The following is a 72089-nucleotide window of genomic DNA, read 5'->3' on the forward strand; positions in this document are numbered from 1 at the left end:
GGTTGATTACCTTGTCATTATCCGTGCTCAAAACCTGGATGGCTTCCAGGAGACGCTGTTCATCATACATATCTCCTAATTTGCTCTGAAGGATAAAACGGTAGTCTGCCCCTGTCAATTGGCAATTCCGAGATGCCTTAACTAGCATATCCACAAAGAGGAGAGGCTTATCCGGGGAGGGCAACAGACTAATAATATCCCTTAGGGCAGAGGGCGATGGGGGAGTTATGTCGACGCCGTTACGCTTAGCCACCCAGACGCACGCAGTATTGACCGGTGGCGGAGGGCGCGATCCCCCGTCCGGACCTACATCATCAGGGTTATCCCAATCATCGTCCCCTTCCTCCTCCTCATCGTCGTCGTTTTCCGCAGCACCATTCTTCCCCGACCCTCTAGAGTTTTTCTTACTGGAAGTCGATTTTACACTAGCCTTCTTTTTCTCAGTCCCTGTATCTGCTCTGGGCTCTACGGAAATCCTCATCTCAGCTAGAGAAGGATAGAGCGACGGGACAGGCGCAGGTTGAGGGTTAAAGCTAGTGCTCGTGGGCAGTGTCTTTTTACCCTCGTCTGTATAGGGCGGTGGGCCAATGGGAGAATCTGGAAGGGAATTAGAACTAGTGCAATATGGTGTTTTAGTTTTAGATCTAGGTTTAGGGATGGCTTTTAGCACAGGCCCGGGCGTATATATCTTTTTTAGTTGATCCCACACCTCCTTCATTCCATACCATTTTTCATAGCTTTCTCGCATATAAGGATAATCCCAGTCAGGGTCGCCCTGCCCTTCATAAATCATACGGTGGGCAGAGGCTAAGTATCCAGGATCAAAGGTCCCACTACGGGGATAGGGCGGGATCTGAGGATTTGCCTCAGTCCATCCCCCGAGGTTGTCCAGGTATGGGACAACATAATAGGTTAAACCACAGCGTTGCATCCAGTCTTTGGGCGTTGCGCCTAGTGCTGGCTTAGGGAACGAGCTGCCCATAATTAAAATACCCTTATTTTGACAAGGCCACAAGAGACACAGAGGAGCATACGACAAAACCTTAATTTATATAGCGCGCTCTGCCCAGTACCATTACTGGGGTTCCACTCTCCCCTCTAAGGGGCTACTTGACATCCAATGATACTGCCAACCAGGTAGTCAATCAAATCTTGTCTTACCTGATCAGGAGTATCACGTCGGGGTCACCAAATTGTAAGAAACGGGACTTCTTACGGCCCGTCTGTGTCCTGATGTGTCGATGTCATAGGAGCGCTCCGGAGCAAAGAGGAACAAACCACACGAGTGAAATCAAATCTGGTTTATTCGAAGCAATGCTCAGAAGGGGAAGAACAGAGGTTACATTTTTATAGGCGACAGGATACAGATGTCGCAACTATCACATAGCTGGGTTTAGCCTTATATGGAAAGGTTTTGATCATTCTATATATTGTGCAATAGGTTACTTATGACACTGTCAGCTGGATTGGGCTAGCACTTCCTCCAACAAAACAGGAACAGTTGTGCAGACATAGTTGTCAGCAAGTTCATCAAAAGGTTACAGCAGTTAAAAAAAGGTTAGTACACAGGCTCGAGAACATAGCAGCTTATGCATATATTCTAACAGGGACTGTAACCAATATCCTGTAAAAGTGTAATGTGATGTAGTAATTGGTGATATGCATACACTTCTTTCAGACAGTACATCTGGGAATTGTGGGGGGATTGACTGTGAAGGAGACCGTTTGGTGCATAATGAAGAGGACAGTAACCACATCTCTGGCGAAAGGACTGAACTGGAGTGGCGTGAATGGCAAGCCAGCATTCAAAAACTTGGCTTTGAAGCTTGTTGTTCTGGGTAAGTTGTAGCTTTGTCACTTAAGCAAATTGGTTTGGATGTATGGGTTATAAAAATATGTGAAGTTCTTTGCCCTAAATCACACTCACATAAGGGTGATCTGACCAGTTTTAATATATCCTCTGCATTAAGTGATGTACAGTTGCTGACACTGGAGTGAAAGTTGCACTTCTGCATGAATGGTCATGTATTTCTGTTCCTCCCCCCCCCCCCCCCCCCCCCCCCCAGATGCTGTCAGAAGAAATGTGTTGACAAAAGATGCTTCAGACAAACAAATTGAACAGTTGATCACCTGCTGGCTCCAGCTAGCAGCGGACAGAGATGGAGGAAGGAGTCAAAGGGGTTGTCAGGCTTCCTAAAGGCATTGTGTTTGTTACACATTTTTAGTGTGTGTGGTGGTTTGTGTGCACGTGCATGTGATTTTTAGTTTATTCACATGAATGGAAATGTTTTTTGAAGTTTCAATTTGATATCTTTTAGTTTGAAATTTTACCCTATTAACCTGTAGTATCTCCCAATGGCAAAATGCATTCGAAATCTGTCACGACCTCCCCTTTGGTTTTTCCTTTTTTGCAACACCGAGTAACATGGTGGCAATCTGACCACCAATCTGTCGATACACACACTGAAAGGGCATACATTTGAGTTTTGTATTTGGAATTGTATGTATACTTGCATTAAGGAAATAAACTGACTGCCATTGACCCTGTTTGTAATTTTTTTTTTTTTTTAAGGTATTGAACACGCTTAACTAAGAAAATGACTTAAGCTTGAACGTCTCTTACCATTTTCAGTACAAAGAATAATACTTAGGAGGCTATTTTTGTGATTACCTAGACACATGACTTGATAGCTGAGGACTGACTCGTAAGCGCCGTGCACTGTTCTAAATTTGTATAAAATAGCTTTTGTTCATTATTTACGAACTCATGAAGTCTAAGATCTGCTGGACACCCTATGTTGGTGTTTTAAACAACATATGGGTGTGAATAAAGCCGCATATATGAGCGGTAATGATTAGATTTGATTTTTGCAGCATAGCTGCTAGATGGCCACTCGGTGTTCCGGAATTGGCCCGAGTGTAATTTCGCATACCTACAGTTACCAGCGCCAGAAGCGGGCCGATTTCTAAACACGCGGCTTTCCGCACTCGGTCCGCATTCGAGCCGGGTGCTCGGTACGGAATCGGACCTAGATTCACTCCCGAGTGTTGGCCGACTGTTTTTGCCGTAATCGAGCCGCTTCCGGGCCGCGGGCATTTTGCTGTTTGGGTTATTGTTAGGCTAGGCTACTGCTCCTTCCCGTCCTCTGTCCTCCTGTTACCCCTCCTCCCCCCCAGAGAGGAGTTGTATGGTCTGATGGCATGAGGGACAAAGGAGTTTTTGAGTCTGTTCGTCCTGCACTTGGGAAGGAGCATTCTGTCACTGAACAGGCTCCTCTGGTTGCTGATGACGGTGTGCAGAGGATGACTGGCATTGTCCATGATGTTCAATAGTTTGTCCATAGACCTCTTCTCTGCCACCGTCACCAGAGAGTCCAGCTTCATGCTGACCACAGAGCCAGCCTGCCTGATCAGTTTGTCCAGCCTGGATCAACTCGTTACCTGCATTAAAGACAGCTGTCTTAAATTGACACCTGTATAAAAGACACCTGTCCACAGAATCAATCAGACTCCAACCTCTCCAACATGGGCAAGACCAAAGAGCTGTCTAAGGATATCAGGGACAAGATTGTAGAGCTGCACAAGGCTGGACTAGGCTACAAAACCATAAGCAAGAAGCTGGGTGAGAAGGAGACAATTGTTGGTGCAATAGTTCGAAAATGGAAGAAATACAAAATGACCATCAATCGACCTCGGTCTGGGGCCCCATGCAAGATCTCACCTCGTGGGGTATCAATGATCATGAGAAAGGTGAGAGATCAGCCTAGAACTACACAGGAGGAGCTTGTTAATGATCTTAAGGCAGCTGGGACCACAGTCACCAAGAAAACCATTGGTAACACATTACGCCGTAATGGATTAAAATCCTGCAGTGCCCGCAAGGTCCCCCTGCTCAAGAAGGCACATGTGCAGGCCCATCTGAAGTTTGCCAATGAACACCTGAATGCAGTGGTCGAGTTGTAAAATCAAACCGGGGGGGATGGTGAAATTTTTAGTCGCGTGTTGACCCATCGGTCGGTCCGTCGGTGGGAAACTGGTTTGCTTTCAGGAGGGTTTGCACACAACGTAGGTCTGTGGACCTTGTTCATTTACCAGACATACAGTATTTTGTGCTGATAAAGTGTGTAGTACACACTGTGTACCCTTTTCATTGTTGTAAAAAAAAACATAATACACTGGTATTTTACTGTAAAACATGCACAGTGTGGATCAGTGGTTGCGTTAGACTTTTTCATTGTCCGTCATTTTGACGGACAGGGTCGTAAAAATTCCGTCATTGTCCATTATTATCTGTCATTTTATTTTAACTTTTAAATGACAATGTATATAGGCTATAAATGCTATATATTTAATAACTTGTGTTTTCATGGACTCATTTTCATTTAAAAATTAATTCACAGAACAAGCTTGTATTTAATCATTTATTTATGTATTTATGATGCAAAAAGATGAACAGAGATTCTGACGTTCGGTCACTTGTGAACCCGTTTTCCCTCCGCTAAAAACATTGCGGCTGTTGTGCCTTAACGGGCATATGAACAATGTTATTTTACAACGTAGCAAGACAATTGCAGTTAAAATATGAACAGTCCACTACAACGGTTTAAGTGACAATCTAATTTGACCTGTTTGCGTGAGCTCAAACCTTCCTTCTGGCCCACATGGATTTAAATTGGGAGCTCACTTGTGCATAATCAAAGTCGTCAATGGAGACTGCTGCCGAGGCAATTGTCATTAAATTTTGCGTCTTTGCCTCGGACAGACGACTTCTCATTGACGTTTTAATTTTATTCTGAAGGCTGAACCCACGCTCTGCTGCGACACTGGAGGCTGGAATAACCAGCGCCACTTCAGCCAAAGTTCTGAAGTCGGGAAACATTTCTCCCAGGGAAGTGATCAGAAGCTGGCAAGAGCCTCTGAAAGTTGGATTTCCCGACCCTGCTAGTACTCTCTTCATAGGGAGGAAATCCTGCAGCATGCAGTCTTTCTGCACCAGTGGTGCAGCTGCACCCCGCGGTGACCCGTAGTGGGCTGACACGGAAGGTCTTAAATAAAACGAAGTTATGTTTAAATGTTAGTTTGTCTACCCGTGCTCTCATTAAAATGATAGTTTAGCAGATATTCGAGCAGTGATGTTCCTAAGCTTGCTGGGGAAGAATACAATAAATCGATATTTGTTTCATTTTAAAAACAAGAAAACAACTAGCCTAAATGAGCGCTATTGCATTAAGACATACAGGCAGGGAAACGACACAAACAACCCAATGCATCTCTTTTTTTAATAGCAAAAATGACGTGTCTTCTGCAGAGAAGGGAAACATTAATAGATCTTACTGTGCTAGTGGTTAGAAAAATCAGAGCGCGGTCAGGAGCGCGATGGGGGGAACAGCCTTGCGCAGTGGCTACAATGTATACATGAGTAGCCTATGCACTGAACATCAAGACTCGCCGCAACGTCGGCTCAGATTGAAAGTGACGGCAGTGAAGACTATGTATACTGTATGTAAGAGAACTCTGCCACAACTTGCCAATCATTTCAGTTGTGTGTTTCATTATGTTTTATTATTGTTATTATTAGGCTGTTATTGGTAATGGTAACGGTAAACATCCGTCAAAATGACCGACGGCCTTCAGATTTTTCCGTCATAGCTAAAAAAAATCCGTCAATGACGGACAATTGTCTGTTAACGCGACTTACGGTGTGGACAGTGGCGATCCTAGAGTGATTTACTCCCCGGGCGAAACCCCCTGCCGGCGCCCCCCGTCTTGTTTTTTTTTTTTCGGGTTTTTTTTTTTTTTTTGGGGGGGGGGGGGGCTGTTGCATATGTACTCACTTTCAGACATTAATAATACCCGGGAGACAGGAGTAGGCTCGAACGTGCCACTTTACTGAATCGTACATGCTACACACCACCAAGATCCGGATTACCCAATATTCCCAGACTAAAACTACGGCAAGTGGGTGTGGACAAATATAACAAACATAACATTTCCTTCCCCCTTAGAATAGAAGTCCCCCATACACAAAAATGACAAATAAAACCAAAATCATATTTTAGAAAAATGTAGTAAACAGCAGCAAGGGGGGTTGAACCATAAATGAGAACCTTTTTATATACACACACATACATATATATATATATATATATATATATATATATATATATATATATATATATATACACACACATACATACACATATATATATATATATATATATATATATATATATATACACACACACATATATATATATATATATATATATACACATATATACACACATACATACACACATACATACACATACTCACAGACAATATAGAACCTACGGGGCGAGGGTAGACTGCCTCACCCTGTGACGGCATCCCTGGGTATTATTCTGACCCAGATGGTTGGGTATGCCGTACTAAATTCACAAGTCCATTCGCTTGGGTGGACGTCGCTCCCTTTCCGGATATCGGCGCTCCCGGGAAAAGCCTGGTGTAACGCCCTTTTGGGACGTTGACCCCACTGCCGGAGATGGGGGTGGCAACCCCACCTGCATCTCTGGCGGAAGCTCAGGTACAGCTACCTCAGGAACGGGAGCCCCCCCAGGGGCTGCCATGGTGTCAGTACCGTCATCCTCCAATAGATCCCCACTGCCAACCATGGAGGGCTGTGTGGGTGCTGGTGCTGCACTCAGTAGGATTTGGTCGACATGGCTCTTCCACATACGACCATCAGCAGTCTGGAGGGTGTATGAGACTGGACCCGTCTTTGCCACTATGGTCGCCTGCACCCACTGTGAACCTGCACTGTAATTCCTGGCCAGCACGTAGTCACCAGGTGCGAAGTTCCTTTCCTTGGTCTGTCGGCGCTGCTGTATCTGTTTCTCTTGTTGCTTTTGAACAGTGTCTTTCACAGCAGCAGGTTTAAGCAGATCAAAGTGAGACCGCAGGTCCCTCTTGAACATCAGGGATGCTGGAGAAGACTTAGTTGTAGCATGAGGTGTATTTCTGTAAGTTAACAGAAATTGGTGCAGCCGCTGATGAAAGGACCCCTGGCCCTGAGACGTCTTCAGTGCATGTTTAAGGGTTTGCACAAACCTTTCAGCTAACCCGTTAGTAGCTGGATGAAAAGGTGCTGATTTGATGTGCTGCACCCCGTTCACTTGCAAGAAGGTGCTCATTTCTTCTGACACTAGCTGGGGCCCATTGTCAGAGACCAATTGCACGGGACATCCAAAACGGCTGAACATTTCCCCAATTTTCTCAATGGTTTTAGCTGCTGTGGTGGATTTCATAACTGCCACCTCAGGCCATTTGCTATGGGCATCCACTGCAACCAGAAGCATCTGGCCTTCCACTGGACCCGCAAAATCTACATGGACTCGCTGCCATGGTTCTTCTGGGAACTCCCAGGGGTGTAAGGGCGCTAGCTGGGGAATGTTCTGGACCCTCTGGCACGTGTGGCAACACTTAGCCACACTCTCGATCTCTCGGTCCACTCCTGGCCACCAAAAGAAACTCCTTGCCAATTCCTTCATGCGCACAATTCCGCTATGGCCTGCATGCAGTTGTTGGAGAACAGTCTTGCGTAGTGTTGGTGGAATGACCACCCTCCTTCCCCACAGCAAACATCCCGACTGTATTGACAGCTCCGTCTTCCTTGACAGGTAAGGCTGAAAACCTGGAATATTGCTAATGGAGTGCCCCTTTGTTACCATATCCATGACTCTCGCCAACACAGGGTCAGTGCGAGTTGCCCTCTTCACCTGTACAGCTGTGACCGGTGCCCCCTCTACCTGGCTAAAGTAGAAAATCTCTACACTGTTGTCGGGTTTGGTAACAGGCAACGGAAGCCTAGATAAACCATCTGCATTTTGGTGTCGGTCTGCCTTGCGATATTTTATCTCGTATGAATGGGCGGATAACAGCATGGCCCAACGCTGCATGCGGCTCGCTGCCAATGATGGTATGCCGGAGTGTGGCCCCAGGATTGTGGTGAGAGGCCTGTGATCAGTGAGGAGGGTGAACCGCCGCCCATACAGATATTGATGAAAACGCCGAACACCAAAGACAATGCTCAGGGCTTCTCTCTCTATCTGTGCATAATTAGACTCTGCTTTATTTAATGTTCGTGATGCAAAGGCAATAGGTTTTTCTTCCCCATTCGGCAATATGTGGGAAATGACAGCTCCTACTCCATAGGGAGAGGCATCACAGGCGAGTTGTATGGGCAGAGAGGGGTCAAAGTGTGTGAGCACCCCCGACTTCAACAGTGTATCCTTAGCTTGCTGAAAAGCCTGCTGACATGCTTCATTCCATTTCCAGGCTTTTCCTTTACAGAGCAAGCTGTGCAACGGTTTCAGTGTGGATGCTAAGTTGGGTATAAACCGGCCATAGTAGTTTAGTAATCCCAGGAAGGAGCGTAATTGACCCACATTTTCGGGTGGCAGCGCATCTGCAATGGCACGGCTCTTGGATGGTGCAGTGTGCAACCCACTGGCATCGATAACATGCCCCAGATATTCGACTGATGGCTTGAAGAATTCGCACTTGTCCTTACGCACTCTAAGGCCATAATCCTGCAAGCACTGAAGGACTGCGTCGAGGTTGCGCAGGTGTTCTTCATCGGTGGCTCCTGTGCAGAGGATGTCGTCAAGGTAGCATTGTATGCCAGGGAGACCATTGAGGATCTGGTCCATGGCACGCTGGAAATGGGCAGGGGCTGATGTGATTCCAAAAGGAAGTCGACAAAATCTGAACAGGCCCTTTTGTGTCGTTATGGTGAGTAGCTCTCGAGACTCCTCTTCGACAGCCATCTGCAAGTAGGCTTGATTTAGATCTATTTTGCTAAACTTTTGTCCGTGACTGAGTCCAGCAAACAAATCATCAATGTGTGGCAAAGGATATTGTTCTGGAGCAAGTACAGGATTCAACGTCACCTTGAAATCCCCACAAATTCGGATATCCCCATTTCTCTTTGACACCGGGACGATAGGCGTTGCCCACTCGCTAATTGCTACTGGCTCCAGCACGCCACTGGCGACCAGGGCATCCAGTTCAGCATCGACCTTCGAGCGTATGGCGTAGGGCACAGGCCTAGCTTTCAAGAATTTCGGCCTCGCATCTGTTTTGAGGCTCAGTTTAACAGTAATGTCTTTCATTAGGCCCAGCTCATTTTTGAAGACCTCTTGGTGTCTCTGTAAAACAGTTTCTAGTTTTCTGGCGCTGGGAGACAGCATCTTTACGGTTTGCCAGTTTAGTTGCAGGTTCTCTAACCAGACTCTGCCCAAGATAGAGGGGCAATTACCCATAGCCACATAGACGGGGAGTTTCCTCACTTGGTTTTCGGTTTGAACGGTGACGTCAGTCATACCAGCCATTGGCACTGGTTCACCGAGGTAAGTGCTAAATCTGGTGTCTGAGGGTCGCAAAGGCAAATGTTGTAGGTGCCTCCTATACACCTTTTTAGAGAGGATGGACGCTTTGGATCCAGTGTCAATCTGCATATTTATGGGGTGTCCTTCTAACAGGGGTTTTGCCCAGTAACCCTCATCATCTGCATCCACTTTATATATTTTCAGAGAATGCACACTCACCTCTGATTCTTCATCAGACTCGCTAGACTGTTCATTTTGTCTCACTGTGTGGACTGGCCTCTTTTTCTTTTCCTTCCGGTAGTCTTGCCTGTTTGCAAACATTTTGTCATTACCCTCATTTTTGTTAACTTTCCCCGCGATTCTTTTGCTTTGACACACTCGCTCTATGTGGCCTCATTTCCCACAGTGACGGCAATCCATATCCTTGCATCTGCATGTCGTGGCTAGGTGCCCCATTCTGCCGCAACGGTAACATGGCCCCTGCATTTTGTCTGAGCTCACTGTGTGCACTTTGGTGGTTGCGTGAAGCTGTTGAGCTTCCTTTGATGCCATTTCCATGGATAGACTAATGCTAATCGCCTTATCCAGTGTTAGATTTTTAGTGGTGAGCAACTTTTTCTGTGCTGCTTCATCTTTAAGGCCGCACACTAGCCTGTCTCTTAATGTGTCGTTTAGAACATTCCCAAACTCACAATGTTCCGCCAATTTTCTCAGCGCTGCCACAAACAAAGAAACCGACTCTCCTTCTTCTTGGTCACGCTTATGAAATCTGAACCTTTCAGCGATTAACAGTGGTTTCGGTGAATAATGTTCTGACAAGACCTTGACTATTTCCGCATATATCTTTTCCCCAGGCTTTGTGGGTTGAAGCAGGTCATGTAACAGGTTGAATGTTTTAGGTCCCATCACGGCTAGGAAGGTGGGTACAATTTTGTGATTAGCAATGCCGTTTGCCAGGACAAAGTAATCAAAATGTTCGGAGTACGAGCTCCATTGTTCAACATTCTCATCAAAAGGGCCGATATTACCGACAACTCCAGCCATTGTTGGGGTTGGTTCCCTCTGTTCAGCTTGACTCGTTGGGCGCGAATTAACACTGGCGTGTCCGCCGTCGGATCCCGCCGCAGCGCAGTGTATTTCCTCCTCAGAAGAAGAGCTGGACATAATCAAGCATCCCTTCCCCATTAAAAAAGAAATACCGCCTCGGTGACTGTCACGTAATCAGCTCGCGTGGAGTGATGATATCCTCGTCGCCACTTGTTGCATATGTACTCACTTTCAGACATTAATAATACCCGGGAGACAGGAGTAGGCTCGAACATGCCGCTTTACTGAATCGTACATGCTACACACCACCAAGATCCGGATTACCCAATATTCCCAGACTAAAACTACGGCAAGTGGGTGTGGACAAATATGACAAACATAACAGGGGCGGGGGTTTTTTTTCGCGCCCGCGCTCGTGCCGCCCCCCCGCGATGCCACCCCGGGCGGCTGCCCGGTCAGACCGCCCCCAGGACCGCCCCTGGGTGTGGATGTCATGTGTCATATTTAGTCAGTCTCCTGGCTGACATACCTACCACATTCTCCATATTAGGGTGAAATGCAGATGACAAATTTGAAGTGTAACTTCATAGTCATGGTAGGCTCCTTTTAAATCGTTTGGTAAATAATTTATTAAAACCTCAGCAGACAATGTAAATGAACAACTGAATCTTTTCATATCAAGTCAATAGAATTTTTATTCAAAGCTGAACATTGGGAACACTGAATTAAATACAGAGGTAGGTAGGTAACCAATAAGCTAAAACAAGCAACAGTAAATTGTAAATCAGCCTTACATGTTGTGACCGGCTCTCTAATGAGGCAATGAAGCCTTCAAAACTGCTAGTGTCATTTATTTTAGCCTTCCTGTCTTGAATAACACTTTTTGTTGCCTGAAGAATAACAAACGAATGTCCAGGCCTTATACAAGAAATCAAAGCTAACATGAACCTGAGTAAGCTATCGATAGCTGGCTAGACTCCAAACTAACATTCATTATGATAGCTGTGTTGTTATCCGCCGCCCACAAATTAGGCTACATATCGGTAACTTTACAGCACGATAGTGGGCTCACAGAAAGTGTGACTGATATTCGTAACTCTTGACTTACCTCCTGAAATGTTTTTTCTTGTGATCTTAAATCCGAACTTGCTTAGGTCTTGCTGTCCACTCCGCTTGGCCATGATGCTGCAATCCGCTGCTGTCACTGACACCAAATGAAATAAAAAATAACGGAACCCCAACTGAATGTCACCTCCTCAAACGCTTCACTTGCGCGTGCCCTCTCTCGCGGTAGCTTATTGTATGCTCAGTTTCAGCAAAGCTATGTGGAATGGCATTTCTAATTCCAATGTTAAATAGAAGTAATGTCCACATTTATTGATAAAATTGCTCAAGGGAAGGGAGGGGGGATGCCCGTTTTAGAGGGGGGATGATTTTGACCATTTTTTATTCCAGGGGGGATGGCATCCCCCCCATCCCCCCTCAACTCGAGTACTGCCTGAATGGTTCTGAGAGTGACTGGGAGAAGGTGCTGTGGTCAGATGAGACCAAAATCGAGCTCTTTGGCATTAACTCAACTCGCCGTGTTTGGAGGAAGAAAAATGCTGACTATGACCCGAAGAACACCATCCCCACTGTCAAGCATGGAGGTGGAAACATTATGCTTTGGGGGTGTTTCTCTGCTAAGGGCACAGGACTACTTCACCGCATCAACGGAAGAATGGACGTGGCCATGTACTGTAAAATCTTGAGTGACAACCTCCTTCCCTCTGCCAGGACACTGAAAATGGGTCGTGGATAGGTCTTCCAGCATGACAATGACCCAAAACATACAGCCAAGGCAACAAAGGAGTGGCTCAAGAAGAAGCACATTAAGGTCATGAAGTGGCCTAGCCAGTCTCCGGACCTTAATCTCATAGAAAACCTATGGAGGGAGCTGAAGCTCCGAGTTGCGAAGCGACAGCCTCAAAACCTTAATGATCTAGAGATGATTTGCAAAGAGGAGTGGACCAAAATTCCTCCTGACATGTGCGCAAACCTGGTCATCAACTACAAGAAACGTCTGACCGCTGTGCTTGCCAACAAGGGTTTTGCCACCAAATACTAAGTCTTGTTTGCTAGAGGGTTCAAATACTTATTTCACTCAAAGAAATGCAAATCAGTTTATATCTTTTATATGAAGTTATTTTCTGGATTTTCTTTTTGATGTTTTGTGTCTCACAGTTAAAATAAACCTACCATTAAAATTATAGAATGTTCATTTCTTTGTCAGTGGACAAACTTACAAAATCAGCAAGGGATCAAATAATTTTATATATATATATATATATATATATATATATATATATATATATATATATATATATATGCACGTGCAACAGTTTAGTTACTCACAACCTCCTCAGTCACTGGGTTTGCTGAGTGATGAGCTGATGAAGAAAAGGGATCTGGTGCTGGAACATGAGGACACGAAGCGACAACTTCTGGCGGCAACACAAATACGTGTGAAAAAGAGAGGAATAGCTGCTGATCGAAATCTTCTATACTTCTCAAAAAGTCCAAGGATTGCCTCCTGGTCTTATCCTTAAGCAAACATAAACAAGTTTCCTAGTCTCTGTTCTAATTTCAAAGCTTCAATAAACACAGTCCAAGTCCATTATGACTTTAACTTAACTTACAACATCAACACATGGTAACGGTGCAAAGCAATACATACTAATGCATCTATACAACATGTGCTAACATTGCTAGCAGCTAATATGCTAATCACGAATAGCATTTACAATTTTCACACTGTAACATACAGAAACAGCATAACATAAGCACACAGAAGTATTTACCTTCCGCAAGCCTCCTAATGACTTTTACCAGTCGGTAAACTCTGCATCCACCATGGTATTTGTCATAATTCTCCGGCTCGGATATTCTCTCTGTATGTCTGCTTATCGTCTCTCGTCTCTCTACTTCTCTAAACTCACACATGCTACGGGGTCTCTGTGACATCCCGCCACAACAACGATCTGATTAGGCTCCTAGTTTATCACATCCAATACAATTAAAGAATTAGCAAGATAGACAGTTTGACATGGAGGTTAGGTAGAAACTGAACACGTTTTTACCTGTGTATGACAAGCAAGCTATTTGAATTTCAATGAACTTTATTTAACACATGACAAACATTTCATTATCAACTGCTTTTAGAATTATTTTACTTTGAAAATGTATTATAATTTTTTTAAATAAACACTGTATATGAACTTAAAATGTTTTAATTGCTTTTAACAGCATTTAACAAATTATTTATTACTTTTAAAATTTATTTATTTTCTGTCTATGCCTTTAGTAGGCTGGGCTACATATTGGTTTAAATACTGGCCTGAGATGATCACTTACTGCGATGCACTTGAGAAAGTTTCAAAGTTTATTGTGGAACATTCTGCAAATAACATCAAAACTGAACAGTGCTTAATTAACGCTACATAAAAAAAAAAACATTCTAAATGGTAAAAATACACTGTGCTCCTTTAACTGATAAAGAATCCATGACTGAATCAGTGTCTTTACTGTGACAGAGAGCATGAGGATGGCTGAGATCAGTGTGCAGAGCAGTAATAATGAGTGTAGTCACTATCAGAGAAAGCAAGATGGTGGCAATCGTGCGAAAAATAAGAAGGGAAGTGAGCAAGTCAAGCTAATAGGCTGAGATGAATGTCTTTACTTTTCTCTTCCTTCTCCCACTCACGATCTGTAAAGATACAACTTAAAATCATACTCTTATAATCAGTATAATGCATTCTCGATTCATACAATACATACTGCATTTCTTGCAAAACATACCATAGTCCACACAGACAATACATACGGCACTCCATACATACAACACATATGGTACATATAGCTATTCAAAATGGGTCAAATACAAAGATGAATATAGTCACAATCTGTGATCATTTTTTAAAAATCAACAATCTGAAATTATTGTAAAATTATAGAAAATTCCAGAGACTACGATGAGCTGGTGTTCCTCAGAGGTTGTATTCCTGCCTCATGTCCAGTACTGCCGAGATAGGCTTTTCTATCTCATGTTGGTAACTGAGCTGTGGAGTAGATGTCCTGATCAGAGGGGATTGTGGGTAATTGAGCAGTAGAATGAACAGCAGAATCACAGGGGCTTGTGGGTAACTCTGTGTTTGTATCAATAGTTTGAGGATCAGAGGAGATTGTTGGTAGCTGAGCAGAACAGTTAAACTGTGGAAGTTCACAGTCTGGTGTGTGAAAGTCGCCTGGTGTCTTCAATCTCCTCAGACTCACAGACAGTAAGAGGAACCTGGGAGGAAAGAGAAACAAAAAATATAAATGTTTTCACACTTTTTTTTTTACAATAGACAATAAGCTTTGGTACTTACACACACACACACAATTACCTCATGTTCATTTCCTGAGATTTCAACAGAACTCCTGCCAGTAGCAGCTCTACCTGCTGAAAACAGCAGTCAAATCATCAGTAATTGTCATAAATTGTCACTTTTAATTTTGGATTTCGTTACATTTTGGAATCAGTTATGAATCATTCATTTCCAGTAAATGCTTTACACTAGTCCATTACAGGGCGTCACATATCCACCGACCAGCATGTTTTTGTTTGGTGGGACATTCAAAAGAGTAACCCAAGGCCAGGATTGAATACTGGACACTAAAACTGTGATGCAGCAATAGTACCTGCTGTACCATGAACAGTTCACACTAAACTGAATGTGTTAAACATTAGAGAATGTGTTGTGTTTGTATGTGGGTACCTCGCATCTTGTGTCTTCTTTGTACAATCACAAAAACAAATGAGATTCCAATCAGAAACAGCAGCAGAATTCCAGACACAGGGATCACAGTGGATACTAGAAATCCTGGAAGGGAAACAGACAGTCAGTCACTTTAACCTACATGCTGATCATTCATAAGGGATCAGATTCATCAGAGTCATGTAGATAGACTATGGAGATGAAAGTGATCTGAGCAGAACCTGGTGGAAGAAAAGCTGATGTAGGCCCGGACTTGTATTTATTTGTGATAAGTAGAGGTGTGGATGGTGATGGTGATGATGATGGTGATGATGGCGATGATGATGATGGCAATGATGGCGATGGTGATGGTGGCGGTGATGATGATGATGATGATGGTGGTAATGTTGGCGATTGCGATGATGATGATGATCGTGATGATGGCGATGATGGTGATGGCAATGATGGTGATGATGGCAATGGTGATGGTGGTGATGATGGTGATGGCAGTGATGAAGGTTGTGTTGGTTTCGAGGTTGAAACTGGGACACGATGATCTAAAGAAGTGAAAAGTGTTGTTAGATAATGAATGACAAAGTGAGTAAATCTAGTATTTGACTGATAGTGGTACAGATGCAACACTATTCCCTATACATTTTGGATGTGTGGAACGTCACTAATACTGACTGCTGTTTGTACATCTGATAAAGCACAGGAAGAGTACGGAAGAAAAAAATTTATACTGGGATTATCACTATATTATCATTATATCATAGGCTATATCAAAGGGATCACAATGGAAACTAGAAATCCTGGAAGGGAAACAGACAGTCAGTCACTTTAACCTACATGCTGATCATTCATAAGGGATCAGATTCATCAGAGTCATGTAGATAGACTATGGAGATGAAAGTGATCTGAGCAGAACCTGGTGGAAGAAAAGCTGGTGTAGGCCCGGACTTGTATTTATTTGTGACAAGTAGAGATGTGGATGGTGATGATGGTGATGATGGCAATGATGGTGATGATGGCGATGGCAATGATGGTGATGATGGCGATGGTGATGGTGGCGATGATGATGATAGTGGTGATGATGGCAGTGGTGATGATGTTGGCGATTGCAATGATGATGGTCGTGGTGATGGCGGTGATGATGGCGATGATGGTGATGGTGGCGTTGATGGTGATAGCGGTGATGATGGCAGTGGTGATGATGATGATGGTGGTGATGTTGGCGATTGCAATGATGCTGGTCGTGGTGATGGCGGTGATGATGGCGATGATGGTGGTGGTGATGATGGCGATGCCGGTGATGATGAAGGTTGTGTTGGTTTCGAGGTTGAAACTGGGACACGAGGATCTAAAGAAGTGAAAAGTGGAGTTAGATAATGAATGACAAAGTGAGTAAATCAAGTATATGACTGATAGCGGGAAAGATGCAACACTATTCCATATACATTTTGGATGTGTGGAACTTCAGTAATATTGTGGGTGGTAAAAGAGAGCAACTGGACTTGCTTGAAGATTCTTGAAGATGTTTCACCTGTCATCCGAAAGGCTTCTTCAGTTCTGTCTGACGAATAGGGAGTATCAGGTATTTATCCTCTCATGGATGAAAAGCAATCCTAAGGTGTCATTGAGTCATCCTGTTGGTGTGGGTCACTGGGGGCTGGGTGTAAACGGCCTCGAGAGTCGTTGGGGTAATCAATGGATCGCTGGTTCTCTCTGTCCTCCTGTGAGTCACTGAAAACAGCTGGGTTTTGGTGTGCATTCAGTTGTCTGGGAAGTGTGCCAAGGACTGCATTGTAGGTGGCTGATAAATTATGTCTTAGACCCCCACCTCTGTTCAGTGATGGCCATTCCAGGTTGACAAAAATGGCTTCTTTAACTCCTCGCTCATACCAACGATCCTCTCTGGCTAAAATGCGTATGTTGCAATCCTGAAATGAGTGTCCTTTGTTGTTAAGATGAAGATAGACAGCAGAGTCCTGGCCTGAGGAACTGGCTCTCCTGTGTTGAGCCATGTGCCTGTGAAGCAGTTGTTTTGTTTCCCCAATATATGTGTCCGTGCATTCCTCACTGCACTGAATTGCATACACAACATTGTCCTGTTTGTGTCTGGCAATTCTGTCCTTAGGGTGGACCAGTTTCTGCTTCAGGGTGTTACTGGGTCTGAAATGTACCGGAATGTTGTGTTTGTAGAAGATCCTCCTGAGTTTCTCAGATAGACCAGAAATGTAGGGAATGACAATGTTCTTGCGTTTGTTCCTGTTGTCCTCCTTGTCTGTTATGTTCCTTTTTTTGCTCTTGAAGAAAGCCCAGTTGGGATACCCGCAGTTCTGAAGTGCTTTCTTGATGTGATTCTGCTCCTTCTCTTTTCCCTCTACTGTTGTAGGAATGTTCTGAGCCCTGTGTTGCAAAGTCCTAATGACCCCCAATTTGTGTTCCAGTGGGTGGTGAGAGTCGAAGAGTAGGTACTGCAGTACAAGGAGGACAACAACGCAAGAACATTGTCATTCCCTACATTTCTGGTCTATCTGAGAAACTCAGGAGGATCTACTACAAACACAACATTCCAGAACAGAATTGAAGAAGCCTTTTGGATGACAGGTGAAATGTCTTCAAGAATCTTCAAGCAAGTCCAGTTGCTCTCTTTTACCATCCACAGTTTACTATGACCTGGATGACTGAGAATCTTCACAGACAAACTTCAGTAATACTGACTGCTGTTTGTACATCTGATAAAGCACAGGAAGAGTACTGAAGCAAAAATATTTTTATACTGGGATTATCACTATATTATTGTTATATCATAGGCTAGTTTTGGTTAGGATGTGCACTGACAGTGTCAGAATAGTTAATATAATGTGTCTGCATGTCTCTAGAAACTCACCAGTAGCTTTCAGGTTGATCTGTGTGAAATAAACCTTGTATCCATGATCAGATGTCCAGGCTGCTTCAGCTCCACACCAGTATTCACCAGAGTCCCACCCAACCGCATTTCTAATAATCACAGTGAAGATGTCTTTTGCTCTGTCATCATACAGGGAGAATTTCCCTATATTTATATTCTTTCTACTTTCTTTAACAGATTCTTTATAAGAACAAGCAGCTTTTTGCAGCCTCGTCTTGCAGAGGAACTTGGGGTCACTCCTGAGGGATCCTGGGTATTTACAGCTGATGTTCAAATCTCCTCCGACATGAAAAGTCTTACTGATGGACTTCTCATAGGACAGATCTGCAAATCACAACCAATCTGATCAGTTTATATGTGTATGTGTGTCCTAGCTCTGACTAACACCACGCATACAGTAAATTTACATATAAATAAAATCACAGCATGTTTCTTCTGCTAAAACACACAATTATAGCTACTCACCTTCTGTTACATTCAGCTTCACTACAGTGTAGGTCTCTATCTCATCAGACACAACAACAGCACACGAATATGTTCCAGTGTCCTCTGTAATCAGCTCTCTGATAAACACACTGAAGAATCCTGAACTTCTGTTGTCATGAATTGAGAATCTGCCATCATTTGACCATTCACTGTTTAGTTTTGTTGTTATTTGATTAAAACACTGCTGATCAGCTCTGTTCTTACAGAAAGATTTTGGTTTGTCTTTATCTTCATCCTCACATCTGCACTTGATGTTGATTCCTCCCCCTGCATATGCTCTCACTTCTCTAGAGACCAAGTCCCCTGTTCAAAACAAGTTCAAATCATGCTTAATTAACTAAAACTGTAAATTACTATTAAAATTTTATGGTGGAATTCAAGTGATAAAATATCTTTCTTTCAAGATGATGTCTCATTGGCAAATTCCTGACTACACACATGATTCAATTTGTATGAAAAGTTACTAAAGGTTTGGTCACAGTGAGACAATTGAAATCAGATGGTCATAAAAAGGCAGGAGTGAAATGTCAGGCAAACTGAAGAGTACAGGGCAATCAGAAACAAAATGAAGTGTCGAAGCAAAAAGTTAAAAAACAAACAAAGAAAACACATAATGAGTCAAGAAAACATGCTCAGAAACACACACGCTAATAAAAATAAAATATTGCAAAGATAAATGAAGAATGAACTGAAATAAATACAAGGACGTAAGTGAAGGAAGCAGAAAAGTTCAGTTGAGGCTTTGCACCGTCACGTGACCCCATAACAACGGTAATATGCCGCCATGACAGGGGGCACGCTTGTAGTGTTTCATTCAGATGAGTTAGTTGTTATTGATCAGTATGGGTAGGTTTTGCTGCGTTTCTGGATGTGCAAATTGTTTTGAATGAAACAAAGACATGAGATTTTTTTATTTCCTAAAAGTAATTCATCCTCAGGGAAAAACTACAGAAATGTCTAAACGTGGAAGGGGGAAAAAAAACATTTGGAGAGGTCAAAAACCCTCCCAATATGTTCAATTCATTTCCATAAAGGTAAGAATTCACAACTACAGTGCGGTACTCATTCTTATACAATGAAGTGAACATGAGCCTCGGCACAGCCTCACCTTCACTGGGACTTTAAGTGCATTTACATTCGGGGATCCTTCAGAGTGCACAGTGCACTCTGAAGGATCCCCAAATATAAATGGACTTTAAGTCTCGGTGAAGGTGAGTCTGTGCTGAGCTCCTGTGTTGAGGCTCATGTTCACTTCATTGTATAGGAATGAGAACCACACTGCAGTTGTGAATTTTTTTTTTAATTCTTACCTTCATGGAAATGAAGTGAGCATGCCAGAGCGTTTTGAACTCCCTGTTCAACACCAAGTCCCGCTGAATGTTTTTCCCCCTGATGATGAATTACTTTTGGTAAATTTAAAAAATCTGATTTCTTTGTTTTGTTCAAAACAATTTGCATATCCAAAAATGCAGCAAAACCTTCCCGTACTGATTAATAACAACTAACTCATCTGAATGAAGCACTACAAGTGTGCCCCCTGTCATAGCAGCCTAGATACCGTTGCTATGGGGTCACGTGATGGTGCAAAGCTTCTATAGGCAGTCTGTAGGTTGGTTTGAATTTAATTTGATATTTTAAATATAGTCAGGAAATAAAGTTAAAATGCACTGAAAGATAACTGGTTTCTCAGCCAGGAAAAGGGTTTGAACAAAAATGTATTTGAAAAAAATCCATAAAGTGTAAAAATACGGTAAAATTATACTATTATATAGTAAGTCAGTTCTTAAAGTTTGATGACTTGGTACTTTGTTTGCTATTAACACTGAAGCTTTGTGTATATAAACAGAAGGCAGTGGTGGGAGACTCACCTTCCTTGACCTTCAGTTCCACCGGTGTATAAATGTCTGTCGCTGCACGTCTCTCAACTGCACACTGGTACGTCCCATTGTCCTGTACAGTGAGCTCTCTGATCATCACCCTGAACTCTGCTGATTTGGTGTCATCAAACAATGAGAATCTTCCTGAATTTACCCACTTGTTTTTATCTCCTGTCTTTATTTGGTCAGAACAGCCTGGAGATGAACCCTTACAGAAATATTTTGGGTTTTCTGTGTATTCTGTATCATACTTGCACTTGATAAGGACTCCTCCTCCTGAATATCCTGTTACTTTCTTGGAGGCTCCTCCATCTAACAAAACACCAAACATCCATCTGAGCAAAACCTTCCTTCCTGTAACACTGCTGCTGATAGTGAGGATTATTTTGAAGTGCGTTTCTTTACCTGAGATCAGACAGAGGGTGAAGATGAGGAGGATCTTCATCCTGAGTTCACACTCGCAAATCTCCACACCAATTCCACTTCAGAAAGATACTAAAGCTCCTGTTGTGTTACACGCTGTTACTCTCTCTGTCCTGCCCTGTAAATGATCTGTGTCTTAATCTGTGTCTTAACAAGAAAGTGTTGTTTCGCCCATTTCCTCTTGTAGCCTTGTGAGAAAGAGCTGTGCAGCAAGTTTGTGTCTGAAATATGTGAACTACATCAACACAATACAAACACTTTCACATTACTGACACAAAAAATGAAACTCTTATTATTTTCAGTGTGTAACAATCATATGAAGGTGGACAAGTATTTAATATTAACATTTATGAACAGTTATTTTTCCTCTCAGTGCTCCAGTGTTAACTTTACTGAGAATATTTATTACTCCATGTCAGTGCGTACTGATCTACTGCCAGAAGGCCTCGACTGCCCTCTAGACCACAAGGTGTGACACAGAGGAAGAAAGATACAATTTAAACCCAACACTAAAGTATTCACCATGGATGATTAACATTTTAATAATCAGAGAGCAGAACTTTGTCTGAATTGTAGAAATTCCTGGTGCTGCTTTGGGAAAACACATATTCACATAATCTGAAGTTCTTAGATCAGTGTCCTGCATAACAAGTTTGCTGTCTATCTGTGAACACTAGAGGTGTAACACAATGACACTTTCTGCCCCTGTATCTGTTAAAAGGGGAACTGAAGGCAAATTTTTATCATCAAGATTCTATTTCTCATTTTATAAAATGTAGGAATGCATTTCTGACAGCTATTTCTTCACTGCTATAGCAATTTATGAATGTGTGAATTATGCTATGTAATATATCAGTCCATATGTCAAAACAATGGCTGTAGACGAGATTTGCTGAGACCTGTACAAGACTTCGCAGGATGGAAGTAAAACGTACAGTGGAAATCAAAGTGACCAACATCTGCCACCGTTGTCAAAATGCATGTGTGTCCTCCTTCGAATGCTGACGTAATCAAGCTGGAAGTTTTCCCTATGTCTGAAATCGCTCCCTACTCACTATATAGGGCACTATATAGTGGAGACGCCATTTTGTAGTGCTGTCCAAAACATTAGTGAGGATTATGTGGGAAATGTGCTCAGTATGATATGTATTTATCACAAAAATACATGCATGTATTTATTATTTTGAAAACCCACCCACTGCCTGATTTGGCATGTTTTAATCGTGCGACAGTAATGACATAAATACCAGTGTGACGGACTAGTCCTTATCCTTTTTTATTTTATTTTTTAAATAATATTTATTGAAAACATCCAACTTCTACCGTTTATCCGGATCCAGGTTGCAGGGGTAGCAGCCTAAGCAGAGCAGCGCAGACTTCCCTCTCCCTGGCTACCTCCACCAGCTCTTCCAGGGGAATACCGAGGCGTTCCCAGGCCAGCCGAGAGATGTAGTCTCACCAGCGTGTCCTGGGTCTGCCTCGGGGTCTCCTCCTGGTGGGGTATGCCCAGAAAACCTCCCTTGAGAGGCGTCCAGGGGGCATCCTAACAAGGTGCCCGAACCACCTCAACTGACTCGGAGTAGGCACTCCACCCATTTCTGGCTGAGGGCCATGGCCACAGACTTGGAGGTGCTGATCCTCATTCCAGCCGCTTTGCACTTGGCTGCAAACCGTCTCAGCGCATGCTGTAAATCACAGATTGATGAAGCCAACAGGACCACATCATCTGCAAAAAGCAGAGATGTAATCCTGCTGCCACCAAACCGGACACCCTCTGCCCCTTGGCTGTGCCTAGAAATTCTGTCCATAAAAGTTATTAACAGAACCAGCGACAAAGGGCAGTCCTGGCAGAGTCTCACATGCACCAGAAACGAGTCTGACTTACTGCCAGCAATGCGACCCAAACTCCTGCTCCAGTCATACAGAGTCCAAATGGCCTGCAGTAGTGGGCCCTGGACCCCATACTCCCAAAACACCCCCCACAGGGCACCGTGAGGGACACGGTTGTAAGCCTTCTCCAGGTCCACAAAACACATGTAGACCGGTTGGGCAAATTCCCATGCACCTTCCAGTACCCTTGCAAGGGTAAAGAGCTGGTCCAGTGTTCCAAGACCAGGATGAAAACCGCATTGTTCCTCCTGAATCCGAGGTTCAACTATCGACCAGACTCTCCTCTCCCAGCACCCCAGCATACAGTAGGCTTTTCCAGGGAGGCTGAGAAGTGTGATCCCCCTATAGTTGGAACACACTATCCAGTCCTCCTTTTTAAAAAGGAGGACCACCACCCCAGTCTGCCAATCCAGTCTGCACTGTCCCCGACCTCCACACAATGTTGAAGAGGCGTGTCAGCCAAGACAGCCCAACAATATCCCATGCCTTCAGGAACTCAGGATGAATCTCATCTACCCCCGGAGTCTGGCCACCAAGGAGCTTTTTAATCACCTCGGCAACCTCAGCCCCTGTGATGGGCGAGTCCTCTCAAGCACCCTCAGACTTTGCATCCTCCTTGGACAACATGAAGGTGGGACTGAGGAGATCCTCAAAGTATTCCTTCCACCATCGGACGATGTCCCCAGTTGAGGTCAACAGCACTCCATCCTCACTGTAAACAGTAGGGACAGAGCACTGCTTCCCCTTCCTGAGCCACCAGACAGTTTGCCAGAATCTCTTTGAGGCTGACCGAAAGTCACTTTCCATGGCCTCACCGAACTCCTCCCACATCCGAGTTTTTGCTTCAGTGACTGCCTGAGCCACGTTCTGCTTGGCCCGTTGGTATCTATCAGCTGCCTCTGGAAACCCACAGGCTAACTAAGCCTGATAGGACTCCTTCTTCAGCCTGACGGCTCCCCTCACCACAGGTGTCCACCGCTGGGTTCGGGGATTCTGTTCACCTTCTTCAATCCATTTCTTCCTTGTCCTTAAAAAGTTACCTTTAGCCTTGTTTAAGTAAAATTCATTTAGATTAATTTGTTCCAAAATCAAATCTAGTCTTTCCTCTTCTGACATATCAGCAGGGTTCTTCTGGGACAATAAAATTATTTTAGAGGCCACCCTCTCTTCTTCCAATCTACGACTTTTGGTTAAGATACTGCCATAATTTCTCAAGTACTGACCAGCTTTAAATTTAAAAAGTTCCCAATTGCTACCAAAAGCATCCTCAGACCTTGCTTTGTTCCAAAATTTCATTATTATCCTCTTTATGCCTGATTTTACTTTCTCATGTTGTAGTAGCGAGCTGTTTAGTTTCCAGTAAGCACTATATGCTTTAGTAGAAGCAGAATGCAAGGGGATAAAAATGGAGACTGCATTATGATCTGTTAATGGTGTTGTGATAATATTAGCTAATATCAATGTTCAGATTATCAGAAACCAGCCAGAAGTCTAACCGTGATTGCCTGGTGGCATTTCTATTACTCCATGTAAAAGCCTTAGTGTTTGGATATTTATTCCTCCACACATCAACTAAGTTAAATTTTTGCATAAACAGTTTCAAGTTTTCATTAACTGCGGTAGGATTACGCAGAGGCCAACAGTACAAATTATGATTTAATATCATGTTGAAATCTCCCCCATTACAATATCTGAGATTGGAAAGTTATTAAAGGTATTTTGGATATGCTTCTCTAATGTTTCAAGTAGTATATCATTCTCTTTGTGTGAGTTATAGCCATATATATTAACAATTACCAGTGTGAAGTTTTGACTGGTTAACACTTGGAGAATAAAATGACCTGAAACATCACAGATAGTAGACAACAGTCCCTGAAAAGCTGTACTTATAGTAGTATATAGTAGTCACCAGATAACGTGTCCGTTACGTATTACCACTACGTTGTTGTTACGTATTACCACTATGTTTTTGTTAGGTATTACCACTACGTTGTCATTACGTATTACCACTACGTTGTCGTTACGTATTACCACTACGTTGTCGTTACGTATTACCACTACGTTGTCATTACGTATTACCACTATATTGTCGTTAGGTATTACCACTACGTTGTTGTTACGTATTACCACTGCATTGTCGTTACGTATTACTACTACGTTGTCATTACATATTACCACTACATTGTCGTTACGTATTACCACTACGACGTATTGGCACAACGTTGTATTAGGACATGCCTACTACGTAACTACAATGTATTTCCCTGACATTACCAAACCACTACCTAACCACTACGTTGTATGTACGTGTGTGTTTGCTGGCTAACAATGGCAGAATGTTCAGATCCATGAGCCTGCCATAGATCATTGCCCCATTGAGATCTCCAAAATCTTCCACCATCAGGAATTGAATGTGACTCTTGAATAAAACAGAAATCATTTTTGTGCTGCTTGGCAAACAAAAATAAAGCTTTACGCTTAACACTATTTCTTAACCCCCGGCATTGAGAGTAATGATAGATAATGATGTATTAACAACAATAAACAGAACAATATATGTGACAAAAATAAGTTGACCTTAGAAAGTATAGTCTCTTTATCAAGAGCTGAACTATCTTGAATTCTGTATAAAGTGTACAGTGAAACATGTTAAAGCTGTAAAACTGGGGAGGCACCTCGGTTCTCACTTGCCAACTTAAGCCTTCTCAGTCCTTACATATTATACACAAAGTGCAAGCCTCCAAGGCACTGCATATAAAGTGACTGGGTGTAGTTGAGAGTAAAGAATAAATAAAAAATAATAAGTAAAAAGGTAAAGAATAAAAATAAATGAAGAGTCCAAAAATAAACATATATATATTGTCCCGGGCGGCACGGTGGTGTAGTGGTTAGCGCTGTCGCCTCACAGCAAGAAGGTCCTGGGTTCGAGCCCCAGGGCCGGCAAGGGCCTTTCTGTGTGGAGTTTGCATGTTCTCCCCGTGTCCGCATGGGTTTCCTCCGGGTGCTCCGGTTTCCCCCACAGTCCAAAGACATGCAGGTTAGGTTAACTGGTGACTCTAAATTGACCGTGAGTGTGAATGGTTGTCTGTGTCTATGTGTCAGCCCTGTGATGACCTGGCGACTTGTCCAGGGTGTACCCCGCCTTTCGCCCGTAGTCAGCTGGGATAGGCTCCAGCTTGCCTGCGACCCTGTAGAAGGATAAAGCGGCTAGAGATAATGAGATGAGATATATTGTTCCTCTTCTATAACAAAATATACCTGAGTGTAATTATCTGTGCTTATCATCCCCTCAGCATAACAAAATGTAACTTAGAGCAACTAAATTGAATAACAGTAAGACAGTGAGCAGCAAACTCCAGTCTGTCTCAGTTAAAGGTGTGTAGCATATAGACAGGTGAAATGTTTATCATCTTCAGGTAGTTGGGAACAGTTCAGTCCCATTAGCAAAGGTTCTTCCTCTGACAAAATATGTCGTCTTTCCTTGTTCACATGCCTTGGCCACCAGGGGCCACAGGTGCATCCATCTCTCTCTGAAGGCCGGTGACAGGTCCTCAGCAAAGTGCAGATTCTTGTTCTGCAGGAATGTGGATTTCTTTGCAGCTTTCCAGACTGCATCATGGGAGAAAATGTTGGTAAACTGTAGAATAATCCCTTGAGGCTTGGAGACATCTTTCCTTGGCTGGCCGAGGAAATGCACTGTATCAATTACGTCAGGGAATTTCACTTTATATTCCGGCAGGATCGTCTGACAGATGTGTATCAGCTCTGTGCGGGCGTCTTGCTCCTTACACTCAGCCACTCCATACAGACACAGGTTCAACGCGAGTAGTTCTCCAGCTTGGTGAATTGTTGTTCCAGAAGAGGCACGTTTTTCTCTGTCTCGCAGGCTCAAGCATCAACTTATGTCATATTCCCCTTTACCTCTAGAATCTCAGCACAGGCGAAATCAACCATTTTCTTAAGCCCCTATATCTTCAATGTATTGTCAGATATCAGCTTCTCCATAATTTTTTCCTGACTATCAAGTCTGGTGTTTAAGATATCTGAAATTTTCTGCACTACACTGTAAAAAAGAATAGTTGAGAATACTTGAAATTTCAAGGCAACAGTCTGCATTAATAATTTTATGTTTTGCCAACGATGTGCCCATGATAATCCAAACTATGATAACACTGTTATCTTTATTAAGAATTCTTAATTAAGTCAATTTTCAAGTCCTCATTCTGCCAACATAGATTTCTCTTTTTGCTGAACAGTGGCATTCACAGTAGTACAAAAAGGCAATTGAGGTTATCACAAATTTTTTTTTACCTTTATTTGGATAGGACAGTGTAGAGACAGGAAATGAGCAGAAATAATATATTGAAATAAAGTTTTTAAAAAAGTGTGAAGTTTATTGTACATTATTGAAGTTTTGTAATTGTGTAGAAAATATCTAAAAAAAAATTGTGATAAGCTCAATTGCCTTTTTGTACTACTGTGAATGCTTCAGCGTATGTCATGTACACGAGGGAGATGGATGTATATGCAGAAGTATACAGTTTAATAAAGTGCAGAAGATATATACAGTACAGTGAGACAATATAGACACAGGCACAGGCCCACCGACAGGGGGGGACAAACGGGTATGTTGTCCCGGGCCCAGGAATGGGGGGGGGCCCAGAACTGGGCTCTCATGAAGTTGCGATTATTTTATTTCATTTCAAAATGTGTTGATTTGGGGGAGAAATGTGCTATATTTGCATTCAATAAATGATTTCTAGATCTTTTGCCTTTATTGTCTTTGAAAAAGGCGTCAAGAACCCCCTACCGCCCCTAATGCAAAAATGGTTTGGTCTGACTCTTTGATTAAGGGGAAAAAACTGACATCGTTCGATCATAGCGCTTCGACAATCAGCGTGCGTGCCATTTGCCAACATGCACAAGTCAGGAGCACAGAAAAGAAAAGAGAAAAAGAGAGGAAGAAACCAAGAGACTCAGGGGCTCACTGCATAAATATTTTAAAAAAGATTCGGATGATGCAGCAGGTACTAGCAAAGGCAGTGGGGCAGCTGAGCCAGGTAAGACACATAGGGTGACCATTCGTCCCAATTTCGTCCGGACAGTCCGGTTTTAGAGCCGTCTGTCCGGACATCTGTCACGCGTCCTCACTTTTTACATTTTGTCCTCATTTCGGACCCTCAGCCGCCACCGTTGCATCAATCGTCACAAATCCCCGCCCATTATTTACACTTGCTATTCTGCAATGACATACAGGCAAAGATAGCCTACAGGGATTTCTCATATACAAACATTCGCGCTGCGCGCGCAGCTGATGGAGCCTCTGCAGCCTCTGATTGTCTGGAAGCTGCTGTCACTCAAAAGCTGCGCTCATGCGATTGGCTGATTTTTGCTCCTCCGAGCTGCGCGCACAGTGCGAATGTTTGTACGGAAAAACCTATGAATGTTGGCACGCATGCTGTTGAACAATACTCATGCCGAAACGAAAGACATCCTTTAAAAATGCTTGGTGCTTAGAGCATCGTTTTGTCGGCAAGAGCCAAAAAGGAGAACACTTCGCCTTCTGCAAGCTCTGTCGCATTGACATTGATGTGGGGAGCAGAGGTAAAGGTGCGATAGACAGACACGCAGACACAGACCGCCACAGAGAGAATGCCAGCAGTGCTGGACAGTCATCTTTAGCATCATTTTTTGCCCCAGCTCTACCAACCCCAATCGATGACAAAACCACTGCTGCTGAGCTGACTAAATTGTTCCACACCATTAAACACCATCACTCGTACAAGAGTTTAGACTGCTCTGCAAAAGTTGACAGGTAAGGTTATAGGCCAAATGTAAATGGTTGACTGTCATTTTTCATGTTTTTCTTTTTTATATTTTTTGGATGAGCATAAATGAACACAACAATGTTTTGTTTTTAGTTTAGTTCCTGTGGATAAGCCAAGGCCAGTATAGTAGGCTAAATGACAGTAGGCCTACATGTTTCTTGACTCATTTTTCGACTTTTCTTTTTTTTTTCTTTTTGATGGTCATTTTCAAGTGAATAAATATGTTGGCCTATGGCATGGCAAAGACTGTTTTTTCAGTGTCTATAGATGGACACAACTCTTTATAGTGACTTTACAGTGATGTTTTGTTTCTTGTTGACATGGTCTTGACCATCATTTTCCACATTTCTCTTTTTGATAGGTGTTCCAAGTTAATAAATATATATTGACTTCATACGTTTTTTTATAAGTTTTTCTTACACCCCCCCCCGTAACGTGACGGTGTCCTAACTTTAGGGCCTTTGTCCTCACTTTTGGACACAAGTGTCCTAACTTACAGACTCATGTCGGTGGTCACCCTAAAAAGACAGCCAACTTTTTCCAGCCCCGTAAAGTAACCCCAACCAAGGCACGCGCAGCACGCAATTCATGTTACAAATGAGGGGAGAGCAAGTCACACTGAACACCATATCAAATGCACAGGGCATTGAATCATTTCATAACCACAACGGCTTAATAACGTTGTGTTTCATATATCTGATTGAAGCTAAGAATATTCACATTAGCCCGCAATCATATCCTGCCGTTTCTCGAGCGGTGTGTTCTTCTCTGCTTTTCACACTGGACAGTACGCACGCACAGTATACTATGTTCTTCCATGTTCAGCTCAATGGGCTGGCAATGCTCTCTATAGAGCACGAACTTGCAAAAAAGCTGGACTTCAATGACCTTATTGACGACTTTGCCACAACAAAAGTCCGGCGCATTGCATTTCGCACCTGTTAAAATGTTAAAACTGTAAAAATGTTGAAATGCTAAAATGAAATGGTTGTTGACCAGTTGAATGCTTTTTGAATACCTGTCATTTAAGGGTTGGAGTGAGTAGAGACTGGGATAAGAGAGGTGGGTGTGTGTGTGGGTTGGCCCGGGGAGGGGGCCCATTCAGAGCATTTTGTCCCGGGCCCAGCCAAAGCTGTCAGCGGCCCTGCACAGGCAAACAATCCTAAATGGCAGGCTAGATAAAAAATGAGAATACAGGCAAAAGGGTCGGTTGAGGTGCAAACAGTACATCAAAGGCTAAGCGAGGACAAGGATCGTGAAACAGGAAATCAAGACAATGGGTAGAAAGGCTCGGAAATGCCTATCGTAATATTCATGATGCAAATACATCAGCACAGTCCTTAAATAGGCAAACACCTCATCTCATCTCATTCTCTCTAGCCGCTTTATCCTGTTCTACAGGTTTGCAGGCAAGCTGGAGCCTATCCCAGCTGACTACGGGCGAGAGGCGGGGTACACCCTGGACAAGTCGCCAGGTCATCACAGGGCTGACACATAGACACAGACAACCATTCACACTCACACCTACGGTCAATTTAGAGTCACCAGTTAACCTAACCTGCATGTCTTTGGACTGTGGGAGAAACTGGAGCACCTGGAGGAAACCCATGCGGACACGGGGAGAACATGCAAACTCCGCACAGAAAGGCCCTCGCCGGCCACGGGGCTCGAACCCAGACCTTCTTGCTGTGAGGTGACAGCGCGAACCACTACACCACCGATAGGCAAACACATAGTTCCTTAATTGAGCTTAGGTGCGCCTTGTTCACGGCATGCATGCTGGAGTCCACTCGGCGCGTGCGCAGCCTGAGGCGTGCCTTCAAGTGCCTACAGTGCACAGGACTGACACTCCATCACTGATGAAGCTGGCAAATCTCGAAATTAATCTAAATTGGAATAATATGGCGATCTGGCCACTGTGGAAACAGTTTTCAAAATGGCGGGGCTGACACATCATGTTTCGAAGTCTTGCACAAGTCTCGGAAAGATTGCGGGGATAAATGACGCCTGCTGTGGACCAAACGAACTACATTCAACATGGCTAAAAACTGAAAAGGCTGATAAGTGGAATATAATATGCCAATATCAGTCACGATGTAAAGTTAATAAAACCGAAAACGTAATTGAATAACACGTTAATTAAGAAATAAAACAAGTTTGCAGAAATCAGAGCGGGTGGGTGGAGCACAGAAGTACGGCAGGCCAGAACTGAGTTGAAAAAACTCTTTATTTGTAGCTTTTCAGCTTTTCACACTCTCCCAGCCACACACACACGCGCACACACAAATCGTCTGGTTGGGGAGAGAGCTCCCTTCCTCTGCTCTCTCTCTCCTTTTATAGGGTGCGGTCACTGGGGAAGACACACAAACACAGGTTAACTAACATTATGTGCAGTGATTCTGCCACTTACCTTCCCTGACTCCGCCCTCCATTCACAGAACGATGCTTGACCACGCCCCCACTGTCACATATCTCCACCGCCCGACTCAGGCCGGGGAGCCGTCCAGCCTGCAGCTGACTCCCCCCCCTGACGGGAGAGGAAATCCGCCATGACCATCTGCGCCCCCGGCCTGTGGACCACCTTGAACTTAAATGGCTGGAGTACCAGATACCAATGGGTGATCCGCGCATTGGCATCCTTCATGCAGTGGAGCCACTGCAGGGGTGTGTGGTCCGACCAGAGGGTGAAAGGGCGCCGCGGCAGGTAGTAAGCAGAGGGCGAGGACCACCCACTTGATGGCCAGGCACTCCTTTTCTATGGTGCTGTAGCGGCCCTCATGCACTGACAGCTTCCTGCTGATGTACAGCACTGGACGATCCTCCCCCTCCACCTCCTGGGACAGAACATCCCCCAACCCCCTGTCTGACGCGTCCATCTGCAAAACAAAGGGGAGAGAAAAGTCAGGGGAGTGTAACAGTGGCCTGCCACACAGTGCAGCCTTTACCTCAGAGAAAGCCCACTGGCATTGCTCCATCCACTGGACCAGATCTGGTACCCCCTTTTTAGTGAGATCAGCCAGCGGGCTGGTGACGTCCGAATAATTAGGTATAAACCTACAATAGTAGCCAGCCAGCCCCAGGAACTGACTCACCCCCTTTTTGGTCTTGGGCCTTGGGCAGGCCGCAATCGCTGCTGTCTTATTAATTTGGGGACGCACCTGCCCATTGCCCAAGTGGAAGCCCAGATACCGTACTTCCACCCGCCCAATCGCACACTTCTTCAGGTTGGCTTTGAGACCCGCTCGCCTCAGCGACCTAAGGATGACCCTTAGGTGTTGTAAATGCCATGGCCAGTCATTACTATAGATTATGATATCGTCCAGGTATGCGGCCACATAGGTGGCATGGGGGCGGAGGACCCTATCCATAAGCCACTGGAACGTAGCGGGTGCCCCAAACAGCCCAAAAGGAAGTGTGACAAACTGGTGTAAGCCAAACGGTGTGGAAAAGGCCGTTTTCTCTCAGGATAATGGAGTCAAGGGGCTCTGCCAATATCCCTTTGTCAAATCCAGTGTCGAATAAAAATGAGCCGTGCCTAGTTGATTAAGCAACTCGTCAATATGAGACATTGGGTATGCATCGAATTTAGACACCACATTGACTTTTCTATAGTCCACACAGAACCGGACCGACCCATCGGCCTTGGGAACCAAGACCACCGGGCTGCTCCAGTCACTGTGGGACTCCTCGAAGATGCCCATGTTGAGCATGGCCTCGAGTTCTTCCCGAACCACCTTTTTCTTGTGTTCGGGCAGCCTGTAAGGGCAGCTGCACACTACCACCCCCGGGGGCGTCTCAATGTGGTGTTCTGTGAGGCGGGTGCGGCCGGGCAGGGGCGAGAACACGTCCAAAAATTCGGTCTGCAACTGGGCAACCTCCGTGAGTTGGGTCGGGGAGAGGTGGTCTACACAGGGGACCAGAGTGATAAGCAATGCCAATGTTCCTTTTTGAACCTCCGGCCCCAGCTCTGCCTTCTCCGGAACCAATGAGACCAACGCCATGGGGACCTCCTCGTTCCAAAGTTTTAGCAGATTGATGTGGTAAATCTGTAATGCCCCACCTCTGTCCATTTGCCTCACCTCATAGTCGACGTCCCTGACTCGCCGTGTGACCTCAAAGGGTCCTTGCAACTTGGAGATCAATTTGGAGCTCGATGTGGGCAACAGGATGAGCACTTTATCTCCTGGTGTGAACTCCCTAAGGCGCATGCCCCTGTTGTACAGGTGGATTTGCCGTTCTTGGGCCTGCCGCAAATTCTCCTGGGTTAGGTGTGTGAGTGTGTGGAGTTTTGCGCGCAGGTCGATAACGTGCTGAATTTCGGTTTTGCTCGTTGAAGGTCCCTCCTCCCAATTTTCCCGCAGGATGCCACGTGGCTTATGCCCATATAATAATTCGAATGGGGAGAACCCCGTGGAGGCTTGTGGGACCTCTCGCACGGCGAATAACAGGGGCTCGAGCCACTTATCCCAGTTGCGTGCGTCCTCGCGTACAAATTTTTTAATTATGTTTTTGAGGGTGTGATTAAACCGTTTGACTAAGCCATCCGTTTGTGGGTGATAAACGCTGGTGTGGATCGGCTTAATTCCCAGTAACCCATACAGTTCACGTAGTGTGCATGACATAAACATAGTGCCTTGATCAGTCAGAATCTCTTTGGGGATTCCAACTCGGGAGATGACGTGAAAGAGTGCTTCTGCAATACTACGTGCTGAGATATTGCGAAGAGGTACTGCTTCTGGATATCGTGTTGCATAGTCCACAAGAACTAAAATAAAGCGATACCCTCATGTTGACCGATCTAATGGCCCGATGAGATCCATCCCAAGTCTTTCGAACAGGGTCTTGATTAATGGCAGAGGGTGCAAAGGTGCTTTTGGAATGGCCGCTGGATTTACTAACTGGCATTCGCAGCACGCTGTACACCATCTACGGACATCGCTGCGAATCCCTGGCCAATAGAACCGGGCCATTATTCGGGCTAGTGTCTTATCCTGCCCCAAGTGTCCAGCCATGGGATTAAAGTGAGCCGCCTGGAATATAAATTCCCGGCGGCTCTTTGGGATCAAAAGCCGTGTGATCAGCTCCTTAGTCTGAGTGTCCTGCATCACTCTGTATAATCTATCCTTCACAATGGAAAAATAGGGGAAGGATGGGGTGGCGTTTGGCTGGAGCGTTTGACCATCGATTACTCTCATTTGGTCAAATGCATGCCGCAGGGTCTCGTCTCGCGACTGCTCTAACGGGAAATCAGCGAGGGATTCCCCGAGAGAGGGAGGAGGAGCCTGCTGCTCCGCACTCTGATGCGGTGATGATGTAGACGGCTTCGTGACAGCTGCTCCCGCCAATGCCACACCAGGACCTCCCCCTGCTGAACTATGGCAGGCCCCACTCTTCACTAAATGAGTCATTAATTCCCAAAATCCCGGCCAGTCAGTCCCCAAATTAATCGACTGGGTAAAGCAAGGATTAACCACCGCCTTTACTCTAAATTTCTCCCCTCGAAATAGAATGTGGACCGACACTAAAGGGTAGTTGTGAACATCCCCGTGCACACACAACATCTTCACCAGTTGTCCTCTCCCCAATGCCTCGTCTTGCACCAGGCTTTGGTGGATTGAGGTCTGATTACAGCCGGAGTCCACCAAAGCCTGATACATATCCCCTTGGATACTCACCGGTACGCGATACACTCCGGCCTGATCGAGGGCGGTCCCTGGCACATCGGGGTTCCGGACCACCCCGCCCACCTCCATCACTGAGCACTGATGCTGGAGCTGCCCCGGCTCCCCGCAGTGCCAGCAAACCGGCCCGGGCTCTCTCTCTACACGGGTGTTCCAGAGCTCACTCACCTGAGGGGGGGGGGAGAGAGACAGACACGGAAGTGGGAAATGGTAGGGCACCGCGGGCCCGGTGGGCCGGCTGGGGTGGAGCCGGCCCCCGCCTCCACGGTGGGGGAATGGGGCGAGGACGAGGAACAGAAGGGGAGGGGGAGGGAGAGAGAGAGAGAGAGAGAGAGGAGAAGAGGAGACATGCTGTCCTGCTGTCAGAACAGCTGCCAACTGGTCCTCTGCCAGCTTGATGGCCTGATCCAGTGATGCCGAGCGATGGCACTGGACCCACTCCGCTGTTCCTTCGGGAAGTTGGGCGATGAATTGTTCCAGCACCACCAGATCGACGACTCCCTCGGCGTCATGGTTGTCGGCCCTCAGCCACCACCGGCAGGCATCCCGGAGTTGCTGGCCAAACATGAACGGCCGGCCGACCTCCTCCAGGCGCAGAGCGCGGAAGTGCTGCCGTTGTTGCTCCGGGGTGCGCCCCACACGCTGGAGGATGGCCCGGCGGAGGTCGGCGTAGACCAGCCGGCTGTCGTCGGGGAGCTGTAGCACGGCCAGCTGCACCTCGCCCGTTAGCAGGGGGAGGAGGCACGCCATGCGCTGTTCCACTGGCCAGCCCCAGGCCTCTGCTGCCTGCTCAAAGAGCGCGAGGAAGGCCTCAGGGTTATTGGGCAGGCCCATCTTCGTTAGGGTGAGGTGAGGAGGGCCCGCGGTGGTGGAGGTGGTGGACCCCGCCGATGTGAGTAGGTGCCGGAACGCCTGGCGATCTTCCTGTTGCGCCAGCACCAGGGCCTCAAACCTTTGCTCCTGCTCCTTCCAGAGGGCGACCAGCGCCTGGTGCTGGCTCTGTTGGGCTGTGGCAAGGGCATGGATCAGGTCCTTGAAGGGGGAGGACTCCATGGGGCTGTTCTCCTCTGTGCTCCGATCCCGGGTTACGGCACCACTGTCGAAATCAGAGCGGGTGGGTGGAGCACAGAAGTACGGCAGGCCAGAACTGAGTTGAAAAAACTCTTTTTATTTGTAGCTTTTCAGCTTTTCACACTCTCCCAGCCACACACGCACGCACACACACAAGTCGTCTGGTTGGGGAGAGAGCTCCCTTCCTCTGCTCTCTCTCCTTTTATAGGTCGCGGTCACTGGGGAAGACACACAAACATAGGTTAACTAACATTAAGTGCAGTGATTCTGCCACTTACCTTCCCTGACTCCGCCCTCCATTCATAGACCGACGCTTGACTATGCCCCCGCTGCCACAAAGTTTAAAAATGACTTCAATTCCCCTTTAATGCTCTAAATAGCCATATTTGCATGCAAATATTCACTAATACAAATGGCCTGTTTATACAGATCCTATCCTGGACACTGTATAAAATGTGTTTATTTGCCTGCTATATGAAAGCTGATCCAGGCGGCACGGTGGTGTAGTGGTTAGCGCTGTCGCCTCACAGCAAGAAGGTCCTGGGTTCGAGCCCTGGGGCCGGCGAGGGCCTTTCTGTGTGGAGTTTGCATGTTCTCCCCGTGTCCGCGTGGGTTTCCTCCGGGTGCTCCGGTTTCCCCCACAGTCCAAAGACATGCAGGTTAGGTTAACTGGTGACTCTAAATTGACCGTAGGTGTGAATGTGAGTGTGAATGGTTGTCTGTGTCTATGTGTCAGCCCTGTGATGACCTGGCGACTTGTCCAGGGTGTACCCCGCCTTTCGCCCATAGTCAGCTGGGATAGGCTCCAGCTTGCCTGCGACCCTGTAGAAGGATAAAGCGGCTAGAGATAATGAGATGAGATGAGATGAGATGAAAGCTGATCCAAAGAAATGTACATGCATGGAGTGAGGCTTAGTGTCAGTGTTTCTATAATGACTACATGTGAGTCTGATAAGTGCGTTCACCTTATTAATAATGCTGCTTGTGTTGTGAATAAGGTTTAAATTATTTTTGTTTGAGAAAAACTGTGTGATTATTGAATGCAGAGGGACTTCTTGTGGATTATTAAAAAAATTATTACTCAACTTATTGCTCAAATTTATTCACTGGGATCTGCCTCATTCTGTGTACTTTAAACACTGTTACTCTCTCTGTCCTGCACTGTAAATGACCTGTGTCTTAATCTGTGTCTTAACCAAAAAGTGTTGTTTCGCCCATTTCCTCTTGTAGCCTTGTGAGAAAGAGCTGTGCAGCAAGTTTGTGTCTGAAATATGTGAAATACATCAGCGCAATACAAACGCTTTCATATTACTGACACAAAAATGAAACTCTTATTATTTTCTGTGCGTAACAATCATATGAAGGTGGACGAGTGTTTAATATTAACAATAATTTTTCCTCTCAGTACTCCCGTGTTAACTTTACTGAGGATGTTTATTACTCCATGTCAGTGTGTACTGATCTACTGCCAGAAGGCCTCGACTGCCCTCTAGACCACAAGTTGCGACACAGAGGAAGAAAGATACAGTTTAAACTGAACACTACAGTATTCACTATGGATGATTAAAATTTTAATAGTCAGAGAGCAGAACTTTGTCTGAATTGTAGAAATTCCTGGTGCTGCTTTGGGAAAACACATAATCACATAATCTGAAGTTTTTAGATCAGTTTTCTGCATAACAACTTTTTAGTCTATCTGTGAACAGGGGTGTAACACAATGACACTTTCTGTCCCTGTATCTGTTAAATGCTCTAAATATCCATATTTGCATGCAAATATTCACTAATTCACGCATGCAAATTACCTGTTTATATAGATCCTAACCTGGACACACTGTATATAATGTGTTTATATGCCTGCTGTATGAAAGCTGATTCAAAGAAATGTACATGCATGGAGTGAGGCTTAGTGTCAGTGTTTCTATAATGACTACATGTGAGTCTGATAAGTGTGTTCACCTTTTTAATTATGCTGCTTATGTTGTGAATAAGGCTTAAATTATTTTCGTTTGAGAAAAACAGTGTGATTACTGACCGCAGAGGGACTTCTTGTGGATTATTAAATTATTACTCAATTTATTGCCCAAATTTATTCACTGCGATCGGCCTCATTCTGTGTACTTTATTCCAACAGAGTTATCAGTCTGATGAACAGGTTATAAAGCTCCATGTAAACATCACCAGTGTGGTGGATTGATTTCAATACTGAGCTGGAATTGTTTACCATTTTGTAATTTTCACCTCAGTTTTGATCCTGTACTTCATGTTTCTGTATCTATTTTTTGTATTAATTTTTGTTTTCAATCTCAGTAGTGTCCAAAACACACAGTCAGCTTTAAAATGAAATACAAGTTGATTCACTATCTCATCTCATCTCATTATCTCTAGCCGCTTTATTCTGTTCTAGAGGGTCGCAGGCAAGCTGGAGCCTATCCCAGCTGACTACGGGCGAAAGGCGGGGTACACCCTGGACAAGTCGCCAGGTCATCACAGGGCTGACACATAGACACAGACAACCATTCACACTCACATTCACACCTACGGTCAATTTTGAATCACCAGTTAACCTAACCTGCATGTCTTTGGACTGTGGGGGGAAACCGGAGCACCTGGAGGAAACCCACACAGACACGGGGAGAACATGCAAACTCCTCACAGAAAGGCCCTCGCCGGCCACGGGGCTCAAACCCGGACCTTCTTGCTGTGAGGCAACAGCGCTAACCACTACACCACCGTGCTGCCCCTCATAACGTCATATGCTTGCTATTTTCAATCAAGTGTTTCGTAAACTATGAGTAGGGGATTTTAAAATCCCGTTTAAATCATGGATACCCAGTGAAATACAGCTTAAAGAGGTTAATTCTACAATTATGAGGATCAATACTGCCATCTATAGGACCCTTTAGCATTCTGACCAAGAAATTGTGCCTCATCTTGAATGCTGAAGTCAATATTAGATGTTGCACTTTTCCTTTTTTTTAGAACTTTCAAAATTCGAAAATTTTCCTGTTTATTTTTATTTTTTTAAAAACAGATTTTCAATGTGGTCTCAGACTTTTATATTCTACAGTGGTGCTTGAAAGTTTGTGAACCCTTTAGAATTTTCTATATTTCTGCAAAAATATGACCTAAAATATCAGATTTTCACACAAGTCGTAAAAGTAGATAAAGGGAACCCAGTTAAATAAATGAGATGAAAATATTATCCTTGGTCATTTATTTATTGAGGAAAATTATCCAATATTACATATCTGTGAGTGGCAAAAGTATGTGAACCTCTAGGATTAGCAGTTAATTTGAAGGTCAAATTAGAGTCAGGTGTTTTCAATCAATGGGATGACAATCAGGTGTGAGTGGGCACCCTGTTTTATTTAAAGAACAGAGATCTATCAAAGTCTGATCTTTACAACACATATTTGTGGAAGCTGCAACCCTGTGGAACAGGATAAGTGGCTACAGATAATGGATGGATGGATGGATGTTTGTGGAAGTGTATCATGGCACGAACAAAGAAGATTTCTGAGGACCTCACAAAAAGCGTTGTTGATGTTCATCAGGCTGGAAAAGGTTACAAGACCATCTCTAAAGAGTTTGGACTCCACTAATCCACAGTCATACAGATTGTGTACAAATGGAGGAAATTCAAGACCATTGTTACCCTCCCCAGGAGTGGTTGACCAGCAAAGATCACTCCAAGAGTAAGGCATGTAATAGTCGGCGAGGCCACAAAGGACCCCAGGTTAACTTCTAAGCAACTGAAGGCCTCTCTCACATTGGCTAATGTTAATGTTCATGAGTCCACCATCAGGAGAACACTGAACAACAATGGTGTGTATGGCAGGATTGCAAGGAGAAAGCCACTGCTCTCCAAAAAGAACATTGCTGCTCGTCTGCAGTTTGCTAAAGATCATGTGGACAAGCCAGAAGGCTATTGGAAAAATGTTTTGTGGACGGATTAGACCAAAATAGAACTTTTTGGTTTAAATGAGAAGTGTTATGTTTGGAGAAAGGAAAACACTGCATTCCAGCATAAGAACCTTATCCTATCTGTGAAACATGGTGGTGGTAGTACCATGGTTTGGGCCTGTTTTGCTGCATCTGGGCCAGGACGGCTTGCCATCATTGATGGAACAATGAATTCTGAATTATACCAGCGAATTCTAAAGGAAAATGTCAGGACTCTAAAACATTAGAGTCTATGAACTGAATCTCAAGAGAAGGTGAATCATGCAGCAAGACAACAACCCTAAGCGCACAAGTCGTTCTACCAAAGAACGGTTAAAGAAGAATAAAGTTAATGTTTTGGAATGGCCAAATCAAAGTCCTGACCTTAATCCAATCGAAATGTTGTGGAAGGACCTGAAGCAAGCAGTTCATGTGAGGAAACCCACCAACATCCCAGAGTTGAAGCTGTTCTGTATGGAGGAATGGGCTGAAATTCCTCCAAGCCAATGTGAAGGGCTGATCAACAGTTTCCGGAAACGTTTAGCTGCAATTATTGCTGCACAAGGGGGTCAAACCAGATCCTGAAAGCAAAGGTTCACTTACTTTTGCCACTCACAGATATGTAAAATTGGATCATTTTTCTCAATAAATAAAAGACCAAGTATAATATTTTGGTCTTATTTGTTTAAGCTGATTCTCTTAATCTACTTTTAGGACTTCTGTGAAAATTTGATGATGTTTTAGGTCATATTTATGCAGAAATATAGAAAATTCTAATTAAAGTTGATCCATATTAAACCCTAGGCTTAATATAGATCCAGGTAATCTTAGGGTCCTAGGCAAGCACAGGTTCTCACAGATAGTTATCCATGTAGGTGCTAATGATATATGCATTCGTCAGTCTGAGGTTACTAAGAGTAACTTTGTAGAGGTGTTTAAATTAGCAAAGGTGATGTCTGATGCTGTAGTATGCTCTGGCCCCATCCCAATGCGGTGTGGCGATATAGCTTGCAGCAGGTTATGGTCGCTGAACTGCTGGTTGTCCAGGTGGTGCTCTGAAAACAGTGTGGGCTTTATAGATAATTGGACTAATTTTGAGGGCACTGCTGGCCTGTTAGGGCAGGATGGTATCCATCCCACTCAGGAAGGTGCTGCTCTCATTTCTTGCAGCATAGCTCATAGTTTCAGAACAGGTCGAGTTAACTTCTGACAATCCAGAGCCAATCCCAGGGAGCAGACAAACAGGCTAAACCAACTGTCTGCTAGCTGCACAGAGTTGTCACTCAGGGTCCATTACATCAAGACTGTGTCTGTTTTCTGAGCTAAACAAAAAAGTAGACCTACTCAGAGTTTGTTCCAGTAACCTAATCAATATAAAATTAGATCATACTAACTGTACAGCCACTGCCAGCACCTTTGATCTAAAGGTAGGGCTATTAAATATTAGATCTCTTACATCTAAAGTGCTAATTGTTAATGAACTTATTACTGATCAGGAGTTTAATGAACTGTGTTTAACAGAAACATGGATTAAGCCAAATGAATATATAGCATTAAATGAAGCAAGTCCTCCTGGATACAATTATATACACCACCCTCGTCTAATTGGCAGAGGAGGAGGCATTGCGGTAATTTATAATGATCATCTAGGTATAACACAAAAACCTAGTTATAAATTTAATACATTTGAAGTTCTTCATACTAATATAATGTATGTAGCCTCAAAAAATAAGTCTACCCAGTTAATTCCGTTACTTATTATTTACAGGCCCCCGTGGCCATATTCTGAGTTTCTTTCTGAATTTGTAGATTTTATCTCAGACCTGGTTATTTCCTTAAACAAAGCTTTAGTTGTCGGAGATTTTAATATTCACTTCAATAACCCAGAAGACCCTTTGAAAACAGCGTTTGTGTCCATTTTAGATTCAGTAGGGGTTAATCAGAGTGTCATAAGACCACCCATAATGGTGGTCACACCCTCGATCTAATACTAACATTCGGGTTAAACATAGAAAATATAGTCACACTTCTACAGTCTGAAGTTCTCAGATCATTATCTCATCTCATTCAAAATACAGTGGGGCAAAAATGTATTTAGTCAGCCACCAATTGTGCAAGTTCTCCCACTTAAAAATATGAGAGAGGGCTGTAATTTTCATCATAGGTACACTTCAACTATGAGAGACAGAATAGGGGGAAAGAATCCAGGAAATCACATTGTAGGATTTTTAATGAATTAATTGGTAAATTCCTCGGTAAAATAAGTATTTGGTTACCTACAAACAAGCGAGATTTCTGGCTCTCACAGACCTGAAACAACTTCTTTAAGAGGCTCCTCTGTCCTCCACTCGTTACCTGTATTAAAGGCACCTGTTTGAACTCATTATCAGTATAAAAGACACCTGTCCACAACCTCAAACAGTCACACTCCAAACTCCACTATGGCCAAGACCAAAGAGCTGTCAAAGGACACCAGAAACAAAGTTGTAGACCTGCACCAGGCTGGGAAGACTGAATCTGCAATAGGTAAGCAGCTTGGTGTGAAGAAATCAACTGTGGGAGCAATTATTAGAAAATGGAAGACATACAAGACCACTGATAATCTCCCTCGATCTGGGGCTCCACACAAGATCTCACCCCGTGGGGTCAAAATGATCACAAGAACGGTGAGCAAAAATCCCAGAACCACACAGGGGGACCTAGTGAATGACCTGCAGAGAGCTGGGACCAAAGTAACAAAGGCTACCATCAGTAACACACTACGCCGCCAGGGACTCAAATCCTGCAGTGCCAGATGTGTCCCCCTGCTTAAGCCAGTACATGTCCAGGCCTGTCTGAAGTTTGCTAGAGAGCATTTGGATGATCCAGAAGAGGATTGGGAGAATGTCATATGGTCAGATGAAACCAAAATAGAACTTTTTGGTAAAAACTCAACTTGTCGTGTTTGGAGGAGAAAGAATGCTGAGTTGCATCCAAAGAACACCATACCTACTGTGAAGCATGGGGGTGGAAACATCATGCTTTGGGGCTGTTTTTCTGCAAAGGGACCAGGACGACTGATCCATGTAAAGGAAAGAATGAATGGGGCCATGTATCGTGAGATTTTGAGTGAAAACCTCCTTCCATCAGCAAGGGCATTGAAGATGAAATGTGGCTGGGTCTTTCAGCATGACAATGATCCCAAACACACCGCCCGGGCAACGAAGGAGTGGCTTCTTAAGAAGCATTTCAAGGTCCTGGAGTGGCCTAGCCAGTCTCCAGATCTCAACCCCATAGAAAATCTTTGGAGGGAGTTGAAAGTCCGTGTTGCCCAGCAACAGCCCCAAAACATCACTGTTCTAGAGGAGATCTGCATGGAGGAATGGGCCAAAATACAAGCAACAGTGTGTGAAAACCTTGTGAAGACTTACAGAAAACGTTTGACCTCTGTCATTGCCAACAAAGGGTATATAACAAAGTACTGAGATGAACTTTTGTTATTGACCAAATACTGTACTTATTTTCCACCATAATTTGCAAATAAATTCTTTAAAAATCAGACAATGTGATTTTCTGGATTTTTTTTTCTCATTTTGTCTCTCACAGTTGAGGTATACCTATGATGAAAATTACAGGCCTCTCTCATCTTTTTAAGTGGGAGAACTTGCACAATTGGTGACTGACTAAATACTTTTTTGCCCCACTGTATGTCTGAGTAATAATATTTGCACCTCACCACATTACTGTATTAAACGTACATTCATGTCAACTACTGCATAGAGCTTTATAAATGATCTCCCAGAGTTATCAACTTTGATTGGGTCACTGTCAGCCCCTGCAGAACTTGATCAGACAACTGAATGCTTAGAGTCAACCCACACAGACAGCATATAAACTCCACACAGAAAGGCCCTCATTGGCCACTGGGCTCAAACCCAGGACCTTCTTGCTATGAGGTGATAGTGCTAACCACTACATCACCATGTATGAACTACATCACAGCAATACAAAGCTTTCACATTCCTGACACAAAAATGAGCCTTTTATTATTTTCAGTGTGTAAACAATCATATGAAGGTGGACGAGTATTTAATATTAACATTTATTAAGTTATTTTTCCTCTCAGTGCACCAGTGTTAACTTTACTGAGGATATTTATTACTCCAAGTCAGTGTGTACTGATCTACTGCCAGAAGGCCTCTACTGCCCTCTAGACCACAAGGTGTAACACAGAGGAAGAAAGATACAATTTAAACCGAACAGTACAGTATTGGTGTACAGTATACACCATGGATGATTAAAATTTTAAAAGTTAGAGAGCAGAACTTTGTCTGAATTGTAGAAATTCCTGGTGCTGCTTTGGTAAAACACAATGTCATATTCACATAATCTGAAGTTCCTAGATCAGTTTACTGTAAAATCAATCAAGTGTTTAGTAAACTATGAGTCGGGGATTTTAAAATCCTGATTTAAATCATGGATACCCAGTGAAATAAAGCTTAAAGTGCTGTCTAATGAAAATTGCATCATAAAATCCCAGGTTTTCTGGGTGTGATATGCACAAATAGGTTGTAAATTTCACCAATAAATAAAAAAATGGTTCAAAAAAAATTTTTTTTTTGCATCTGAATTATGTTCCAAAAATCAATAAAAGCTTGTCTGCCATTATTAGATTGTCACGGTGCTGCATATGTGTGACGTCATGTGCCACTGCCTTCTTTTGTGTCCACTCAGACTCTATACTATTCTCTGCAGTGGCGTGCATTCTTGATACTGATTCTTTTGAAAAAGACAATGAAAGCTCTTCAAATTTGTCCTCAATCTTTGGTCCTCAATGGTTGTCTGAGGACAATTTAGAACCTATAGCCATGGAGAAAGAGGCGGACAAATACGCAAGTGAAGTCACTCGTGATGAAGAGCAATAACTACTCCAGTGGTTTTCTGGAACCCAGGAAGTTAATACATGGTACAAATCATAGTTTGCTTTAGAGCCCTGCACTCCCGTGGGAGTCCCGTGGGACCCGCAGGACCTGACGCAAAGCAGTGCGGCGCGGGACAAATTTTGAAAGCTTATTGCGGGCGCGGGCGGGAGGGGGAGTGCACAATGTGGGAGCGGGCGGGAGAGGTGATAAGCTGCAGTCCCGCTAACTAAAAACGTGTTTAAAATAAAATTTATAAATTATTAATGTATGTCTATCATATATAATTTGTGCTGGATATTTTATTTGGCATTAATAAAAACATTTTAAGATGCCTAAATTTGTGGATGTGGTCTAATCTTGCGTACATTTCTGATTCCTTTCCGCACGTTTTTTCAGAGGGGACACACACACAATGCTAATGCACTACTGCCAATGTTCAATTTTAATAATTTTGCCTGTGTGTGTGTGTGTGTGTGTCTGTGTGTGTGTGTGTGTGTGCGCGCGTACATAAGTGTGTGTATGTGTGTGCGTGTGTGTAAAGTCTTATTATTTTTTTTATTTTGTTCATACACTGACACTCATTCTCTCTCTTCTCCCTCACGCACTCATTTGTTGTTTTTTCTCTTCTTTCTTCCTCAATGTCATAGTCTCGCTTTCTTCTTTTTCACTTTCAAACTTCTTTCTTTCTTTCTTTCTTTCTATTTATTTATTTTTTCTTATTCCTTTTTATTTTCTTCATTTCCTGTGTGTGTGTGTGTGTGTGTGTGAGAGAGAGAGAGAGAGAGAGAGAGAGAGAATAGCCTCAGTGTAATATGACACTCTGGCCAAACGCTGTCTGGGTTTTGCCCCAAGACTAATTCTCACCTTTGGATTTGTTTCACACACACACACACACACACACACACACACACAACATGCGGACAGATAGAGAAAGACTGAGAGAGAGAGAGAGAGAGAGAGAGAGATACAGATAGACACAGACAGACAGACAGACAGACAGATAATGTACATGTAAAGCCTCAGCTGCGCATGCCGCCTGGCAACGCGCACCCTCGCTACATGTGCTAGGTGAAGGATCGGTCAGTGGAGAGCTCACCTAAGCTCAGCATGTTTAATTCCCCAAGCCAATGGCAAGAACTTTCATGAGAAATAACGCAAACGTCTGCATCATGCGGGATTTGCGGGCGGGAGCGGGACAAAATATGGCAGGCGCGGGCGGGAACGGGACTGAAAATCATAATTCTTTGCGGGAGCGGGCGGGAGCGGGACTGCACAATGCAGGAGCGGGCGGGAGCGGGACTGAAAATTCTGTCCCGCGCAGACCTCTAGTTTGCTTATTCTTTCTTTCTTTCTTTCTTTCTTTCACTGATTTGTTGTTCAACTTTCACACTTATGATAAAGCAGTGTCTCTTTGTAACCTCACTTCGTAGGCACAAGGCTAAATAATGTCAATAAATAGGCACTTTCATTTTCAGTGCTGGAGCTGGCAGAAGTGGGTGGCGCGTTGTGCCATATGCATTGTGCACAGCATCCAGGAATTTGTTAGGGTTTACCTCCAAAACTAAGTTGCTCATAAAACTACAACATTTTCTGGTTCTAACAGTACCAGTTAGGACCATGTAGACCCTTTCTATTTTGTGCTTCAATGTTAAGTAGAGGTGTGTGGGGGGGGGCAGCGTGAATTACCGTTATTTATTTTTTATTAAAATCACCATATCTCTGCACCCATAAAATATGTTTTTTTCAAAATTCCAAAACCTATGATCTTCTTATGGTGTCCCTTTACAGAGAGCTGATTTTAAGGTGAATTGAACCTGGTTGAAATTTTAAAGTAAAGTCCCTACAATAATCACAGAATTGGCATGAAGGAAAAGGCCATTGCAAGATTAATTTATAATCACTCTGGGATCAACTTCTGTTAGGGTTTTGCTGGGATTCGAACCTGGTTCGTTGGTGTGATGATCCAGCAAACCCCCACTAGGCCACCAGGGGAATGACTCAAATGCAGAGGCGTGAGGCGGAAGTAGAAAAAGTAACAAAAGGTTTATTTATACTATGTACACTATATACAATCCAGGGCAAAACAAAAAAAACAAAAACAAAGAGTATAATTCAAAAAGAAAAAGGCAAAAATGCAAAAGCTCAGAAGATCCACAAAACACAGTACAAAGGAAACTGGAGATAAACATAACAGCACAAAGACTCCGTGACAAGAGGACTGAACTCAGGGGTATAAATACACAAACTAATTAAGGACACAGGTGAAGATAATTAGGACTAACAGGCAATTAACAAAAACACAAAACACAGGAACAGTGGCGGCCTCTAGAGGCCAAAATAAACAAGACACGAAAAGGAAATAACAGCGGCCTCTAGAGGCCAAAACAGTCCAAGTCCTAACAGGACCCCCCCCCCCCTAGGAGCGTCTCCTGACGTTCCCAGGGCGATCCGGATGGGCCGAATGGAAGTCCCGACACAGTTCTTTATCTAGGACATCCCGAGCAGGAACCCAGCAGCGCTCCTCAGGACCATAGCCCTCCCAGTCCACCAGATATTGCAACCCGCCGCGGACCCGGCGGGAGTCAAGCAGGCGATGCACAGTGAACACAGTCTGCCCCTGGAAGATGCGGGGGGGTGGGGGGTTCCTAGGGGCAGGGGCATACGTAGACGTCTGTGGGTGCAATCAGTTAATTATTGATATTAAGTGATCAATCTCGTTAAATCAGTCTCATTAAATTTTGAAGGTCAATAATTAAAATGAATCAATCCCATTGAATCATTTAATTTGACTCGTTTGAATTGAATCATACCATAGAATCACTCTCATTTGAAGTGAATCGTTCAGTGAATCGTTCAATGAATCATTTAGTGAATCATTTAGGGAATTGTTCAATGAATCATTTAGGGAATCGTTCAATGAATCATTTAGTGAATCATTTAGTGAATCATACCATTAATCCTGGTGCTTAATAATAAATTACCAAACAGCTAAATTATGGTACATTTCCAAATTATTAAGATCACTTACCATATTATATAACATTTGCACCCTTTTTGAATTCTTTGAGAAAATTGGGGACTTCAGATGTTGTTCACACAAATAAACACAGTTTGTTTAATAAATGAATTTATTATACAAAGATAAAAAGATAAATCAATATATACAAGCAGTGAGGTGTGTGTGTGTGTGAGAGAGAGAGAGAGAGAGAGAGAGAGAGAGAGAGAGAGTGTGTGTGAGTGTGAAGGACTTGACCATGTGTTTAGCCTCGTGTAGCTAACTACACGTGGTGGAGGCCTAGCTTGTTGGTAGCTAAACAAAAGAATGTTATCTAAACAGAACAAAGGATTAGCTCTGTGTTTAGCCTCGTGTAGCTAACTACACGTGGTGGAGGCCTAGATTAGCCTTGTGTTGCTAGTATGTGTTTGTGAAAGGCCCTATAGCCTAGCTAAAGTGTGTTTGTTAGGCCTGATGGCTTGCTGAGCACATGGTAGGCCTTGATTAGCTTTGTGTTGCTAAGCAGACAAAAGCGAAGCTGTAGCTAACCCACTAGCTCATAACCATACTGAATCCACTGAAATCTTAATGACATCAAGATGTATAATAATGAGAACTATATGTTAGTAGTAAAGAATAAAAGAGAGAAGCATGCGCAGCCTATCTATTAAACAATTGAGAGAACATAGAACCAAAATAAATCAACACGCTGCGTGTTCAACAGTGTAACAATAAACCTGGGTTTAAATTCACACTATTTCAAATAAAAGCAAATTCCTAAGACTATCCTAATTATGCCCAAATGCCAAAATCTTACTTAATCCTGCCTTTAGCAAGATATGAAGAACTATTCGCCGGTGTAGTCTCGGGCCTCGCCGTGGGAGCACGTGAGCCGCTCGTGATGGAGGCGGAGAAACTTTCGGGTCGAACGGAGCACTTGGGTGGTTCCCGTGGAAAGCAGAGGGTTCTTGGTCCGAACCTCAGCGTTCGTGAGGAAAAGTCTCTGATCAGAATAAGATGCACAGCGCTTTGAGTTAAAAAGGATTCAATCGCTTCTTAACTTTTAACTGCCTGGGCTGCAGTCGTGACGTCACTTCTAATGCAAGTAAACCGGTTGTAACTCAGGTTGAGTTTAAAGATCGCGCGACTCTAGAGTTTACCTTTGCCAAGGGTAAGAAGGAAAATCGCGCTGAGTGATGGATCTTGCAAGAAAGAAGACGTCTTTTTGGGGTGGAGAGCGCGCCTCTTTATACATCCAGATCCATCGGAAGCCAGACGTGAGAGAGCGAAGATGGAAGCGTTGTCCCATTGTTTTATGTTTCCTTGAATGATGACGTAGATGATCCCGCCCACGCGTGACGTAGGTCACACGGAAGTGGACTGGGAATTGTAGTTCTGACACAAGATGGCGGCATGATACCTACACGTCAGTACAGGCTGCAACAGGGAAACATGGAAAGTGGGGTTGATCCTCAGAGTCCGGGGCAACTGGAGCCGGTAGGAGACAGGGTTCACCCTGCGCACCACCTTGAAGGGGCCAATGTAGCGAGGAGCAAGCTTGCGGTTCTCCACCCGCAGCGGAAGGTCCTTAGTGGACAGCCAAACCCACTGCCCAGGGCGGAAAGTGTGTGCAGGTCTTCTGTGGCGGTTGGCCTGAGTCTGGTTGGTTCTGGAGGTCTGTATGAGGGTCTTCCTGACCTTGCTCCAGGTCTTGCGACACCGTCTCACATATTGGTTGACCGAGGGCACCCCCGCGTCCTCCTCCAGAGGTGGCTGGAACCCGAATTGGCACTGGAATGGCGACAGCTTAGTGGCCGATGACTGCAGGGTGTTGTGGGCGTACTCTGCCCATGGCAGCCAGGTGCTCCATGATGTCGGGTTATCCATAGCCAGGCCTCGCAGGGTGGTTTCCAGGTCCTGGTTGAGCCTCTCCGTCTGACCATTGGACTGTGGGTGAAACCCAGAGGAGAGGCTGGCAGTGGCTCCGATGACCTTGCAGAACCCGTGCCACACTCGGGAGGAGAACTGGGGCCCTCGGTCTGAGACGATGTCCTGTGGAAGACCAAAGACTCGGAAGACATGATTAAATATAAGTTTCGCTGTTTCAAGAGCAGAGGGGAGTTTGCACAGAGGTATGAAGCGGCAGGCCTTGGAGAATCTGTCAACAATGACCAAAATGACCATGTTACCTTGTGACTCAGGGAGACCCGTGATGAAGTCGACTGCCACGTGGGACCAGGGATGCCGGGGAATGGTCAGAGGATGCAGGAGACCCTGGGGACGCTGTCGTGGGTTCTTGGTTCTGGTGCAAACCTCACAGGACAGGACAAATGACCTTACTTCCTGTTCCATGTTAGGCCACCAGAAGCGTCTTTTCAGGAAGTCCAGGGTCCTCCGAGCTCCCGGGTGGGCGGTGAGAGGGGAAGAGTGACCCCACTGGAGAACCTTGGCCCGGGCTTGATGTGGGACGTACAAGAGGCCCGGTGGCCCCATCCCAGGACCGGGGTCCTGGCGTTGGGCTCGTCGAACAGCCTCCTCAATACCCCAGCGGACAGGGGCCACAATCCGGGACACCGGGATAATAGGCCCGACTTCATTCTCCCTGTTAGTGGCAGAGAACAGCCTGGACAGTGCGTCAGGTTTGGTGTTCTTGGAGCCGGGACGGTACGAGAGGGTGAAGTCAAACCGACTGAAAAACAGGGCCCACCTAGCCTGTCGAGGGTTCAGTCTCTTGGCTTGCTGGAGGTACTCCAGGTTCTTGTGGTCAGTCCAAACCAGGAATGGATGTTGCGCTCCCTCCAGCCAGTGCCTCCACTCCTCAAGGGCCAGTTTGACCGCTAACAGTTCTTGATCCCCCACATCGTACCGGGACTCCGCAGGACTCAGGCGGTGGGAGAAGTAAGCGCAGGGGTGCAGCTTTCCTTCCGAACGTTGAGAGAGTACCACGCCGACACCACTGTCCGAGGCGTCCACCTCCACGATGAATGGTTGGGAGGTGTCCGGGAGGACCAGAATGGGTGCCGTGCAGAAGCGGGCCTTGAGGTCTTTGAACGCCTTTTCTGCCTGAGGAGACCAGCCATAAGATCCACCTGTCCCTTTGGTGAGGTCTGACATGGGTGCTGCCACAGAACTGAAGTTCCTGATGAACTTGCGGTAGAAGTTAGCGAATCCTAAGAACCGCTGAACCTCCTTAACGGACTTGGGAGTAGGCCAGTCCCGGACGGCCAGGGTCTTGGCAGGGTCCATTTGGAGTTGGCCTGTCCGTACAATAAATCCCAGAAAGGAGACCTCGGGAACATGAAATTCGCATTTCTGGGCCTTGGCGAACAGATTGTTCTGTAGCAGCCTCTGGAGAACCTGGCGGAAATGGTGGCGGTGCTCCTGCATGGTCTTGGAAAAGATAAGGATGTCATCGAGGTAGACAAAGACGTACAGGTTAATCATGTCCCTTAAGACGTCGTTGATTAGGGCCTGAAAAACAGCTGGTGCGTTGGTGAGTCCGAAGGGCATCACCTGGTATTCGTAGTGCCCAGACGGGGTGTTAAAGGCAGTCTTCCACTCGTCTCCCTGTCGGATACGGATGAGGTGGTATGCGTTCCGTAGGTCCAACTTGGTGAAGACAGTGGCGCCTTGGAGCAGGTCGAAAGCAGTGGACATCAGCGGAAGGGGATATCGGTTGCGCACAGTGATCTTGTTCAGGCCCCTGTAGTCAATACATGGTCAAAGCCCCCCATCCTTCTTGCCGACAAAGAAGAAGCCGGCACCAGCAGGTGAGGTGGAGGGTCGAATGAACCCAGAGACCAGGGCGTCTTTGAGGTATTCCTCCATAGCCTTGCGTTCTGGCTGAGAGAGGGAAAACAGTCTGCCACGAGGAGGGGTAGTCCCAGGGAGCAAGTCAATGGCACAGTCGTAGGCCCGGTGCGGAGGAAGAACGGCGGCCCTGCTCTTGCTGAATACTTCCTTGAGATCCCAGTACTCTGTGGGAACTTGAGATAACTCGGTGAGATCAGGGGGCTCGGCAGGAGACACAGGAGAGCTAGAGAGCAGACAAGAGGCATGGCATGCAGGGCCCCATTCCACAACCTGGCTTGTTACCCAGTCTATGCGAGGGTTGTGGCGAATAAGCCAAGGAAGGCCTAGAATAACTGGGAACTCAGGTGAAGGAATCAGGTGCAGGGATATTTCTTCCTTGTGACCTTGAGACTGGAGGAAGACTGGAGAAGTAACTTGGGTGACTCTTCCATCACCTAACGCTTGGCCATCGAGGGCAGACACAGACAGAGGGACTTCAAGAGGTGCAGTAGGTATATTGATGCTTTGGGCGAAGTGAATATCCATAAAGTTCCCAGCCGCCCCTGAGTCTATCAAAGCTTGACAAGGGTGGACAGACTCACCCCAGGAGATGGAGACCGGGATGTAGATTCCTTGACCAGGGAGTCCGGGAGAGAGGGTAGGCCCCGTCACAACCCTCCCTCGGCTGGACGGGGCGGTCCTTTTCCCAAGAGTTCGGGACATGATGCTCGGAAGTGACCAGGCTTGCCACAGTAGATGCAGCACTTGTCCCTCCTTCTGCGCTCCCTCTCAGATGCGGAGAGGCGAGTACGACCCACTTGCATGGGTTCTGGACAGTCACTGAAGGAGGTAGATGGTCTCCAGGTAGAGGTAGGGAGGCTGGGGGGGCTCAAGGCTTGGTGGCGTTCTCTCATCCTGTTGTCCAGACGAATAGCATGTGAGATGAGGGTTTCGAGGTCACTTGGGCATCCAATAGAGGCCAGACCGTCCTTGATGGGGTCAGACAGACCATGGTGGAAGGCTGACACCAGGGCAGTCTCGTTCCATCCACTTACTGCTGCGAGTGTTCGGAACGAGATGGCGTAATCTGCGACGCTTCCTCCTTGCCGGATGGACATGAGCTTTCGGGCTGCGTCGGTACTGATGTCTGCCTGATCGAAGACCCGAAGCATCTCTTCAGAAAACAGCTGGAAATCAAAGCACTCAGGTCCCTGTCTTTGCCAGATAGCAGTAGCCCAGGCTCGCGCCTTACCAGCTAATAAGGTGATCACAAAGGCAATCTTGCGGCGATCCGTAGTGTAGGTGGTAGGCTGAAGCTCAAAGGTGAGTTGACACTGGGTAAGGAACTCTCGGCACTCACTGTGCTTGCCGTCATACCTCTGTGGTGCAGGAAGGCTGGGTTCACGAGGTGAAGAAGGCAGCATGGCAGGAGGCACTGGAGCAGGAGTGGGAGCTGGATCAGGAGCAGGAACTGGATCAGGAGCAGGAGATGCAGGCAGAGATGTCAGTTGTGCCAGGGTTTTCCCAATTTGCTGAAGCAGTTCCTCGTGGCGAGCAAGGGCCTCACGTTGGCTGGTGAGCGTACGTCCATGAGCATCCATGGTCGCTCCGAAGCGTGTCAAAGCTGCCATAATTCCCTGAAGGTTGGCCGGGTAGACAGTTGAAGCAGCCTCTGCTGAGTCGGTCATGACGGAGTCTTTCTGTTAGGGTTTTGCTGGGATTCGAACCTGGTTCGTTGGTGTGATGATCCAGCAAACCCCCACTAGGCCACCAGGGGAATGACTCAAATGCAGAGGCGTGAGGCGGAAGTAGAAAAAGTAACAAAAGGTTTATTTATACTATGTACACTATATACAATCCAGGGCAAAACAAAAAAAACAAAAACAAAGAGTATAATTCAAAAAGAAAAAGGCAAAAATGCAAAAGCTCAGAAGATCCACAAAACACAGTACAAAGGAAACTGGAGATAAACATAACAGCACAAAGACTCCGTGACAAGAGGACTGAACTCAGGGGTATAAATACACAAACTAATTAAGGACACAGGTGAAGATAATTAGGACTAACAGGCAATTAACAAAAACACAAAACACAGGAACAGTGGCGGCCTCTAGAGGCCAAAATAAACAAGACACGAAAAGGAAATAACAGCGGCCTCTAGAGGCCAAAACAGTCCAAGTCCTAACAACTTCTCTGTGTATTTCTGAATCTTGTCATTGTCTTTTTATCTATTGAAACACATGCGATGTTATATTGCATCTAAAAACATGATTTTAATATCAAATTAATGGACACACCATCCTGTTGTCTCTCTCAAGTAACTCATCTGTTTTTTTCCTGTATTTATAGGCTCTCTCACAACATGAGCAAAATGTATGCTGTTCAATTAATACTGTATCTTCAGGTACTAGTAACCCATCATATCCATCTTCCGTCAAATATTGCCTATAAACAAAAACTATCTAAACCACCACTCTCTCCTCCTTTCAGTATTTCATCCAAGCAGGGGCAATTTCTCAGAGACAACAAGGGAAGCCGAGCTTCCCCTAAAATTCTCTCCCCAAACTGCGGCATCTATGACATTGAATTCTCATTAAAACAATAACTTGCATAACATAATATATGCCCAAGATTGTATTTACGTTCATAACTATCCTGTAACTTATTTGAGTGATGTCTGACGAACTTGCAGTTCACTACGAGAATCACCTTTACTGCCAGGCTGTAACCAGCGTTGCCAGATACTGCTGACGTTTTCCAGCCAAAATATGTTCAAAACCCACCAAAATGCACTTAAAACAGCCCAATCTGGCAACACTGGCTGTAACCTTTCTTATTTCAATGGGCTCTATGCGCTGGCAGCCGGGTTTCCATTGCAGTCTATGAGACGGCTCTGAACAGCCAATTTCGGCTAGTTGTTATTGGTTAAAATCGACAAAATCGTCACTTCCAGGGAAGCCGGGCTTCTCTGGGACTAAACGAGACAGTGGGAGGGGCAAGAAGCCGGGCTGATGAAGGATTATTGGAGGTAGTGAAGAGGGCGGGCTCTGTACTTCAGCGTCGGCGAGGAACACGGAAGTATGATCAGTCCCTAGAGGATGTTGAGAAAGTGTAGTCGTGTGCCAAAGTGCTGTCCGAATTTCTTTTCATATAAACGTTTCTTCTCATTGATGTCTCTGTACATTACTCTGTAAATAAATGTAAATATTACTCGTTGTGCTCCGTTAACTTTCATCCATTCTATCAGTTTGATCAATCGTGAATTCACTCGTTTATTTCATTTGTAGTTCAATCTGTTTGTAGGCTAGCTTGAGCCTTATTGGGATCTGCAGTGCTAGCTGCTAACAGAAATTGGTGAAGTCTCTGGAAAGCACAACCAGCTAGTATGACAGGGTCACAGACCATTTTCTGGAAAAGGAGCGGAGAGCAGAATTTGTGTACAAATAGTGTGCATCATATAATGTTCATGAATCTGAAGTGTGTATATTGTTCAGTAATGTTAAGAGAATGGTGGGCTCTGTGTTATAGGTTATACCTGGGTATAATATTCAAGGTTCTCTGTGTTGCATAGCCTACCTGGTTATGAATTTCCAGACTGTGTTGCAGAAGATGTTCAAGGATGTGTTGCACAGCTGGGTGTTGTGTTAAAGACTCTGTGTTGCATATCAGGGTATGATTGTTCAAGGCTCTTCGTTGAATAGCCAGTGATTTTTGGATGTTTGATATTTTTGATTAAGGATATGAGGTACTAGCCTGGCAAGCCAGACTATAACATGAAATGTACAAGCAAAAATACTTTCTGCCACTAGGTAGGGTTGTCTAGTTCACTATGCTAATGGGGCACACCTTTCTATGCTTTGATATCCGGCCTACAGGTTCTACAGCATTGGAATTTTAGTAAAAAATAACAGTGATTGCCCACTGACACCCCGTCTGCCATGCACGCACGCACGCACGCACACACACACACACACACACCTCTGTACTTAATGTTGTAGCACAAAATAGAAAGGGTCTACATAGTCCTAATTGGTACTGTTAGAACCATAAAAAGTTGTAGTTTTATGAGCAACTTAGTTTTGGTGGTGAACCCTTATAGTTGCTGTGCACCCACTACACACAATGCATATGGCACAATACGTCACTTGCTCCTACCAGCTCCAGCACTGAAAGTGAAAGTGCCTAATTACTGCCATTATTTAGCCTTGTATAAAACTTCAGAACTGCTATCAGTTAAAAGGTTAAAAGACTAAGGACAACTAATAAATTCAAGCAACAGGCTAAACACAAGCTTGACACTCACTGTGAGTCAGTGGCGGCTGGTAGTCTTTCAAACAGGGGAGGCTGGTCGGTTACGATATTTCCAGATTTTAAAAGAAAAAAGAAAAAACACATAAATTTTGCCCATACCCTTGCCTCTGATCTGGCTGATTGTTGGTAGGGTCACAAACTGTGAAATAACAGGTTCTTTTGGCCCATTAGCCTACTGTCCAATATACATGATGGTGGTGTTGGGGGGTATATTTTAACATTTTATATTTTAAAATTGTGGCATGTTGTTTAAAAATTGATCATTATTGAAAGCAGCTCTTTGTCAGGAACCTCAGCAGTAACAGCAGAGTGTTCTGGAAAGCACTGACTTTGGGGAGCCAAACACAGAGCTGGGTGCCACACATTTCATTCAATGACACTTTCCCTATATTTTACTTATTTTGACTGAGAAATGTTTTATTGATAATTTTGATAACCCTTCACTTTTAATCCAGGTCTGTAGTGTGAAATGTTCTCGGCTGTGTTTTTGTTTAAAAATGTTTTCCAAATTGTAGCGGTGTTTAATTCATATCCAGAAAAATATATATTCCAATATAATATACTCAGCATAAACATTTTAAATAGATTCTATATTTTTGGTCCATCCATGACATATTACTAAAGTAGCCTATTTACTGTTGTTGATGTGGGTCACTTGCTGTTAGCCAATTCACTTTCTCGTACCAGGAGAGCTGAAAGGAACGAGTATTATTCCCTACCTTTTTCACCAAGTCAATTTGAGGCGTTGGTCTACCCTGCTCTTTAATTTTAATTTTTTCCTCAAAAGGAAGACTGGCAAATGGCTTCGCCAAAATTAAATCAGCAATGCTTGGCATCCGTGCACAGCTTTCTTGCTAGCTGACTAGCCCCCTCAAGTTCAAGTTCAGCCACTCAAATAAACAAAATTTCTGGAACTAAGATAGCAAACTTGACAACACTACAGTATATTTACACTTTATTTACAATGAAAATATATACAATCTAAAAAAGCTGGTAGAAACCGTATGTAATGAATGAAATCGAAATGTAAGCTGATCTCTTACAATACACCATAGCACTTGCGAATCCGCATGAGACTGAACTGAAATTCACCGCTACCTGTCTATAGTTGAAACGAGCTGTCAATCAAAGAAAATATCCGGCCGCTTTCACCAATCACCAGTCTCCTCACGGAAACTGCCATGTCCCTCCCACTGTGAGGCTCGGAGTCCGTGGGCGGGCATTTTAGCAAGTATTTGTCCAATAATCGTCTTGCATTTTGAGATTGACAAGCGCATAGCTCCCAAATGCCATTGAAGTCCACTGAGGCTGGGAGTCCGTGAGACTCCGTGGGCAGGCGTTTTCACAGTATTTGTCCAATAATCGTCTTGCATTTTGAGACTGAAAAGCGCATAGCTCCCAAATGCCATTGAAGTCCACTGAGGCTGGGCTGCATCGTGCTGTCACGAGGGGGAAAAACTCACGCACACATTAGGCGAACTGGGGAAAGTTATAACGGAATGATTTTGCACTGTAGTTGGGCTGAGCACATATATTTCTATGATTCTGGATCTGAAATAGCAATGTTATAAGGTCGGCTATAACATAAGCCTAGCGCAATTCATCCTACACGATGTTCGTCATTTTTAGAGGAGGCTGAGCCTCCCTTGTTGTCTTAGAGCAATCGCCCGTGCTGTGAGTTCTTTGGGATGGCACTTCTGACTTTTGTTTCCACATCATAGGAACTGCTCAGTGTACCAGACATCACTCAAATCCTTCTATGTGTGTCTGTGAAGGTTCTCATTTATCCACGTTATCAGGGCTGGACAGGCCGTCTGGCGTACCGGGCAAAATCCGGGTGGCCTAACGGTCCAAGTGGCCTGATGGTCCAAGATATTAATTAAATAATGATTATAATAATAATTTTACTTTGAAACCGGCGGTCTGGCGCATAATATAGAGTCGCGGCTCCCTATTGGTCTATTTTCAGTGGACTGAACCAATCAGCAGCGCTCTGGTGCCCCCACCCCTCCCATGCCCCTTCCCTGCACCGAATCAGTTCTGCCGAGATTTTGCCCGGTTTGTAGATTACCTGTGGAAGGATGGAGAAACCAAAACACAAAGGTGGCGCGGCGAGGCTGCGAGAGAAAAAAATTAAACAGCTCGAAGCAGACGCAGCAAAATGCTCAAAAATAGCAGACCTGTTCAATGGAGGGACTGCTGTAGCCTCCACATCGTCCCAGTTTGAGGTTTTTGAAAGGGAGCCCGATGCCGAGGGACAGAATGAGGGAAGTGTAGCACAGCAGCAGCCGGTAAGCAAGCAGTAACGTTAGGACTAACTTAGGATAATAGGGACTTTAAGGTGATGGAAGTAAGCAACGTTAGCTCTATATCACACAAGAATCATGAGCAACTGTTATTTTTCCATGTCATAGCAGTTGCATTAAATAGTGTTTTGCTTTCGTTTCTGCTCCACCATGCGAGTTCTAGAACAGGCGATTTTTTGTCATCAACATTCATTGTATCCTTTTTCTGTTACTATTTTAAGGTTCCATTTCAGGATACTCATTCACCATTGTTCACGAGATTGACAGGCATTTGGGTTCTGGGTAAGTATAGATCAATCTGATTTTTTTTAGAAATTAATATTTAATGACAATTTCGTCATTTATATATGTCTGCCATTCATTTAGGATGCCATTTGAGAGGATTTTGTCATAGATATTCAGGGGTCATAAGTCATGATTCAGCAAGTAAGTGCACAATGCATTTATGTGCCTATTTATCTGGCTTTCCCAATGTTTTTCCAGTTAGTAGTCTTTGTAATGCTTTCATATACATGAAACATCTATTCTATCATCTATTAATCTTCATCATCTATTCTAATATCTATTAAAAATATTTGAAGCTGTCATTTAAAAGTGTGTAAACTTGTTCATGTCTCACCTCTCTGCATCTCCCTCTTTATGAAATCCTGCTCCTTTGAAGGGTCTTCTGGCATACATAGATGTTCATAGGATCATCAGGGTATGAGAGCATTTGTTCAAGTCAAGTGAGCTATCTACCAAGTGAGTAAACATAATACACCTCACTACAATATAAAAGTGTGATGACCCTGAGGTTGTTTTGAACATTTATTAACTTGTATGTACCTAACCTTAAATTGTTTTAATGTCTTCCTTTTCCTTTCTGTCTGTGTACTTGTGTGTGTAATTGGCTGCAGGTCGGATGATTACGAGAGTGACTGTGTCAGTGTGTAGGTGTGTCCAAGTAGCAGATTGGACTGAAGACTGCAGATAAGGTTGGTTCCTCCCAGCTTCTGGGGGCTCTCTTCCAACCATGCCCCATTGTGTGCAAGAAACATTTTAAATAAATCATTGACTGCATAGTTACTGTGCATTTGGTGGTGTTTTTTGGGGGCCGGGAATTCTTGCTTTAAATGTTGCACCATTTCCCCTTGGCCAGGATGTAACAACCGTAAAAAAAATGTACATTGCTTCACAGAAAACATACTTAAACAAGTGCAATGAGAGATAGCAACCTGGCCCCAACCGGTGTGTTTGGCTCCCTGTAAAGATGGCACACACACACACTGCAGGGGGACAGACAGACAGACTAACAGATGGGGTCATTGCAATACCTGGCCAAACCTCCTCGGGGGGGGGGCAGGTTACTAGTCGTTTGTACTCCGGTAATTATGAGCCTGTCGAAGTCTTAATATTGGCCTGCCTAAGTCAAAAATGCCTGGCCCGTTTTTTTGTCCCAGTCCAGCCCTGCACTTTATAGTAAACTGTTGGTGCTAAAGAAGGCAACTGACCTTGCTTGAAATTCTTGAAGAAGTTTCACCTATCATCTAAAAGGCTTCTTCAGTTCTGTCTGACTGGTGGGGAGTTCCAGGTATTTATCCTCTAGTGGATCAAAAGCAACCCCAAGGAGAGTTGTTGAGGTCACCTGGGTTGTTGAGTCATCCTGTAGGTGTAAGTCACTGGGGGCTGGGTGTGAACGGTGTTAGCAGCCTAGAGAGTAATTCGGGTGATCTATGGGTTGTTGGCTTTCTCTGCCATCATGTGAGTCATTGAGGTCAGCTGAGTTTTGGTGTGGTTGTGTGTTCAGTTTTCTGGGATGTGTGCCAAGGACCGCATTGTAGGTGGCTGATAAGTGGTATCTCAGACCACCTCCTCTGTTCAGTGATGGTCATTCCAGGTTGATAAAGATGGCTTCTTTTACTCCTTTTTCAAACCACCAGTCTTCTCTGGCTAAAATTGTAGTCCTGAAACGAGTGTCCTTTGTTATTGAGATGAAGATAGACTGCAGAGTCCTGGCCTGAGGAACTGGCTCTCCTGTGTTGAGCCATGTATCTGTGAAGTGGTTGTTTTGTTTCCCCAATGTACAGGTCCATGCATACTTCACTGCATTGAATATTCAATGCAGTGAGGAATGCACGGACCTGTACATTGGGTAAAAGAAGCCATCTTCGTCAACCTGGAACGACTATCACTGAACAGAGGAAGTGGTCTGAGACACCACTTATCAGCCACCTACAATGCAGTCCTTGACACACTTCCCAGAAAACTAAACACACAACCACACCAAAACTAAGCTGACTTCAATGACTCACATGATGGTAGAGAGAGCCAATGATGGAGGAGAAGCTGATGTGAGCTATGATGATGATGAAGGTTGTGCTGGTATTGAGGCTGAAACTGGGACACATGGATCTAAAGCATGTTAAAAATTTTACTTAAATAATAAATGACAAAGTGAGTGAATCTAGTATATAACTGATAGCAGTATAGAGGCAACACAATATAGGATACATTTTATATTTGTCCCTAGTAACAGAGGACGTAAAGGGAACGTTAGAATTTGGTTCTCTAAAGGTTAGGTTATAACCAAACCAAAAACTACCATTTAAAGAATGTTCCCTTTGGTTACAGCAAAAACCAAACAAAGGCTAACGTTCCTTGAACTTTTAGGGAACCACTCATATGAAACATTAGCCAGTAGTTGCACTGCTACCACCACACAACCTTATGCTTGGCTGTTTTTTGGTTGTTCTGAGAACCAGTGCTGACAGTTTTTGTTTCCTTGATATTTTACACTAGGCCAGCCTAGTGTGACATTATTCATTAATTTCTCCTGTTCATTTTTATGGTAGGGCTAAATTGGACCAAAGTGCAAATAGAGTAAAATACAAAAAGGTATGATATTTGTTTTAAATTCAGTGAAATGGAAACATACACAAAAGTAGGTCTAACTTACAAAGAGTGCAAAGAGTACCATACAAATGGCCCTTTTCCACTACCCTTTTTCAGCTCGCTTCAGCTCACTTCAGCCTGACACGGCTCGCGTTTCGACTACCTCAGAGCAGCACGACTCAGCTCGCTTCAGCCCTGCTTAGCACCCAAAACTCGCACGGTTTTGGAGTAGGGCTGAAGCGAGCCAAACCAAGCCGAGTGGGGCTAGGGGCGTGAGCAGACACTCCCCTGTGCACTGATTGGTGAGGAGGAGTGTCCTCACACGCCCACACACGCCCCGCGAGCACGCTGGGATCTGTAAACACCGTAAACCCGGAAGAAGAAGAATTACGAATTACGAGAATTTCTGAAGCCTTATGCGCCTCGCCTCATCTATACGCTCTTGCCAGTATCTGTTGGCGTTGTCAGTGACAACAAGCCACAGCACCAAGGCCAGCAACACTAACGACTCCATGTCCTCCATGTTTATTGTTTACTCTCCGGGTCGTGAGACTACCGCTTAAAAGATCACTGATGTCACTGTTTGCGCCGCCTAACGACATCACGTGACGTCCACCCACTTTCGCTAACTCCACCCAACGTGTCCACCCACTTCCAGCCAGCACGGTTCAGCGGGGTTGTAGTCGAAATGCAACTCCAACAGCCCCACTCAGCTCGACTCAGCCCAACTCAGCACGGCACGGCTCAGCCCAACTCAGCCGCGTTGGTAGTGGAAAAGGCAAAAGTGAATTATATTGCAAGTTGCATTCCAAACGGGGTTCTCCATTCATTGTGTGTGTGGTAGGCAAGAGCCTAATTACCTGATAATGCAAGCCATTGGTAGGCTGCTATTAAGATTCCACATATTAAATGGCTGATTAGCTGGCCATTGCATTTTATCTTTTGCAAACTTGTTTAAAGACAACATTATTGGTGCTGGATTTGGTGGACCCCTTGCATTTGTGGCCTTAAAAAACAATATTTCAAATTATATCCCGCAGTACAACAGTTTTTTCCCCCTAATGATTTGGTATGTTCTCTCCTTTTTCTCTTGGCTATGAAAAATTGTGTGCATATCACTGTATTAGTGCAGCCTTCATTCATTGTTTCTCCATTCATTGTTTTTATAGCACATTAATTGAACCAAAGCTGAAATAGAAAGAGTAAAGTAGGCTACAATAAAATAAGTACAGATGTCTCAAGTTGTTTTAAGTTGTTTTAAATTCAGTGAAATGCAGACACACATAAGTAGGCCAAGAGCCTAATTACTTGATAATGACAGCCATTGTTAGGCTACTGCTATTCAGATTCCACACATTAAATGCCTGATTAGCTGGCCATTGCATTTTATCTTTTGCAAACTGGTTTAAAGACAACATTTATTGATGCTGAGTTTTGTGGACCCATTGTATTTGTGGCCTTAAAAAACAATATTTCATTTTTTATCCTGCAGTACAACACAGTTTTTCCCCTAATGACTTGGTATGTTCTCTCCTTGTTTCTCTTGGCTATGAAAAACTGAGCATATCACTGTATTAGTGCAGCCCACAGACCTAAAGTAAACTATACTGGCAGTCGGTCACGTGGTACTGGAATCTGCGGCCACCATTTTTGGCTACCCCAGACTTTACTCCAGACTTCGCACAGCAAACTGTTATTGCTGTGTAGCCTATAAAAAATCGGCATGCAATGTGAAAATCCCTCCAAAAATAAATAAAATACTGTTAAACAACTCACAGCTGAGTTAGTCTGGGGTAAGATGGCGTCCAGTTTCCACCTAGTGTTTAGGTGGAATTTTAGGTCTGTGGTGCAGCCTTCATTCATTGTTTCTCCATTCATTGTTTTTATAGCACATTAATTGAACCAAAGCTGAAATAGAAAGAGTAAAGTACGCTACAATAAAATAAGTATATATGTCACAAGTTGTATTAAGTCAAGTAGACTACAATAAAAAATAAAATGTAGATGTCTCAATAAGTATTCCAAACTGAGTTTTAAATTCACACAAAAAACTAGACCAAGAGCAATTAAGCTTAGCCTACTTGCTAATGACAGCCATTCAGAGGCACATGAAATGGCTGGGCTATTAAAGCCATTGTGTGTGCATTCTGGCTTTTGGAAACTGGTTCAACCAGTTTTTGTTTTTGTAACTGACAAAGCTGCTACAGCAACACTTTGCAAATTCAATAGATTGCCATATAACTCATGAGTTAACGTACACAACGGCATATTATTGTAGCAGTGGACTGAAATTATTAATCTACAAAATATGCGGTATGCCTTTAAGACTGCCTCGCGTGTGTGTGATGTCACGTCCTGTAATAGCTATGGTTAGAGAGCTCAAGCTCATTGGAAATGAGAGGACAACTGGATGTTTACATTTTTGCAGAGGTTTTTTTTTCCCCCTGTACACTAAACGAAAAGTCTAATGGCACAGCAACTCAGCATGCATCTATTTGAAAACGTTTCACCTTACGCCTACAGCAAGATCAACTGAAGGTATGTCGATAGTACAGCCATTTATTTAGCATGTTAGCTACCATGATGCCATCCTTTATGGAAAGAATCAAACTCTGCACTACAGTGAATTGTTATTACTAGAGTAATGCTGTAGTGCAGAACAGAATTACTACAGTGTTAGTGCAGTAAATGCTATAGTTTGGATAAAAATAAACAGCATACTGCAACGGCTCTGTACTTTAATGCAAAGGGCAATTTTGTGGACAGGAAACACTGCCGTCCTGCCGCAAGAAAAAAATGTATTGTTTTCGCATAAGGGATATCTGCCTCTATATTTACTAGAATAAATGGTTGTTGTTGCAAACTTTATGCAGTAGGCTATGTGGGTAGAAAATAGAACTGCATTTTTAGAATGTGGTAGTTTTATATCATGAGAGGGTTCTATGGAAGTCATTTGTTAACATTTTACTATCTAAACGTTTGTATCGCAACGACCGCCCTCAGTTTGAAATGAACATAGACTGCTGATTGGCCACCAGGTTGCCTGATGTGGTGGGGGTGTGGCTGTGAAGACATGGATAATTGGGTTGATCGCAATGAACAGAATCAATTGCTGCTATTGGTGGGACATGGCGATTCATTTCCGCCAGTTCGTTCATGTCGGTCAGTTCAGCAAAGAAATTCGTTCGTTCAGTTCGTTCACTCGTTCATTTTGATGACGTCACACCAAAGCGACACAACAATGGCTGTCGTCCGAAGTTTAGTTCATCTTGAGTGAACGAGAGGCGGCAGAGGTGCCATCCACAATAGATTTTCATACATTACAATGTGCTTGAGAAAAAGATGGAAGAAAAACATTATCCTAGCATTATCTGAAAAAGACTACATAAACAAAGCTCTGAAAGTTAATTAAATGTAGATGAGAATAAAGCTGTTTTTATATTTATTATATTTATTTTAGTAGAGCCATGGTCTGCCGGCTATGCAGTTGTTCTCTCAAACCCATTAAGCAAAAAAAAAAAATTGCTTATTTAACAGCAACACTCATTTCAGAGAATAAACAACTTTACAAGTCATCATATTCAGCGAACAGTAGCCTGCGATGTCTCTCTGCTGCATTCATGATCATTCATTGTTTGGCCTGGTCATGGACATGGAAACGGTTGTTACGCACGAACATTCGATTGACGTCACGTCTAGCGAGACCTTTTCCAGTTGTTCGAGCAAGAGACCTCCTTTCATGCAGTTGTTCAAACCCATTAAGTAACACCCATTTTGCTCATATTCAACAGCAACGCTCATTACAAAGAACAAACCACTTTATTACAAATTGCATTAACATTAAAAAAACGAACACAGTATGCCGCGATCTCCAGAGCCACGTTCTTCATTGTTTATCACAGTCATGGAAACCGTTGCTATGCGCCCAACCCAGTATGGCAGCAGGCAGGCTGGCTGCTGGCTGTTCGTTCGTTCGTTCGCGAACTGCTGAGCTCGTTCGCTGTGAACTGAAATGTATTGCTGAGTGAGAGCTCTAAATTGTAAACTAAAGACCTGGCATGTGTCAACGCTCTGATAATAGGGCTCAGATAGCCCTTAAAGAAGTAAAGTGGCGCTGCTCTGCACAGATCAAAATGCAAGTTGGACGCCCTTCTGCTACTGAACAGGTCCTGCTGATTCGCCAACGACCGAGATTCAGTGACCGCCCTGCTGCCAGCGAGCAGAGACTGCTGATTCGCGAACGACCGAGAACGAGAGGCAGCGCGAACTAGTTCTAGTCGTTCACTTCGAAGACTCGTTCAAAAAGAACGGTTTGTTCGTGAACGACACACCACTAATCAATTGCTGCTATCTTCGGACGCAGAGAGCACCTTTTGCTTCAACAGCTTCTACTTTGACAACAAAGCTTTGGATTCTACTTGACTACACGACTGGGATTCACTCTTGAAAAGGTAAGATTCATTTTATTGTGGTTAAAGGCTAGTTTATATACACTGTCTCAGGCTGGAGCTTCACTGGATGTGGTGCGCTACGCTTAGTCAAGTTGAGTCAAAATACATGAAGTTGAAAAATAATGGGCTATTTTTAGAATGTTCTCTGTGCTGCCTTTTCTGGTGTAGCTAATTCCATTCATTATAGTTAAGACTTTAATATTATAGTAATAATACTATAATAGCTACTATAAAAGCTAATTCCATTGATTATAGTTAAGTCGTTGACTTAATGCGTCCATTGTAGTCCCAGCCGCAGACACAAGTTGCCAACAAGTAATTGCAGAATATTATATATATATATATAATATTCTGCAACAGACCATTCTTTTGTTACACATTTGTTTTGCTTTCCTGCTCGATTGAATGCAATGCTACTGTTATGTTTGTCTCACACATTCTTACCTCATCCCCAGTTTTAATCCTGTGTGTATTTTTGTCAAGTGCAAGTATGGCTGTAAACTGAAACACTGTGCTTAAATTTATGTTGTTGTAATGTTGTATTTAAATTTTCCCCGCTTTTCATTGCAACAGGTACACATTGTTTGCATGGTATTGCATTGCAGCCAATGAGTTCAAAGAGGATGGCCAGACAGATCTACACAAAGGAATGGAAGAGGGCGTGGTGAGAGGTGTAGAATGTGCGAGCACTGGTGCGTGCCCAGCTGGATGCAGGAGATGCAGCAAACAGGGCAGAGGAGTCTGCGCGAGATGCAGCAAGCAGGGAAGAGCAGGCTGCGCGAGATGCAGCAAGGACAGGCCAGGCTCTGCAAGAAGCAAAGCAACAACATAATGGACCTCAACACATGCCAGAGATACAACTGGCGGAGATTGAAGAACAGCCTGAGTTCATGGCAGAGCCAACAAGTTCGGTCAGCAGCTCGGAGCAGGACAGCAGCAGTCCCTCAACCCATGTCAGTCCAGCACCCAGCCGTCGGACATTGGAAGAGTCGTACATTGAGGAACAAACATCATCCGACCCAGTTGAGGGTACATTTGCTTTGAATTTTATATTTACTATCTGATTACAAGTTCTTAACCAAGAAAGCAAACACTAACAATTTTCTTTTCAAGAACTTCAGGAATGACCCATGGCGAAGAGGAGGGGGCTTCAGGCATGGCTGCCGTAATAAGGCGTAAGTACTTCATACACACTTGTTGATGTTCACACAGGAAAAGTGTATTGGGTATAAAACTAAAATGAATTTCATCTCAATTCTACCTGTAGTCCTGGAGGAATGAAAGAGGCTCCTATTGAGGACGACGGATGACACAAAAAGAAGTAAGTACTATATACACACATTTTCACATATGACAAGTATATTATGTTCAAAAACTAAAATGAATTCTATCACAAATGTACCTAGCCATGGAAGAGCACATGGGGCGAATGACTAGGAGAATGGAGGCTATGGAGAGGAGGATGGAGGCTATGGAAAGGAGGATGGAGGCTATGGAGAGGAAGTCAGAGACATTGGAGGCTGCTGTGGTCTCGAACCCGCCTCAGCCTCCTCTGCAGGAAGATGTGCTGTTGGGCCTATGCAGCACAGTGGAGGAGCTGGAGGAGCTAGACAGGAGTCTGGCTCAACCAGAAAGAAGGAACCAAATGGTAATTAATTGGACATAATTATATATGAAATAAACTGTCATTGGTAATGTATTGATTTGGCTAATGAAAGTAGACCACATAAGCTCTCCAAATTCATTTTCATTGTATACTTATGTTTTTCTTGTTTTTTTTTTGTAGAAACGTTTCCTTGAAAGCCTGGGAGGGGCGAATCCAGGGGCAGCCATTCGTTGCATTCTACGCCAGGTGGCTACCAACAATGTCCTGGTGCAGTACAGCCTGAGGGGGAGGAGAGCAAAAAAGCCTTTCCAGAACTTAACCCTTTGCAAAATTATAACGGGTAAGTGTTCATACATTTTTCAAATCAGTGTTATGCCAAGTTTGACTGAGATTTAAATGTGTAACTTTTTTTTTTTTACTTCTATTTGTAGAGGCCTGCATGCAGAACTTCCCTGGCAAGAAGGTAGCTGATATTGAGGAGTGCATTGGGCATGCACTGAAGTTTGCACCACACAGACGGTAAATTAAACTTAAGTCTTTCATCAATCGCTGAATATTCACAATAATTAAATGAAACGTTGGCACTAAGTTGGTGTTAAACGTTTTGTTTCTTATTCTTTTTAGGTCAGCTGGTCCTCAAGATTGAAGACGTACACCAACTTCTATGCACACGCACCCGTTTTTGGCATTTCTAAAATTTTTCTTATTTTTTGCCTTTATTGTATTTTATGAAGAAATAGTTTTCATAATTGTCTATAGTTGTCAGATGTTTTATAATGTATAATAATGTTGCACTGTGTTGCTGATGTCCTTACCAATGTTGTATTCTTGATATTTTTTTCTATTAAACTTTCTAGTCCTGCAACATTTTCCTGGTCATTCATCACTGCTTATATGTTCTGAAGTAAATAGTTGTCATGCAACCAAAACTTTTACAATGAATTACATACTACAGAAATATGACAACATTATGGTGAGGGAAAGAACACTGGGGGAACACTGAGGGAACCAAACATGTAACCAACGAGGTTACTAGAATGTTGTAGGGGAACCTTGTGGGGACCAACACATAATAAACAAGGTTGGGGGAACATCAGGAGCACGTCTAGGGAACCAAACATGTAACCAACAAGGTTATGGGAATGATATGGAAACGTTGAGGGAACAAACATGACATGACCAAGGATAAAGGGACGGTGTGAGAACGGTGAGGGAACCAAATGGGAACCACATGAGTAACGTTCTGGGAACCAAAATTAAACTTTCCTGCCAACCAAGTGACAACCTAAACAGAACCAAAAATGACTTTCAGGGAACGTAGCCGGAACCAAACTGGAACCAAAGGCTTGTGTTCCAGGAACGTTCTGGGAACCAAAAATTGTTAGTAGGGGTGACACTCAGATATACTGACTGAGACCATGTGTCTGCATGTCTCTACAAACTCACCAGCCACTCTCAGGTTGATCTGTGTGAAATAAACCTTGTACCTATCTTGTATCCAGGCTGCTTCAGCTTCACACCAGTATTCACCAGAGTCCTGCTCAGTCACATTTCTCATACTCACAGTGAAGATTTGTTTTGCGCTGTCATTTATGTGTGTATAGTATTCTAGCTCTGATTAACAACACTAATACAGTTGGACAGTAAATTTACATATAAATATCACAGCAAGGTTATTTTCTTAAAACATAATTTTAGCTACTCACCTTCCCTTACATTCAGCTTCATTACAGTGCAGAGTTCTGTTTTATCAGACACAACAACCACAAACAAATATGTTCCAGAGTCCTCCGTAATCAACTAAACTTCCATCTAGAGGAGCCTTTCATCAATGTATTGCTTTTGAGACATATGGTGTTATTATATAATGGGTTAAAGGCCTCAGATGATAACTTACTACTTTCTCTGTTATTTAGAAACAAGACTGAGCACTGTAGAAAGTTGTTTATTTTTATTATTATTATTATTATTATTATTATTATTATGTAACATCCTGGTGATATGATCAACAGTGAACAGTGTATAATTCATTCAACATCAATATGTCAATATTATTACATCAGCTACCAAATAAAAAGGGTGCTTCTTTAACTGATTAAGCATAATTTCTAGACTTGGTGTCTCCCACTATGAAATAGAGAGCTGGTGAACAGCAGATATGAGTACACAGATCAGGATCAGTGAGCGTGATCATTAAAAAAGTGTCTTTAGAGAAACTTCCACATGTGAGTGTACTTCAGTTTACTGAGCATTGAGACATGCTCCATTTTCCTTTATGTCAGGAATTACACTTTGCTTGCTCGAAGTTTTGCTCCATCCTTTCAGGGGAAATTAGATAATGCATATTCAAAGTCACCAGAGGGCACCAGATGATGTCAAACTAATTTGCAGGTCCATTCAGTTGTCAAAATCATGTGCATATCAAAACGTTACATGAAGAAGGAAGCTTTTCTGAAGAGCAACAGAATATAATTTCATCAGAATAGAAATGAATAAATCATAACTTATAATATTAGATAAACAGGTCACAGAAATACAAATAAATAGGCATTTATAACTTCCAACAAATTTGGGGCTGTATGTTATAATTATAGAAAATACGAACAGGTCCAATGTGTCCTGTCACTGTGAAAGGAACCCTGGTCAGCATCTGAGTCTCACTAACTCACATAGCACTGCTCTCCTCAGTCTGGCCCACAGGAAGCATTAAAGCACCAGGATCAGCCATTCAACCAGTGACTGTGACTGATCTTTAATGTTGCCTGCAGGATTCTGGCGACACCCAGAGCTCCACCAACTGGGCTGTTGAAATGTGAACAAACATGAACTGCTCTTATCACCCTTACAGAACGTAACAGCCTCCAGCACAAAACCGGACCCGAGTCTAACAGCCCACCAGTGATCAAGTAATTCAGATTAAAAGGGTGCAAACTATGGGAACAGATCATTTTAAAGAATCAGCAGAATAAGAATAAGGTGTCTTCACTGCATACGGTCTCATCTCTAGCCGCTTTATCCTGTTCTACAGGGTCGCAGGCAAGCTGGAGCCTATCCCAGCTGACTACGGGCGAAAGGCGGGGTACACCCCGGACAAGTTGCCAGGTCATCACAGGGCCGACACACAGACAACCATTCACATTCACACCTACGGTCAATTTAGAGTCACCAGTTAACCTAACCTGCATGTCTTTGGACTGTGGGGGAAACCGGAGCACCCAGAGGAAACCCACGCGGACACGGGGAGAACATGCAAACTCCACACAGAAAGGCCCTCGCCGGCCACGGGGCTCGAACCCGGACCTTCTTGCTGTGAAGCGACAGCGCTAACCACTACACCACCGTGCCGCCCTGCATACGGTCATTACTGAAAATATTGTTTTGAAGGAAGGGGGCATGGGTGGAGGGGGTGGAGGAAGGGTATGTGAACAAAACAGCAGAGTTCCAGCATCACATGACTGAAGCTCTAATGATGTGAAACTAAACAGATGAAGTAACATAACTGACTGAAGCACAAGCAGAAGAGACAGCTTCCTTAATCTGTGGAACTGCATCATTACAGCTGGTGGCCTTGGAGTGAAAACTCACTGAAAACTCACTGAGCTGTGGAGTGGATGTCCTAATCAGAGGTGATTGTGGGTAGTTGAGCAGTAGAATAAACAGCAGAATCACAGGGGCATGTGGGTAACTTTGTGTTTGTATCAATAGTTTGAGGATCAGAAGAGACTGACCTCTGGTTGTTTGCAGAAGAATTGACCGTGGTGGTCATGACAAGTCCAGCCAATTTAAGCAACAGAACAATGCACTGATCTTTCCCTCAAACATGGCCTGTAGATTTTCAGCTCGGTGACATAACCCCATCACCTATCAACTGACACATTTGGGCTTCATATATTTTGAAGAAGAAGATGATGATATCTTAACAAGGCAGTATCCCTAATGATGAGAAACTAGCCACATGAAGTAACATGACTTACTGAAGCATAGTCACACGAGACCTCTTCCTTCTTAGGCAAGGCAAGGCAAGGCAAGTTTATTTATATAGCACATTTCATACACAATGGCAGTTCAATGTGCTTTACAGAAGCAAAAACAAAAACAGTAAACAATAGAGAAATAAAATTACATAAAATAATTTTATTTTTAATCTAAAACAATTAATTAAAAGAATTAAAAGATAATAATAAGAATTAAACAACAGTAGAACTAAAATAATACAATGCCAAAAAGAAAAAAGGAGAAAAAGAAAAAGAAAACAGCGGAATAAAATAGAATAAAATTAAAGTAAATTTAAAACATGCAGAGAAAGTAAAGATTATAAAAAATGTAAAAATATTAATTATTTAACAGAAAGCATCTGAAAACATCTTGGTCTTTAACCTAGATTTGAAGCTGCCAACAGCAGGAGCATTTTTAATGTCCTCTGGCAGTTGGTTCCATAGATGTACTGCATAGTAGCTAAAAGCTGCTTCACCACACTTTGTTTTAACAACTGGTTTTAATAGTAAATTTTTCTGTTGCGATCTGGTAGATCTGATTGGGTTAGGCCGCTGCAACATATCAGAGAGGTAATTGGGCCCTGTACCATTTAGAGATTTATACACCAGCAGCAATGCTTTAAAGTCAATTCTGTAGCTTACTGGAAGCCAGTGAAGGGACCTTAGAATTGGGTTAATGTGCTCTGTTCTTTTTGTTCATGTGAGAACCCTCGCCGCTGCATTTTGAACCAGCTGAAGTCGTTTGATGGTCTTTTTTGGCAGGCCTGTGAAAAGGCCATTGCAGTAATCAACCCTACTAGAGATGAAGGCATGTATTAGTTTTTCCAGATCATTTTTTGACATAAGTCCTCTTAGTTTGGAAATGTTTTTTAGGTGATAAAATGCCGTTTTAGTGATTGCTTTCATGTGACTGTCAAAGTTTAGCTCGCTGTCAATGAAAACACCAAGATTTTTAACCATTTCTTTAGTTTTAATCCCTTTTGTGTCAAGAATAGTGGTAATCCTGAGTCTTTCATCTTTTTTTCCAAATAGAATTACTTCTGTTTTATCTGTGTTCAACTGAAGAAAATTTTGTGACATCCAGCTATTGATTTGATCGATGCACTGGTAGAGACATTCAAGGGGGGCATAGTCATTTGGTGATAGAGCAAAATAAATTTGGGTATCATCTGCATAGCAGTGATACAAAATTGAATTTTTATTGATAATTTGCCCAAGTGGGAGCATATAAAGGTTGAAAAGTAATGGTCCAAGAATCGACCCCTGGGGGACACCACAGGTCAAGGACATTGACGTTGAGGAACAATTTCCCAGGGTAACAAAGAAGCTTCTATCTTTTAAGTATGATTTTAACCAATTGATAACTTTACCAGTCAATCCAACCCAGTGTTCAAGTCAATATAGCAGTATGTTTTGATCAACAGTATCAAAAGCTGCACTGAGGTCCAGTAATACCAGGACCGATGTTTTGCCTGCATCAGTATTAAGACGTATGTCATTTATAACTTTAATCAACGCTCTTAAAAATAACCTCTGGAATGGCATCAGAGCTGGTG

General features: G+C 43.9%; 2 protein-coding genes and 2 long non-coding RNA genes across 8 annotated transcripts; 2 read left to right on the plus strand and 2 right to left on the minus strand.

Annotated features, from left to right (window-relative positions):
• Window positions 1-6416: 6416 nt before the first annotated feature.
• On the minus strand, window positions 6417-9689 carry LOC132884640 (uncharacterized protein K02A2.6-like). Its single transcript, XM_060918479.1, has one exon. It carries the CDS (start codon window positions 9687-9689, stop codon window positions 6417-6419), a length of 3273 nt encoding a protein of 1090 aa, XP_060774462.1.
• Window positions 9690-13847: 4158 nt separating this feature from the next.
• On the minus strand, window positions 13848-58552 carry LOC132885405 (polymeric immunoglobulin receptor-like). 4 transcript variants are annotated; one of them, XM_060920057.1, is made up of 10 exons: window positions 58230-58552; window positions 20873-21008; window positions 20459-20779; window positions 18570-18893; window positions 18084-18428; window positions 16119-16550; window positions 15433-15747; window positions 15212-15316; window positions 14840-14895; window positions 13848-14742 (listed from the first exon to the last, which is right to left on the minus strand). In XM_060920057.1, the coding sequence occupies exons 2-10, from the start codon at window positions 20910-20912 to the stop codon at window positions 14674-14676; spliced, it is 2007 nt and encodes a 668-aa protein (XP_060776040.1). In that variant the 5' UTR covers window positions 20913-21008; window positions 58230-58552; the 3' UTR covers window positions 13848-14673. The 4 variants fall into 4 exon arrangements, with proteins under 4 accessions (XP_060776040.1, XP_060776039.1, XP_060776041.1 ...); XM_060920056.1 differs by lacking the exon at window positions 58230-58552 and adding an exon at window positions 31019-31385 and having other exon boundaries at window positions 20873-21111; XM_060920058.1 differs by lacking the exon at window positions 58230-58552 and having other exon boundaries at window positions 14840-14892; window positions 20873-21184.
• A 7253-nt stretch (window positions 58553-65805) lies between these two features.
• LOC132884521 (uncharacterized) lies at window positions 65806-66815 on the plus strand. 2 transcript variants are annotated; one of them, XR_009654472.1, is made up of 5 exons: window positions 65806-65961; window positions 66046-66107; window positions 66200-66253; window positions 66339-66580; window positions 66719-66815. It is a non-coding gene; the product is annotated as an uncharacterized LOC132884521 (long non-coding RNA). The 2 variants fall into 2 exon arrangements; XR_009654471.1 differs by having other exon boundaries at window positions 66054-66107.
• On the plus strand, window positions 66810-67226 carry LOC132884522 (uncharacterized). Its single transcript, XR_009654473.1, has 3 exons — window positions 66810-66878; window positions 66970-67057; window positions 67163-67226. It is a non-coding gene; the product is annotated as an uncharacterized LOC132884522 (long non-coding RNA).
• Window positions 67227-72089: the final 4863 nt, after the last annotated feature.

Source organism: Neoarius graeffei, chromosome 4, assembly GCF_027579695.1.
Source record: "Neoarius graeffei isolate fNeoGra1 chromosome 4, fNeoGra1.pri, whole genome shotgun sequence".
In the NCBI taxonomy this organism is placed as follows: Eukaryota; Metazoa; Chordata; class Actinopteri; order Siluriformes; family Ariidae; genus Neoarius; species Neoarius graeffei.

Excerpts from the sequence above, each read along its gene's own strand:
- LOC132884640 (XM_060918479.1), bottom strand. The coding sequence starts at position 9,689 with ATGTTTGCAAACAGGCAAGACTACCGGAAGGAAAAGAAAAAGAGGCCA.
- LOC132885405 (XM_060920057.1), bottom strand. The coding sequence starts at position 20,912 with ATGAAGATCCTCCTCATCTTCACCCTCTGTCTGATCTCAG. Across the intron at positions 18,894-20,458 it reads GGAACTGAAGGTCAAGGAAG|GGGACTTGGTCTCTAGAGAA; the intron begins GTGAGTCTCCCA and ends TGTTTTGAACAG. Across the intron at positions 18,429-18,569 it reads GAAGCTGAATGTAACAGAAG|ATCTGTCCTATGAGAAGTCC; the intron begins GTGAGTAGCTAT and ends TGTGATTTGCAG.